This window comes from Thermobia domestica, unplaced genomic scaffold (assembly GCF_964235325.1).
Source record: "Thermobia domestica unplaced genomic scaffold, izTheDome1.hap1.1 HAP1_SCAFFOLD_633, whole genome shotgun sequence".
NCBI lineage: Eukaryota > Metazoa > Arthropoda > Insecta > Zygentoma > Lepismatidae > Thermobia > Thermobia domestica.
This window is the reverse complement of record NW_027656343.1, coordinates 3,700-75,788: the sequence shown is the minus strand read 5'-3', so window position 1 is coordinate 75,788 and position 72,089 is coordinate 3,700. Positions and strand designations below refer to the sequence as shown.

Genomic DNA, 72,089 nt, shown 5'->3' with positions numbered 1-72,089 from the left:
ATATGTCTTCAGCGTATTCACAATTATTATTGTCAGAACGTTCCAAAAAATATACTTCTGTTGTAACTCATCGCTGTAGTTATATGTACCGAAGGTTACCTTTTGGATTAACAACGGGGAGCTATGCTTTAATGGAAGTACTTAATAAGTTATTGTATGAGTTGAAGGATGAAGGAATTGAATATTACTGTGATGATATAATTATTTTTAGTAAAAATGTAGAAGAACATAAAGTTTTGCTAGAGAAGGTACTTACTATTTTCCGTAATAATGGGATTACAATATCACCAACTAAAAGTCTATTGTTTCAAACTAAGATAAATTATTTAGGGTTTGTGATTTCAAATGGAAACTTGGAAATGGATCCTAAAAGAATTGATGTTATACGAAATTTACCCCCGCCAAAAAATCGAAAAGCTTTAATATCTTTGGCAGCATTTCTCCAATTTTATGGGAAGTTTGTTGAAGGGTTTAATGAAATCATGTATCCTATACATAAGTTGCGCAGTATACGGACAAAATTTGCCTGGAAATCAGAGCAGCAGGCCGCTTTAGACAAATAAAGGAGTTGTTTGAAACTCAGATTGTCTTAAAGTTACCAGAATTAGACCGGAAGTTCATAGTGCGGACGGATGAAAGCACCCGGGCCCTTACCGGGGTCATGGTACAAATGGATAGCGACGGGAATATTAGGCCTGTGAGTTTATATTCGCGAACTCTTAAGCCAGCGGATTTTCATAAGAGTGTGTATCATCTTGAGTTGCAGGCAGTGGTAGAACCTCTTGAACGACATAAATTGTATTTATGTAATCCATTTGATCTTTTGATAGATAACCAAGCCTTGACGTACTGTAAGGCGGACGAAAAAGTATGGCAGCTTATTGTATAGGTTAGCATGCTTTAATTTTGATGTTAAACATTTGTCATCAGTCCAAAATATCGGTGCAGACTTGATTTCACGGATTTATGATCCTTTCAATTTTGATATTTATGATACCACTTTAGGTGAGGAAGAAATTAAGAAAAATTTGTTAAATATAAATTTCTGGAACAATCCCAATTCTTCTATTTCCATAAAGGAACATAAGTTGCGGGATTCTGAATGTATACAGATTGTTGAACAATTGCAGCAAGGTAAGGAAGTTAAATCGTTCAAATTAGTTAATGGTATTCTTTAGAAGAAAACCAAGGCTCATATTCGTCCGTTTAAGATATATGTTCCGAACGCTCTTAGGCCTATGATTATGGATTTGTTCCATAATGACCAACTATTGGGGTCACATTTAGGGGTTTATAAATCAATCAATAGAATCGCCATGATATACACGTGGGATTGGATTTTTACGGACGTTCATGATTATATTACTTCGTGTGAATTATGCCAACGCGCGAAAGCGAGTAATGTTACCCCGCGGGGAGAGTTAATCTCTGAAGTAAGCAAAATTATTAATTCCCATTGGGACATTGATACCCTAGGTCCCCTCCCAAGAAGTAGGGCTGGGCGATACATATTGATAATTGTTGATAGATGCAGTAAATTTTTAATGTTAGAGCCTCTCAGGGAATTGAAAAGTTCTCTTGTTATTAGAATATTACGTAAATTGATGAACCGACACGGTTATATACATATTCTTTCCCATGACAACGCGTCAATTTTTACATCACATATTTTTCGTGATTTTCTTGCGGGATTGGGGATTAGAGATTGTCGGGTATCACCTTATTTTCCAGCGGCAAATTCAGCGGAACGTCCGATAAGAGTAATTAAAGATATTTTGAAAACATATGTTCATGATAAACAGGAACATTGGGATAAGGTGTTGGGAGAGATAGAATTCTCTTTGAATAATTCTATCCACGAGGAGACACGTGTTTCTCCCATGGAGATGTAATATAATTATAACGTCAATGATCCGGTAGACGTGAAATGGAGGATCGATATTTTATTTCAGAATAAACGAGATCGCAATACTTTGCAATGTGCTATTCAAAATATGGAGAGAGCGTGGCAACGTCGTAAACGGTTATATGACCAAAATAGGGTCCCCACTGATTATCAGGTGGGGCAGAAAGATCTTTTAAAATCCCAACTGAAGTCTTCATTGACAGATAAGATTAATAAAGGATTATCTATGAGATGGACTGAACCGTTCGAGATCATTAAGCTGTTGACGAACAACACATTACTTGTTCGGAATGTAGAAAATCCGAGAGATGTGAGAAGAACGCATGTGGCGTTAGTAAAGAGATTTCGTGAGAGGAGGTCTGTACTGTGAACTTTTGGTACTGTACTGTCACTAATACAGAGAGACCTGTGGGTAATGATATAAGAGTAATATTGAAATTTTCAGTAAACTGTTAATAATTATATGCATATGTATGTAAATTGTCTTTGGTGTTTTTGTACTGTTTCCTTTTTCCATTTATGTAGGGTGGCCACCTGCTAATCTAGTCATGTTTGTTCGGCTTCTTGTTTTGTATTTCGTCTCCATTTGTTGTGAACGTAATGGGGAACCATGATTTCTTGGTATGCTTATGGATTGCTGGAAGGAGGATATGTAATGAAATTTGAAGGTCGGATACATGTATTTGTATTCATGTTATTTTCATCAGATATTGTGTTATGTTATTAGAATCGGTTTGGAGATTATACCTACATTAGAATTTATTTTGCACTTAAAAAGAAATAATTATATATTGTAAGTAATTTTTCCATACGAATTGTTACTATTTGTTAACATATTATTTGGATGTTACGATTCTATTTAGTGTTTGGTTATAATGACAATGTTTTCTGACACTTTTGCAAACAGTTTAACTAGTTGGATCCACGGTGAATTCGGATGAACGTATGTGGATTGATAATTTATTTACTCTTTTTCTAAACTTTTTCTAATGCGAGTGATTTTGTATGGTTGATCTAGGGGGATTTTTTTAACTCAGTATGATTGTTTGAATGAGTGTTTGTTCGTATCTTTCCTATACTAACATTTTTCTAATATCGTCCACAATATGTCCTTATCTGTAATTCTATTTATTTCTCGATTCGCTCGCTTTCAAAAAAGATTTTTTTGTTTGGGAGTAGGCCGGGGCGAGGGTGTAACAAATAATCCATAGATTTTATGGATTTTATGTCACTGGTAATTATATATTAATAGAAAATGTGTCTCTAGGAATAATTTATATTATTATATTATTTTGTACCGAAAAAGCTTTTTCGTTCTTGCCAATTCTTTTGTTTTTGTTGGTTATGCTCTCTGGTGGGACGTACTAGCACGACGGATGAGCTATTTCTATAGGTGGCCATAGTTGTGCTGGAACGTTCGAGGGAAGAAGTATAATGGTTGTATTTCGCTACTATTATCATAATTTGTGATTTACTTATTATATCAATAAAGGTTCTTCAATTATATATATATATATATAAACTACGAGTGATATTCAAAGTATAATTCTGTTAAAATTTTAAATTCGAATGTAATCATGAAGTTTAAAGTGGAGTGCTGTAACCTCATGTCGGCTAGTTGTTCTATTCGATAGCACGGATTGGCTTAATAAGGCAGCAAGGTACGTAAGTTTCATGCCTTTCCTTCCTTCATTATATTATTCTTGCATTTAAAGGACCGTTTGCCATTTTGTTAGTTTTAGGCACTTTGCCTATAACCTTTTATCTTTTTTTCTAAATTGAATTAGATTCCTGCATTATTACCTTGAGTATTATTTTATGAACTCAAATCCTACAACTACTATTCAGAGATTTATTTTCATAGTATTGCTTATTAGTAGCGATACTAGATTACGTATCCTTTCTATATTTCATTGTGAAATTACGAAACCACTAAAATTAATATCGGGGGAACTGATTGATGTGTTCTCCTCTCCCACCCATACATATGCGCTAGTTTTCGAATATCAGGTTACATATGATTTAATTGAACTTATTAAGATATCGAAAATTGCGTAATATAAGTATGGTTACACACTCACAATTTTCGGAATACACTTGCGTAAACTTGTTATTGAAAACCATGTGTATTTATTTATTATATTTGTTTCTATATTACCACATTCTATCACAAAACAGTTTTCATATACACAACGGATAATCCTCACCACAAGTGAACAATATTTTGAAGTAAACAGTTGCTTCAATAATGACTTGGTAACATCCCTAACATTAATTATTGATACCGTTCAATATGAAACTGTGATTGACAAGTACTCAAATAAATAAGATATATAAAACAAGGAAACATACAAAATGCTATATACAACAAAAACAATAATAGTAAATGCAACAAGGTTTCGCTACTATATTTCTAAAAGTCTTTTTGAAATTAAACGAAAGTCCAGACGACAGTAGCAAATTATGTTATTTCAAATGTCTAGAAAGAATTGTTTCAAAGAAGTTTGACATCTTGTTTATATTTGTATTTATTATTTTTAATTATTTCCTTTTTACGGATGCACTGAACTACTATATTACACTTGCCACTTGGTATAATTGTTTCCAGTCCAGCTTGTCCAGCTATAAATTGAAATTTAACTCGAAAAACATTTACCTCACTCCTACACTCATACTCACGTACACATAAAGGATTATATACATCACTATACACTTCCTCAGGTATATCTTCACTTACACTTTTCTCATGGGTCTTCTCACAAGTCGTACCTACCTTTGCCCGCGAGGTGGATACTTCATTTAGTTTTTGAATCTGGACTTCCTCGAGGATCCCAGCGGTTTTGAATATCCTCTTGGGAAAATCTCGGATCATCTCTTTCGTATCCTTCGTGTGTGTACCATTTCCTTCCTGGCCGTCTATTTCCCATCCAAGAACTTGCACGACCGCCTCGTCTGCCGCGTCGATAGTTCGCTCGTCCTCGTGCACCATCTCGTCCTTCGTCCGGTGATTCTTGTCTTGGGTTCACAGGCTCTGTCTTGTTGTCCACCTCGTCCTTCGATATACCTCCTACTTTAGCTTTACGAGTGATCAACTCTTCTCCGTTCTCCCACCTTCTAGCGGCATCTCTTCCTGTCTTCCGTTTTGCTTCCCATGTGTCGTGAATCAGTTCAAGTCGTCGGACTGTTTCAAAAATTTCTGCTAACTCCTGGCCTCGTGATGAAACCAACTCCGATACTGAACTGGTAGCAAAGTTATGACGGTGTTACAAATCTGGGCTTCACTGCTATGGGAATCCAAGTCCCTAATCTGACAAAATCTATTTGTAAGAAAACGTTCAACACTCCCATCAAACTAAGGGTTGAATGGTACAGTCTTAAGGCGCGTTAGCCTAGCACATGTCACGTATTCTGAATGATAATGTCTTAAAAACATTTGCTTAAAGTCGACATACGTGATGAATTTATTCACATTTGAATAATACCATCACAGCACTGCGTCTCTTAGTATGAACGGTAATACCTTAAGCGCCTGACTAGGTCGCACACCCATTAGAGCACACTTTCGTTCGAATTGTATTATAAACGCTTGAGCTAACAAATCACCTCTCTGGCGGATAGTGCGTGAACGATTTTATATCCGTTAATCGCAATTTCAAATCCTCTTCGTCTTCTTCCTGTTCCATTTCCTCCCTATAGTCCTGAGCTACTTCCGAATAGGCTCCGCGACGGTTCGTTAGTCTGCTGGCGTTTCCATTCTCGTTCCCATTCGAAGCAAGCTGTCTTTGTCGGTTCCTTCTCCTTTCCGTCTTCGGGGGCCATCCATCTTCTTCTGATTACCCGCTCTCATCAGACGAACTGGTCTTGATCCGTCTCTTCCGTCTTCTCCGATAACTTGGGTGCACTTTAGGTTCCTTGCTCCGTGAAGCCGTCGTACTCTTGAGGGCACTTCTTCCACAGCAGGTACCGCTGGAATCACTTCTATTGCGCCTTCCATCTAAGCTTGGTCATTGAGCAGAATTGTATGCCCGCTTCAGTTCTGTTTCCTCTACGCCTGAACTACGTCTTTGTTATTCCTCCTAGATCCTTTGTTGAAGTGACGCGATTGCTACCTCCTGACAAGCCATCTTTTCTTGTACTTTCCACAGTTCCGAAGTGTTTTGCAACATGACAGCCTTCGACTGAAAAACTTCCGCGCGACACTCTTGCAGTTGATTATTCATCACCGCGTTTGCTATAATCATTCTTCCAGAAACCTCTTCTACCACCTTTCTACATTCATCAGTCTTCTGCAGGACTTTTAACTCTTCTTTGGCTAAACGATTTTCTATCTGTGCCATAGTCATCTGCAACACCTCATGCTTCACATCTGCAATCTCATCCTGCATCCTGTCCTGGCATTGTGTCATACCTGCTACACAGCTCTTTGATACCTGATCGATTCTTCTGTTTACTTCTTCAAATTGCTGACTCACCTTTTTCTCTGTTAGTATTGCCACTTCCTCAAGTTTACAAACGGTATTCTTCAAATCATGATTCTCCTGCTGAGTTCCGATCATCTTTCGTGAAAATTCATTTACTTGTTGAGTTAACGAGACGTTCGTCCTGTCACACTTCTTGCTAACTTCTTCAATCTTGTCCTCCAATTGCTCTCTAATATCCCGTAAACCTTTCTGAATGACCTTCATCTCAATCTGATAATCTTCTTTGATTTTCGATCTGAGCTCGCATTGTCCCTTTTCATTATACTTCTCAAACATCCAGATAAGCATCTGCTCCATTGCATCCAAAGCTGCTGCATTGCAAACTTCGTTCTCCCGTCTCCATCGCCTTATGTGGGTTGCACTGTCCACATTTAATAACGACTCAACGGGTGCATCATCCTCGAGTTCATTTTGAGCATTCCATTGTTCTTTTGTCATTTGACCACACGGGGTGATACCAGCGATCACACAGACAACATTGTACATGATATTCATCTCTAGCTGGGTCCTCAGTCTGACATGGCCGCACCAGCAGATTCACTTGCACTTGCACTGTATCTTCGTGTATTACGCCGATTTCCACCCATGTTCCACATACTACACAACTAACAGTCCACGAAATTCATCCTCTTGATTGCAACTATTCTTCACAAGCGTCTGAGTCAGGACCATACCTGTACTCAGGATCATACTTATGTGTTCGCAAGCCAAGTCTTAAGGTTTTGGAGCTGATTGATCCAAACAGTGGGAAATTGGTAGGACACCGTTCCGAACATCAATGTAAATTGTGGAAGCCCACTAAGGAAGAATACTGGAAATGGCGGAGGAAGGCAGAAGAGAATTGTGCCAGTCAACTTCTGAAGGACTTGCCTAATGAATACTGCGAATAGATTGCAGGCTGTACATATTTCGAAATATTGTGTATATATGTATATAATTGTATGTGTCCTGTTTCATTTGTTTGTGTATTACCTTGTTTTTATAAGTATCTGCGGAACTAAGTGAAAGTTAATCTTTGAATGTTTAGTGACGGCGCAGGGATCAACCTATTCGGACGCCATATTTGACAGGACACGCTGCCCCATCAGCATTTGTGCACCCGTTGTTTTCGCAAGTTTAGTGTTTCGTTCACTTGGAGCGGTGTGCCTGAGCGCTCCGCTCAGTAACTTTCTGAACTTCACCTTAGCTGTCTAGACTTGACTGGCAACATTGACAACACAGGATCAGCAGCAGCAGTATAAAAAGTAAGAACAAGTGGGAAGGTATAAAGAGAAGAATAAAATAAAAATGCAACTATGAAAAATTATTTGTAAATGAATTAATAATAGAACAAGAAACTTTTAAGGACTAGTTTTAACCTGCCGGTCAAGGTAAGAAAAACAGAACATGTTTAAAGCTAACAAGTAAGCCGCATTTGTGAAGAAGCAAGACACTGCAAGTAAACATCGCATGTTACTTTTGGAGAGTGTCGTGCTAGAATTACTTGGATTCTATACTTAGTATGCATGAGTAAAATAAAAGACATATTTGAGCAATTGAATTTAACGTGAATTCACGTACTAACGTCAACGAAAAGAAATAAACCAAGTGAAATGTGTTTACGGTATACGACACACTAAAGCATGCTTTGCACTCTTAACCATACAGAATTCTTTTGATATAACCGTAAAAGCATATGCGCATATGAAAAGTAAATCTAAAATATTGATAAGTTATTTATGTAAGCCGATATAATAATATATATTTCAAATACTTCACTCATAACCTAACCTATTTTATTGGATACTGCATATGAGTGCTACAAAAAGAAAATATAAAGTTTCTTGCGCCAGACAATATTAGTAGAAGTTAATAATTTGTATACACTCTAGAGGATCAGTAAATATAGAACGTCGTGTATATAATGAGCGCACAATATGAACGCATTACTTTGCATTGAATTCTTTTAGTCTTAAGCTCAAATTTCGAGCATATATCCAGAAAAAGCGATTGAAAGAAAATCAATCTATATTTGATATAGGCCTATATAATAGCATAACTTCAATTTCTAGCTATAAAAATATCTAACAACTACAGTAGTAATATAACATCGTTACATAAATGTATTATTTCTGAAAACTGTGCTAACTAACCTATTTATCTGTGAAGAATGTTTGAAGTATCAGTACTAAATTAAATTCAATCTAAATAAAAGTTTGCCAGTCGCGACCATCAAGTGTCATTTAGTTAGTCACTTTGTATGTAAAGCAGTATTGCACTAGTGAATCATCTGTTCGGGTAAAGACAGAACTGAAGATATAAACAATTATACAAAAGTGGCCAGTACAATATAATAGTTCAGTGCATCAGTAAAAAGGAATTAATTAAAAATAATAAATATAAAAACAAATAAAAGATTAAGCTTCTCTAAAACAATTCTTTCTAGACATATGAAATAACATAATTTGCTACTGTCGTCTGGACTTCCATTTATTCTGAAAAGTCTTTTAGAAGTATCGTAGAGGACCCTTATGGCATGTATTATTATTATTTTTGTTGTATATAGTATTTTGTATGTTTCCTAGTTTTATATATCTTATTTCTTTTGAGTACTTGTTAATCTCAGTTTTATGTTCAACGGTATCAATAATTAAAGTTAGGGATGTTACCAAGTCATTATTGAAGCGACTGTTTACGTCAAAATATTGCTCACTTGTGCTGAGTATTAACAGTTGTGTATATGAATACCGTTTTGTGATAGAATGTGGTAATATAGAAAAAATATAATAAATAAATGCACATGGTTTTCAATAACTAGTTTACGCAAATGTATTCTGAAAATTCTGCGTCTTGCATCATCTTTCTACGTCCACGCTTCGTCTAACAACTTCGTGAATAACATCAGTGTGGGGATTTATATTGAAGGCTTAAATGGTAAGTTGTCGAATACGATCCAAGAGTGTTGTAGTATTAATATTGGTATTCTTATTTGAGTTAACTATTTCTTGATACACTGTTTTCGGAGCGTGCGCTCCTGATACCGAGATTCCGGATAACAGGGGGTTATTAAAAATTTGTTTAATATTTTAAACACCAACACCCTTCACCGTTACCGTCACCGTCACTGATATTATTATATACCGTTTTAAAACTTGAAGTGGCAATACTAACAGAGAAAAAGGAGAGTCAGCAATTTGAAGAAGTAAATAAAAGAATCGATCAGGTATCGAAGAGCTGTGTAGCACGTATGGCACAATGTCATGATAGGATGCAGGATGAGATTGCAGAAGTGAAGCATGAGGTGTTACAGATGACTACGGCACAGATAGAAGATCGTTTACCAAAAGAAGAGTTAAAAGTCCTGCAGAAGACTGATGAATGTAGAAAGGTGGTAGAAGAGGTTTCTGGAAGAATGATAAGAGCCAACGCGGTGATGAATAATCAACTCCAAGAGTGTCGGGCGGAAGTGAGTCAGTCGAAGGCTGTCATGTGGCAAAACACTTCGAAACTGTGGAAAGTACAAGAAAAGTTGGCTTGTCAGGAGGTAGCAAAAGAGTCACTTCAACAAAGGATCGAGGAGGAATAACGAAGACATAGTTCAGGCGTAAAAGAGGAAACAGAAGTGAAGCGGACATACAATCCTGCTCAATCTCCAAGCCTAGATGGAAGGCGCAATAGAAGTAATTCAAGTGGTACCTGCTGTGGAAGGAGTGCCCTCAATAGTACGGCGGCTTCTTGGAGCAAGGAACATGAGATGCACCGAATTTATCGGAGAAGACGGAGGAGACAGATTAAGAACAGTTCGTCTGATGAGAGCGGGTATTCAGAAGAAGATGGATGGCCCCCGAAGACGGAAAGAAGAAGAAACCGACAAAGATGACAGCTTTCCTCTAATGGCAACGAGAATGGAAACGCCAGAAGACTAACGAACCGTCGCGGAGCGTATTCGGAAGCAGCTCAGGACTATAGGGAGGAAATGGAAAATGAAGAAGGCGAAGAGGAATTGAAATTGCGATTAACGGATGTAAAATCGTTCACGCATTATCCACCAGAGAGAGGTGATTTTTCAGCTCAAGCGTTTATTGTACAGTTTGAACAGGAGTGTGCTCTAATGGGTGTGCGACCTACTCAGGCGCTTAAGGTATTACCGTTCATACTAAGAGACGCAGTGCTGTCATTGTATTATTCCAATGTCAACAAATTCTTCACGTATGCCATCTTCAAGCAAATGTTTTTAAGACATTATCATTCAGAAGACGTGACATGTGCTAGGCTAACGCGCCTTAAGACCGTACCATTCAACCCTAAGGTTGATGAGAGTGTTGAACGTTTTGTTACAAATGGATTTTGTCAGATTAGGGACTTGGATTTACAGAGCAGTGAAGCCCAGATTTGCATAACTTTACTACCAGTTCAGTATCGGAGACAGTTTGTTTCGACACGAGGCCAGGAGTTAGCGGAAATTCTTGAAACAATCCGACGACTTGAACTGATTCACGACACATGGGAAGCAAGAGGGAAGACAGGAAGAGATGCTGCTAGAAGATGGAAGGACGGTGAAGATGTGGTTACTCGTAAAGCTATAGTAGCAGCTATATCGAAGGACCAGGAGGATAACAAGACAGAGCCTGCGAACACAAGAGAAGAATCACCGTATGAAGGACGAGATGGTGCACGAGGACGCGAAAACTATCGGCGAGGCAGACGACGTGGTGGTGCACGTTCTTGGAGGAGAAGTAGACGGCCAGGTAGGATATCGTACAGACACGAAGAATATGAAAGAGATGACCCGAGATCCTCCCAAGAGGATATTCAACACCGTTGGGGTCCTCGAGGAGTTCAGATTCAAAAAAAACTAAAAGAAGTATCCACCTCGCGGGTCGGAGGTAGGTACGACTTGTGTTGTGAGAAGACCCATGAGAAAAGTGTAAGTGAGGATATACCTGATGAAATGTATAGTGACGTATAAGGTCCTTTATCTGTACGTGAGTATGAGTGTAGGAGTGAGGTAAATGTTTGTCGAGTTAAATTTCAATGTATAGCTGGACAAGAGTGGGAGTATAACACAGATTGTGAGAATATTGATGACGTGAAGACTGACTTTGAACGAATAAAAGAATGGTCTGGTATCATACGAGTGTGTGTGTTGGATGAAGTTTTGCAAGCACTTGTTGATAGCGGTGTGGAGGTGACGTTGTGTAGTTTAGAGTTGTGCGGAAAGGTTACGAAGATTATATTATATCCGAAATTGAAACCCACGTATTTCTTGTCGATTATTGTGGAACCAGGAAGAAAATGGTGAAAGGCGAAGCATATCTTCCTGTGACAATTAAGAGAATACAAACGGATGTTCGAGCTTTTGTGGTCGACGGGCTCAACCAAGATCTACTGGGTCGTGATTACATGAGCAAGTTTCAAGACAGAATGAATTTTGGTAATGGCACGGTAACTATTCAAACTGGGGAGCAAGAAGTCGTAGTACCCATGGTTGAAGCGAAGGGGGAAGAAAATACATGTAATAATATGATTAATGAGTTGAGTGTGGATTTCCATCTCTCTGTAACCGTCATAGAAGAAGAATGGAGTGAATGCGAATGCCATCCAGAGGAAGTATGCGGCTCACAGGTATATGGATGCGATTATGAAAATCTGAAAGTTTTAAATCAGTGGAACAGCGTATTGATTCAACAAGAAGATTCGTATAATGTAGTTAGGTCAAGGCAAAGAGAAGATTGCAACCAGAGACGAATTACGCTGGCACAAATAAAGGATCAAGCTCTTGTGGAATCTTTGTATGGCCCGCTTGTTCAGGAGATTCAATGTTCGGCTTGTTGTCCAAAGAGAGTAGAAGTCAGGGAAAAAGCGACTGAAGAGTCTCTACGCTACCCTAGAAGAAGTGAGAGAAGTTGTGCAGAAAACTCCTATTGCTCCGGAACACAAGCAAATTTTGTTCAATGTGCTGATGAAGAGAAGAAAAGTTTTCGTCCATTTCCCAGGAAAATATAACAAGTTTAAGTATACAATCCAGGTTATCACTGAAGATCCAATTGTGAAACGACCTTACCCAGTTCCACTGTGTTATCGAGATAAGGCGAGGGAGCAGATCCAAAAATGGTTGCGTCAAGGTACCATTGAGCCTGCAGTGTCAAAACATCAACATCCCCTAGTAATAGTCAGAAAGAAGGACTCAGATGATGTTAGAGTCTGTCTTGATTTGTTCCATCTTAATAAATGGAGATGAGCTGGTGCATTCCTACTGCCAGATCGAGTTAACTGAAGATTGTAGGGATCTTGTAGCATTCTCTTTTGAAGCCCAAATGTATCGTCATTGCAGAGTACCCTTTGGTTACAAGAATGGTGGAACTTGTTTAATGACAGCGTTGCAGAGAGTGTTGGGAGTTGCTATTCTTGAAAAGATCTGGGTATGTGTTCCAGATCTGGATATATGTTCCAAATGTGAGCTTAAGGTTGAAAGAATTCAATACAAAGTAATGCGTTCGTATTGTGCGCTCATTATATACATGACGTTCTATATTTACTGGTCTTCTAGAGTGTATACAAGTGATTGACTAATACTAATATTGACTGGCGCAAGAAACTTAATAATATTTAATCCTTGTATCACTCATATGCTGTATTCAAAAAAATAGATTAGGTTATGAGTGAAGTATTTGAAATGAATATTATTATATTGCTCTAGGTAAATAGTGTATCAATGTTTTAAATTTACTTTTTATATGCGTATATGTTTCAACGATTATATCAAAAGAATTCCATAAGGTTACTAGTACAAAGCATGCTTTAGTGTGTCGTATACCGTAAACACATATCTCTTGTTTTAATCCTTTTCGTAGACATTAGTACGTGAATACGTGCTAAATTCAATTGCTTAAATATATATATCTTTTTTACTATGACGAATGCAAACAAACTATATAATGCAAGTGTTTTCAATACGACGATGCCCAATAGAAATGTGCGATGCTTTCTTGCAGTGTCTTTCTTCTTCACGAATACGGCCCACTTGTTAGTTTCTTACCTTGACTTGCAGGTTAACACGAAACAAGTCCTTAAGAGTTTCTTGTTCCATTATTAATTCACTTACAAATAATTCTTCATAGTTGCATTTTTATTTTATTCTTTTCTTTATACCTTCCCTCCTGTTCTTACTTTCTACACTGCTGGTGCTGATCCTGTGTTGTCAATGTTGCCAGTGAAGTTTAGACAACATTGGTAGAGTTCAGAAGGTTACTGATCGGAGCGCTCAGTCACACCGCTCGAAGTGAGCGAAACGCAAAACTCGCGGAAAAAACGCGTATACAAATGCTGATGGGGCAGCGTGTCCTGTTACATTTATTTTGATTTGTTATTTAACTTGGAGGCTTGCATGATATTTACTCAAACTACGCCCACCTCCAGCGTGAAGTACTTCTTCCCTCTAAGCACTAAGTCCGCTTTAAATATAAAATTAACTGCCCGAACATGACAATCGAACCCCGGTCGGGTTATAAAATACAGAACATGTAAGTAATATGTAGAGATAAAACCAGCGTAAAAAATGTAGTTAAATACTATGGAGTCATAATACAAAGCTACCTATTTGAGCAACTACCACAAGTTAGTCCTTAGATTTCGCATTTGTTTTTCTTTATGTGAATATCCATTATCACTGACGTTCGTGTTCGAGAAGGACGCGCTAGCAGGTCGTTCAAGCTCGCTTTGCTCTGATTCGGAGTAGATGTAATGCTACTTGTGCTGGCCACGCAGCATAGGTTGGTACGGCCTTTGCACTTGTCTTTTTAATATATAACAAGTTTTCAAGTGTACCATAAATCCGTGTGCAGTTAGTGGGTAGGCATCAAGAAAATAACAGAGTAGAAAGTATTAGGAGCGAAATAGTGAAAGACTTGTAATCAATGGCGAACCTTGAGGGAAGTTACAACAGTAGAAATTAATTTTTTATCACTTCAAATTAAGATAAGAAAATTTACCCAACTTCCTAACCATTGTATAGTACGTAATCAAAACATTAGGAAGTTTGTTAAGTTGAATTGAAACGATGGAACTAATTTTAACCGATGTGACTTCCTTCTAAATGCACCATTGCTTATAACTTTTGTTGGCAGCTTTCATCATAACCTGTTCCTAGTAGGGTATTGGCATACGCCAAAAAAAGTTGTTCATGAGGCATGATGACACTATTCTCTTGAAGGAGTGAGTCACTCATATCAACTTAACCGTATATTCTTAATCTGTACGAAAATAAATGATATAATGTCACGGTCGTATAACCTACCCGATGTGCTGCAAGCTCATTACTTACTCCAATATGTTTATGAGTAAAAGTGTTGACAACAAAAAGCGCCCGCATCTGTCCTTCTGCGCCCCCTAAGGATGTCTGACTACTTTTATAGCATCACCTACCCAGTAGGTTAGGTAATAGCCCATAGCTAAAGACTGCTAATAAAATAAGGCATTAGAATACAAACTTTAGGATACAGATCTACACTAAAAATTGGTCGCACCACTTTCGCGATGAAGAAAATTGACATTTGATTAACTGTTCGTTTTTGTAACTGGCAAAGGAATGTTTTTCTTGAAAACTGTATATAGAAGAATGCGTAAACGTCGTTTGAAGTAGTCGGTTTTTATTCAATTTAATACATATCAAAGCATATATAAATAATCACGTAAGGAACTATTTTAAAAGCTAAAGAAATCTGTCCTAACATAAGGGCAATTAACGTAATCCAATTCGTATGCATTACTGAGCCAAATGTGTACGCAGCAGCTGTAGACACCGAACTCAAAACATGTTAGTAAGTATACAGATAAAGGAACTTGTTTGCAAGTGTCAGGTAGTCTAAAAATATCGAGCCTTTGTAGGGTAGAATTGAGAGTATGTTAGTTGTTATTAGGAAATATTATGAACCATATTTGCACCAGTTTAGTCAACGACCTTTTTTTCACTTCTTCGGCAACTCCATAATCCTGTTGCTAGAAACCTTCTGTAGTTTGTGGTCAAAAGTTATGACACATGGTTTCAACAGATTTCTTTTTAAATCTTAAGTTACACTGCTCAAGGAGTTTTCCAGACATCGAAACAAACAATAGTCTAACAGTGCCATGTCCGTGCTATACGGTAGCAAGAAAGCTTTCGGCCATTTGGTGCGTGTGTGGCTTTAGGCTTTCTACGCTTGCTGTATTAACACGTGCTTTCATACAATCTGCCTTTTGTTGTACTTGCATGCAATATTTTAGATGATACGCAGAGCGTCATAGCATCATTGGTAGTTCATTGGCTTATTAGCTTGCTGCCAGCGTAAAACTCTTAAGTCAAGCTTGAATGGAACACTGAATGCAAGGTTCCACCCATGCAACTTTGTTACTGGAATCCAGTTTGTGGTATGCTTGCACGCTTTCCAACCAAGCTGGATGCAAGCTTACCGATTTCTAATGAAAGCTTACAGTATGCAGTTTGCAAGTTGTCTCTGCTCGTATGGTCATCTATTCTGAACCGAGTTCTCTCAGTTTCTGATAGGTCAAGTATGTAAGCGCACTAATGATGTTAGCCTGGTTTACCACACTCTTGCTGTTGATAAGTTCCAGCCGTTTAATTTGAATTCCTAGGCACACTCGCATTAAATGTCGACAATTCAGGTCCGAGTCTGTCGTTCTGCCCGACATCATCAGTTCGTGGTGCAACATACTCTTTCAATTCCACCAAACGCTCAGCTTAATCTACCGTGGTGATGTGTAAGCTTTGCCAGAGATTGTAGAACTTCTGGTCTCTTCGACTTCAATCTTTCCCGTATATTGATGTAGGTTATCTGCTTTTCATCACTTGTGATCAACTGTATTAAAAATGGCTCGAATTCGTTACGTTTCAGTAAGATTTTCAGATAAAATTTAATCGTGTATAATTCTTTGAGTCAGATCATATGCTACTAAAGTGTCGTGCTCTTTTTTTCTACCTAGCTTTATCCAAATGACTTAATACTATTTGATGATGGACATTAGGTCATTGGTAATGTCATTAGTGCCGATCATATTCCTGGACTTTTCCCAGAATATCATCCACTTTATCTGTGGTTGGTCGCTCACAGCGAGTTGCATTCTGGACATCAAAATTTCTGGAACAAAAGCGACTGAATTGTGTTTTTGCTGTTTTTCAACGTATCTTGTTCGTAAACAACATTAATTTCGTTGCAGACCTTCGCAGCATTTATATCTTTATCGCAATAAAATCGTAAGATGTAATGCAGCTTTGCCGAAAGCAAACATATTTTCACGACATATCTTACGTCTGAATGCGAGAATTTCAATACATTTTCCATATACTTGCTTCAACCGTCGGCTAACGAATGATGTTAAGCCTTACTCGATGAGACTCATATAATCTGAGATTAGGGATACTCACACCATCTTTTGTGCAAAAGGCTCACTACTTTTGAACTACCTGATAGTGAAAAAGTGCCTCTGTTGCATCTTAGGACTTGAGATTCATAACAGCAAATTATTTTAGGTCTTCTCTTGGCCCTTTATCAATGCATTTTCCACTACTATACCGCTCACTAAACCGTTTTTTATAGGAGGAAATGGGAGTACCCCGAGAAAACCCACGGACACGATGTTCTCCATGACAAGGTTACTTGGTCGGGGATGGAACCAAGGACCCTATGCACCAGAGGTAAGTGCTCTACCGCTGTGTTTTCCTGTTCCTCATAGCCATGTTCTAGTGATCAATGTAATAGTAGAATGAACATTGATATGTGGCTCCAGGAGTGCCTGAAGTACATTGTTTAACCCATTACTGCCCAGAATTCGCCAGTGGTATTTTGAAAAGTTTCTTTTCGCCTATTTGGTCTTAATAGTACTCTAAAATAGAAATTAGAATATTTTTGAAAAATATTTATTTTTTTCTTGTTTTTTAGGCCGGCAACTTAAGTTGCCAAATGGCACATACATATTCAAAAAAGGGAACATTTTGGAAAGTTACAATTTTGAGGGAGAAAATACACTGCGAAAACATAACTATTAAAATCAAGTTAATCCTTCCTTTACAGGCCTTCAATCCTTCCTTCTGGAGTCTTTGAAATCATTCCAGTTGAGTCTTTCTCCTCAAAACACATTGTAGCCAAAAACAGTGCTAACCTTACGTCAATATATCATACAGAGAAAATGCAACGATGCTATGACGAAACAGACTCCAAAGTAACTTCATAGTTAAAAGCTGCAACGTCAATCCATGAATTTCTGCGCTATAACGAAAAATTGCCGTGGCAACTTAAGTTGCCAAGGGGCAGTAATGGGTTAATAAATCTCAAGTGATGTAATGCAAAGTAGATTCAATTTTCAAATACTTAATTTTTTTGAAAATATGAAATTCCATGTATCATATTACTTTTGTACTCAAAATGTGAATTATATCTTTTTCACTCCTTTCAGGCAGTGGGGAATTTCGGAATGGATACCATGGACAGTATTGCATGTATCTCAATAACATGCATGACAGCAGTTTTCCAAAAGAGTCCTTTAAAAGAAAGTTGGAAGAAGATTGGATGCGGTGTCCTCTACTCTGTGACTATGAGTATCCGTGTAGAACATTCACGCCCATCGTTAAGTCCGAGAGAGAGAGGCTTAGTGGAGATATAAATAATTATTCATAAGAGGAAAACAAATGTAGCTGTGTGATTATTTGGAATGTGAAAAGTAAATCTTCGTGTTTTTAGAAGGAGTTGTCTGTATTAGTAGAAACAGTAATTGTAAAGTTTTACATTGTACTAACTTTATAGACTGAATTTGATTTAAACTAGTCGCAGAGTAAAACAATACGCTTATTGAAAGAATATTAACGTGTAACAGATTCGTACTCTTGGCTTCATAGCAAAATATATTATTGTACATTAATTGCAACTTGGTAGTGGTGATGATAATGATGAGGCCATAGAAATTGAACGTTTTATGTGAAATATGTTTGGATTGTAAAATAAAAAAAAAGAAATAAAAAATTAGTCTATCGAAATGTATGTAAATGTTATTTTGAATCTTCGAAGTTTGACCTTTTAAATGGCATTTTTTTATTTGATTGTGTTGCACTTTTAGTATTCTCATTCTATTCTTCTATCCCATCGGCTAAGTAAGACGATGGGATATAATGTGAAATAAATGTTCAGAGGTATTACATCATATGCACATTCTATCCTGCAGTTGCTTTAACTAGCTTTAACATGTTAGACGGCATTATTTTATTCACACTACTCTTAGGAGAGTGAAATTCTAAATATATATCACAGGCTATTATTAACTACATACAGAACTCTCTGGAATTGTCCATATATATATCAATGTAGGTTTTTTCATATAAATATTTTGAGTTTTGGTTGTATGTCATATATGATGCATTGAGAGCACAAAAGAATAAAGTACTTTGGTTTTTGTTCGTTTTAGATGGAATTCATGTTTGAGATATTTAATTGCTTATAGAGTTCCTTTCATTGCTTATAGATTCATACGAATATATTGTAAATACCTTTTGAATAAAAAAGTTTTGGTTCTAACCATGTATTTTCTGTCAGGAAAATAATTGTACACCTATTTTTGGAGTCTGGCATTCCTTCGCTCCATCCGTGGAAAGTATGAGAATTAAATCAATCAAATGTTTACTGAGGGGCAAAAATTAAAGTTCAATCTGAATAAGACACTGCAGAGGGGCACAAGCTGTGAATACGAATAGTGCATAGTGTAAATAAAGGACGACACAGAAAGAGAAAGCCAGAAACAGCTGTTAAACTTAGAAAAAAGAATACAAATTGTCGAAGTGGGAACAAAACATGAATACAACAAATACGCCGACAACTAAACGTTCACCACGCCGTGATCTTGGTGTAGTGGTTATGGTGCTGGCTTACAAATGCAAAAGTCGCCAGTTCGAATCTTCGGTGGGGACATTTTTATATTTTTTTTAATAATACATGCAGCTCGCGAGAGATGGTAAAAGATGTCGTATTTAGTTTTTCGTAGCAATTATTATTGGTAATGTATAGTACTGATAATACTTTTTGTCTTTGCGTATTGCTTTTATTCTTGTCTTAATTTTGAAAGAGAAGAAAATCCGAACAAATGCCACCAAAATTCCTTATATTTTGAATGTAAACGCCATTTGCAATTAGTAAAGAATAAAATTTGAACGTTCCGATGTAGCTGCAAAAAGTAAAAAGAAAAACATGGAAGTGGAGTGTTCGAATGCATACTCATGGTTATTAAAAATACAATTTTTACATGCCTTACACCTCCCGACCACATTTCTACGTTAGCAAGTAAGAGGTTTCTGTTTAGGTTAGGCTGCTCAATAAGTTATGCAAAGGGACCCGGTTTAGCTCTGACGTACCACAGATGCGAGAAGGGAGCAAAACACTTTTTCTCTCTTCCTCTGTGTGTCTATTTATTATCTATCTGTATATATATATAACGCTATTTGTGCATGCATTAACCACCCTAATTTTCAGCGGATTGAGACGAAACTTGGCACAAACATTAATTGTTGATATATCTTGAGTTCGTTAGCCAGAATAATCAGACGAAAATGTTCAAAATGGCGGCCCTTCAAACTCTTAAAAACTTCAAAGGGAACCAAATTTCGCCCATAAATAGGTATTCAGAAAGTTTGAATAACTTTTCTTTTTTTACGGAAATATTTGTTTGCAGAGACTTATTGAAATATTGGACACGATTAATCGCATAAAGAAGGTTCACGCCCTTTTGCTACGGTCAGGCTTTTTTTTGTAGGAGGGGGTTATTTTCGTATCGGAACAAGATGATTGTTAGTGATGATATGAAATTACACATTGAAAGTGAAGTAACTTCTTAAACGTGTTATTTGAAAGAATAATATAATAAATGTGCTTTCCGCTAACACAGAGAAATGTAAATCATGTATTTCGAGTTCGGGAGCGTGAACAGCGAGGAGTGTTTTTGATTTGCTTTTCAGAAGCACATTGCATTGCAAATAAAGATAAGCAACATTAGTGGTAAGTAAAACAACAACAATAATAATAATAATAATAATAATAATAATAATAATAATAATAATAATAATAATGATAATAGGTGTTGTTTGTGGCAAGGCAATATCTTTGTCAATTCTTCTTCAAACGAAATGATTGTAACGCCATATCTCCCTTACAAACAAAATATTAGCAATTTATATCGAGAGAACGGGAAATTGTAGAGTGATGAAGCAACGTTGGACAGTATGCACTCATAGTACTCAGAAAAATAAGCGATTTCATTGCAAACTGAACGAAGAGTCATTGTCATGAACTTATATCGAGAGAACAGAAGGTATTATTGAGATGGGACCAACGTTGGACATCGTGGACCATTAAGGCGCATCGAAAAAAATTAGGGGGGAGGAAGCATTACTTATTTCCACATAATAATATAAAATTATATTGTCGAAATACACACACGAGTTAGCTAGTAATATTTCATATTATTATTATTATCAACAGCGTATTTTCATTACGTGTGCATGTTTGACATGAAGCCAAAGAGAAGATCCATCATTCGTAGAAAAAATAAGAATAATCAGTTACTTTAACTGTGAACGACGGAGAAAAATGCGAAAAGAGTGGCTACCTGTAGCGAAAACAAACAATACTTTCTCTCAAATAGAAAAAAATTCAAGCCGAGATAGATTCGTACTCGCATGGACGACGCGAAATGTCAGTGCTTTGTCCAGTTTTTTTTAACTGACTCACCGAACGTGTTTCAGTAACTTACTTATTGCTAATTTTACTTGCTTCACTCGTTTAACTTGCTTTTTCTAATAACTTATAACGACAGGGACATGAACACAGAAACACCAAGGACAGTTAAAAATCATAGATGCTCTCCCGCCGGGAATCGAACCCCCGACACCATACACCGTACATCCGGCGCACGTGCTAGCCACTAGACCAGCGAGGAGGGCACTGCTCACTCCCTGTGTCGTTAGGGATTACGACCACTGTATTGCCAGCTATCACTTCTGTGGGTTGTATAGTATGATCATATGTTTCTTCTTTGCTGGAAGAGTTAAACCTACATTCTATGTAATACATGAGGTATTAAGACTACGGATGGTATCGAGACGAGACGAGACCGAGACTGTATAAAGAGAGACCGAGATCGAGACAGGCATTTGTTAACCGAGACTCGAGACGAGACCGAGACGGTTGATAACTAGCGGTCTCGATCTCGTCTCGAGTCAAAAATTGCCGTCTCGGTCTCGGTCTCGTCTCGGTTAACAAATGCCTGTCTCGATCTCGGTCTCGGTCTCGAAGGCCAAGTCTCGGTCTCGTCTCGGGTCTCGTCTCGAAAGTCTCGAAATATATAGTGTGAATTTAAAAGTGTGAAAATATTATTATTGTAAGTGTGTCGTTTCCGCTACTTATTTTTTGCCTTCATTCTTGACGTAGAATCATGGTATGATATATCTCTTCGTAGCTAATTTGCTAGCGCTAATGCTTTCCATGTGTGTTCCAGGTTCAATCATCAGTGGGTATAACATACCCGGGATGAAACCCTAATAGTAACTCATATTTTACTTTCAGCAATAGACTTTGTCTCAAATAGTTTTAGTACTGCCTATACAATTAAAATTTATTAAATTAACCCCAGTGCTATACAGTAGTTTTTTCCTTCCTTTGAATCAGAATTGTTCAATACCTCCTAACTGATAACGCAACACATAGCAGCACGAATGTATTTAATCGTACCGAAATTGAAATTTTACAATTTCTCAGTTATTATCCAATACATTCTGCTTTGGCTGTCATTTTAAAAACAGAATATAATATTCATTATCTTAACAAATACAGTAAATTATTACTACAATATATTTTGTTTCAAATTGATCAAATGCTTTATTACCGTTTCGCATCTCAGTGTTTAATTGACACTTTAAAACAGAAACTTCCTTAACCTTGTGGTGGAAGCTATGGCACTCATCTTTGCTATCTGTGGTCTCGGGTTGGATCACCAAACAAGTTACATTCAAAGTCCGATGTTTCGTATAGTTCGCGTCTCACTTTAAGTACATTCTGTTTCTTATACAAGTTCATAAGGTATAAGTTCATAAGCATATATCCAGTGCCGTAACATAGATTAAGCTTATTCCTGAACTCTCAGCAGTGCATGTGATCTTTATTCGAGAAAACTTATCGTGCGTTCATTATGTTGAAATTTTATATTGATTGAAATTTACTTGCGAAACATGAACATACATATTATATAAGTGTATAGGTAATTCGAGCTATATGTATCTATTTTCTCTGTCCCGGCAATACGAGTGATTCTTAACTTTCTAGTTTTCTTTTCTATTAATTTTCGTAGTTTTGCTGCAATATGAAGAGTCAACAATGTATATATATATTTATCGCTGTACGAATTTCGTTAATTTTTGGATCGCTTTTTACCCTACCTTACCCAGTAAAAGTTTATATATATGAATTTTAGAGGTAGACTATGCTAAGTCACTTTTTGGTCGAAACAGATTTAATAATACTTTTTAATAGATTATGTTCTTTCTAGTGGTGTAATAATATAAGTCTAAAAGCATCCTATTACTTTGTATCTACTTAGTATAGTTTGAAAAACAGTACTATAGGTCTTACTTAAGGAACTGGTTTTTCGCTTCTATTGTAAAATTACGAAATTATGACTTGGTTTAGTCTAACTCTGAGGTCCAGATATAATAAAATCTTAATCAACCATTATCAACCCACTCCTAGATGAAGGAGTGAGCAATTCTTGAGCAATTCTTTCTTTCTCAGGTTACTCCCCAGTTATCCTTGATTTCATCAAACCTTCTTGTACAAGAACGTTTTCTAGGCTGTTTATAGCTTGTGGTATCCTGTCTAGAATTGTTTTTGTTCATTGATCATAATTTCTTGCAATATGTCAAGCACATTTTCCAGCCCATATTAAAAACCATTTCATTAGTACTAGTCATTAGTTGCCAAATAATTCATTTCTACTGTATATATTTGTTCTACAAATAGTTCAAATCCGCTACTTTTGGAGCACAGACACGCTAGTTTTTGATCTTCGAATCTGACAACACTGACTCAATGCTTAAAGTCAACACAATGTGAGGACTCCATTTGGTCTAGTGGCTAGCACGCTTGACTTCGGTTCGCATGGTCCCGAATTCGATTTCCGGTGGGAGTACAGTTGAACGACCGAAGTGGTTCGGATTCCATTATTATCATTAGCTCCACGTCCCCTTTAGACGCCCAAGCACAATTGTGAGACTAAAACAAACCAAACCAAAAATCAACACAATGTGTATTACTAACTGTAAGTCCTTGAATAACTGCATACAGCTATGGTATGGATCGAGTTTGAGGTGGTCGGTGGTCAAACTAAAACAATAATCTTTTTGTTAATGTTGAAAAATCCATTGCTATAAATTTTCATAACAAGTGCAGTAAACCAATATACCCTAACCTATATGTGAACCAAAATAAAATTAACTATACATCACACTGTTCGTTTTCAGGTCTTACTATAGATCATAACCTGACATGGGAATTTCATATAGAGTCAGTTATTAATAAATTAAATTGAATATGTTATGCACTAAGGATTATTAGAAAGAAGGTAAATTTAAAATTAGCTAAAACCTTGTACCATTAGTGTTTTAACTCTATCTTGCAATATGGTATCATGTTCTGGGGAAATTCAAGTCAGAGATTTAATGTTTTCAAAATTCAGAAGAAAGCCATAAGAATACTTTGTGATAAGAAGCCGAATTTTTCTTGTAGACATTTGGTTAAGGAGGTCAGTATACTACCTCTGGATAGTTTATATTTGTATCGTCTCTTTTTGTATTTGAAAGAACACTCATCGGCATTCGTAACAAATAAGAATGTACATAATCATAATACGCGAAATAAGAATGATTTTCATTTGTGTAATCACCGGTCAGCAATGTATCAAAAAAGTGTAAGTTATGGTGGTGTTAAGTTGTACAACATGTTGCCTATTGATATAAAGTATGAAGCAAATATGAAAAGGTTCAGACAAAAGTTAAAATTATTTCTATTAGAAAATTCTTGTTATACGATTGAGGAGTACGTAAATATCATGACAAGGTAATATTACTTTATTTTACTCATGTAAATTTTTTGTACATATGACGCATGTTACACTTACTTGAGGACATTCCTCGTACTTGTAAGTTCATACAAAAGAAATAAATACAATACAATACAATACGATATGTAACTAGGGTGTAATTATAACTTTTAATTACCCATGGTTTTGTGTATATCACGATTAAGGCTTAGGGAAACAACCAGGGTTACTAAAAATTATCAGTTACATTTAATTTCAGTTACAATTTGCATTTACATGTATTGGTGGAACCAAAACTTTGACATTAACATTGACATTATAAAGACTACGAAAAACATCGTCCTTTGTAAACATTCTTGCACCATAAAATAAATTACGAGTAATTTAAAAATATTTTGCAGTTTAGCTACCTTATTTGCACTAGAAATATATATTTAAAATAATATTGGCAACACTACTTAAAATAATGGAACTGCGACTTGTAATTAAAACCACTAAAAACTATTGTTGTAATGTTATAAAAGCAAACTAAAGCAACAATCATTATAAAAATTTAACACAAATACGTTATTTTAAGCAGTACAACAATCACTATCCATGTGTTTGGTATCTCTGAAACGATTTGAAATAACAATTGTTGTAAATGACATTATGATCACTTAAGTCTTTTGGAAGCATCTACATGATGAGACGTGATATGTCAGCACGTTTTCGAAGTCAAGTCTTTAGAAAAAGTTATTTTTTTCATTCGTTGTAACTTTGATCCTTCATTCATTCGAAATACATTATACCATGATCATAGTATTTGACGCTAAGATACAAATGATGCACATTGCACCGTCTATGCCATTTGAGTTATTAGAGATCTCCAAATGTTGATGTTGGTGATACTGTATTGCCCTTTGTTACAATGAATAATGTATGTGGTATTGTGGCTTTATTTAATATCTAAATTAGCAGTAGGTAATGCCTTACATAGTGCAATTTGAGAAAGTACAACTTTATTTTGCGTTACCAACACTGCTTGTTTATCTAGTGGTATTGCAGAGTATCTAGAATAATTTTCCCTTCAATATTTCACACAACATGGTACAAATTTTCAGTATATATATATATATATATATATATATATATATATATATATATATATATATATATATATATATATATATATATAGGCGTGGATCCAAGGGAAGAGCTATAGGGGCCATATCCTCTCTTAACGCTCAGGTATACACGGAATAAAATGAACTTCAACCCTGCTTTACACTGGATAAAGAGGCAAAGTATGGTTTAACCCCTCCCTTGATCATATCCTGGATCCGATCCTGTATATATATATATAGGGAGAGAGAAGATTATATACAACAGCAGTGGATTTTGTTTCGGGAGAAGCATGAGGAACGGGTAAGAAACATTTGTGTTGAACGTGCAATGCGAAAAAGTGATCACAAATTCATTTCGGGAGGGGCTTCAGCACGACACCTGCCCCCTAAATACGCCACTGTACATCAGTCAACCGTTCACATATTATCCCACACAGCAGCGAAACAAATTTTGAGTAAAGGCAAAATAGCTGTAATAATTCGAGACGAGACCGAGACTTTTGAGACTGACCAAGGTCTCGTCTCGGTCTTGTCTCGATTCATAGAGGTCTGTCTCGGTCTCTGTCTTGTCTCGGTATGTAAAGTCCGTCTCGATCTCGGTCTCGTCTCGGTATATAAAAGTCCGTCTCAGTGTCGGTTTCGTCTCGAATTATCGAGACGAGACCGGGACGAGACCGAGACTAGGTACCATCCCTAATTTAGACATACATGCTCTTCATATAATGTAATAAAAGGGTCATTCTGGGAATAAGAAAAAGAACATTCCTTGGACAAAACAGAAACTATTGGCATCAGAAATATTTATCTACGAGGCATGCACAGTAGTATATTTCAGAATAGTTACTGTTTAGTTCAGAAACCGAATAATGCAAATATGTCGCGTCAACGAAATCGACCAACGAAATCTAAATTTACAGAGGCGGAAGCAGATGTGTAGTAATACAACAACTTGGTTAAATTGATAATTGGTTCTTTATTCTGTAGTAGATCGTATCTCAACTTTACGGGAGAGCAGAGAAAGACTTACTAACGCTGTCATATAGAAAGCTTTAGTAACACGATCATATAGACACAAATGGATGTAACTGTGAGTACTACAACTTGGATTTAACGAAAGCCGTTTAGATATTTAGTGGTTTGCAGGGTTGTATAAGACCCAAAAGGATAAGACAATACAATTCTTCATACCTCAGCTTCCAGAAGCTAGATACGTGCAATTTCTCGATAGATACTGAAACTGCGGTCGAATTTTAATACATGACGTATTGCCGGATACAAAATGCTTTGCATTACTTGTTTGTTTGTAGACAGCTACTAGCTTAGAGTTCTGAAAAGTTGTGTATAAACTAGGGATAGCCAATTCCGGAATTATTACTTTCCGGACTCCCGAAAGTCAAACCAAAAAATCCGGAATTCGGAAAATTCCGATTTTGGAATAATTCCGGAATTCGGAAAAATCCGGCATTTAGAAATTTCTGATTTTGTTAACATTCCGGAATTCGGAAAAATCCGATTTTTTCGAAATCCGGAATTTTCTCAATTCCGGAATTTTCTAAATTCCGGATTGTTTCCGAGTTCCGGAATTCTTTTGAATTCCGGAGTTTAACTGAATTCCATAATTTTCCGAAATCCGAAAAGTGGAAGTCCCGCTTCCGAAAAATGAATTTATTTTGGTTAATATGAATTGTGGCGAGAATAAGTCTTTGACCAGGTAATGGCGACTGCTTTGAAAGAAATGGGGTGTATGAGAATTCAATCTGTCATATTTGTAGTTTCGTGTGGAGAAAAAGTAAACTTTTGAACCAGCGGTTTAAACAACTTAAGTTATTAATGTAAACTTTTCCGACTTCACAAAAGAAATACGAAAGACATTTTGAATCGAAGAAATATAACATACAAGTTTGCAAGCGGAGACAAAGAAACCTAACGTAACCAGACTAAAAACGAATCTTTTACCGCGTAGCGATCGCGGTTCAGTGGTCATGGTGCTTGTGCGAATGCACATTGTATTTTTTTTTTAACTTTAGGATTTTTGATGGCGATTGATTGGCGATAACACACGTTTTATTATATTCAGATATTTGAATGTTTCAATACTTGAACTATCAAATCTTCAGCAATAATAATAGTAATAATAATAAACTAATAATAATTATTATTATCTCGTAGAAGATTAAAAGCTAGGAGCTAATTATCGCTCAGGTCATACTATTACAAGCAGAAACGATACATTTGGAAAGAATATTTTAGTTTGGTTTAATGTTGCTCACGAGAAGAGGAGTTTCTCATCTCGTTTGTAAAACAAATAAAATAACATGAGATTTAACATTTTACATTCGAGACGGGTCAAGGCTAACTCAAAATTATCGTCTCACTTTGGAGATGAGAATCGAGACGAGACGAAAAGTATGGTAAACATTTCCCGTCTTGTCTCGATTCTCGAAATAGTGTATGTCCATTCTTGAAGTAACAATTCCTCTGTAGACTGAATCTCATAGGCTATATCGTTACATTATATTTCAGAGCTCATTGAATTATGCTCTGTGTAGGTATTTTGTAGCAAAGCTTTTATATTTGCCTCTGCATATCCTAAAAATTAGTTTATTATATGCCGTACTGTTGCGTGATATTCAGTTATATTTATTACAGTTATTTCTTTAAAACATACAGTAGAATACTTTCTACATGAAACTTCAATGGAACGTTGCAGTTTAAAATGTTGGTAGTTGCAGAGGTGTGTCTTGAAGGTACGGAACCCCTTCCCCGAAATCTCTACTTTTAAGTAAGATTTGCCAAATTTCAACGGCAAGTTTAAAACTTTTATTATTATTATTATTATTATTATTATTATTATTATTATTATTATTATTATTATTATTATTATTATTATTATTATTATTATTATTATTATATCAACACCGTGTATAATCTTTAAAAGATATACGGTTTGTATCTGAGTAATAAACACTAATTGACTGTCGATCTCGGTCTTCGAGAATTCTTCAGAAGGGAAGGACAGCGGTCATGCTCTGGGTTTGAGTTCCAAAGGGGCAAGTATTCGGGCTCGAGCCAAAAATTGTTAAAAGTTATAGGCTTCAGCCAAACATGTTCAAAATAGCTGGGACCGGGTTTAGGCTTCTCGTGTTACTAAAGCTTACTATATGACAGCGTTAGTAAGTCTTTCTCTGCTCTCCCGTAAAGTTGTCATACGATCTACTACAGAATAAAGAACCAATTATCAATTTAAACAAGTTGTTGTATTACTACACATTTCCTTCCGCCACTGCCAACTTTGGTTAATCTCGTTGGCGCGACATATTTGCATTTTTATACCCCTTTCTTCGTTTACTGAATAAACAGTAGCTATTCTGAAATATACTACTGCGCATGCCTCGTAGTTAAATATTTCTGATGCCAATAGTTTCCGTTTTGTCCAAGGAATGTTCTTTTCCTTATTCCCAGCATGACCCTTTTATTACATTATATGAAGAGCATGTAGGCCTAAATATCTCATGTATTACATAGAATGTAGGTTTAACTCTTCCAGCAAAGAAGAAACATGTGATTGTAGTATACAACCCAGAGAAGTGATAGCTGGCAATACAGTGGTCGTAATCCCTAACGACACAGGAAGTAAGCGGTGTCCTCCCCGCTGGTCTAGTCGCTAGCACGTGCGCCTTTGGTGTATGGAGTTCCGGGTTCGATTCCCGGCGGGAGAGCATCTCTGATTTTTTAACTGTCCTCGATGTTTCTGTGCTCGTGTCCCTGTCGTTGTAAGTTATTAGAAAAAGCAATTTAAACGAGTGAAGCAAGTAAAATTAGCAATAAGTAAGTTACTGAAACACTTTCGGTGAGTCAGTTAAAAAAAACTGGACAAAGCACTGACTTTTTGCGCCGTCCATGCGAGTTCGAATCTATCTCGGCTTGATTTTTTTTTTCATTTGAAAAAAGTATTGTTTGTTTTCGCTACAGGTAGCCACTCTTTTCGTATTTTTCTCCGTCGTTCACAGTTAAAGTAACTGACTATTCTCTTTTTTTCTACGAATGATGGATCTTCTCTTTGGCTTCATGTCAAACATGCACACGTAATGAAAATACGCTGTTGATAATAATAATAATATGAAATATTATTAGCTAACTCGTGTGTGTATTTCGACAATATAATTTTATATTATTATGTAGAAGTAAGTAAGGTTGGCTGGCGCCCGCCCTGCTAATTTTTTTCGATGCGCTTTATGGGTAGTGATGAGCGCAAGAGTCTTGGTCTTGCAGTTTTTGCAATAGTCTTGCATGCAAGACCAAGACCAAGACCAAGACCAAGACCAGGTATTCCGATGCAAGACCAAGATCAAGACCAAGGGGTGCAAGACCAAGACCAAGACCAAGACCATGACCATACCTGCAAGACCAAGACCAAGACCAAGACTCTTGTGCAACTTCTGAATTGATTGTTCGCGTTTTCTGTAGATATTGCTAGTTTCCAATGCACACAGGTGTCATCTTGCGTAATGTGAGCTTTTTAGTGGACAAACACTGTGTGCGTGAATTTTCTCGGTGTTTTTCTTTTTCCTCCTACTTTCTTCATTCCACCATTTCAGTCGTTTCTCATCATTACCGTCTCCCTTATCCTTGATGCATAATTGTGCAACGTTAAACTAGTTACTTCATTTCATTTCAAAGCATATTAATAGTGTTCTTCTTCCAAAACTAAAGAGAAATGTAGCATTGAACATCGGTAATACCGTACACCATAGGTGTCGACTCATGAGTATGGCCTTGGCTCCGAGACTCAAGCATCCGTTGGAAATTTTTAATGTGTGCTCATAAAATTAATATCGAAATATTATTTTCATGACACTGACAAAAACTTAGTGCATGTGCCCTCAATTTGATTGGATGCTTGTACGTTGGCAAGTTTGGACGGATGCTTGTACGTTGAATAATTGTTTATTAATATAACTTTCAGCCTCCTTATGCATACGGCACATCGAGGATTGAGCGATACAATATTATACTACAATAATAAATCTATATTATAAAATTGAGAGTGACTATTTTGGTGACTACTAATCTCTTGAACCACCTGACCGATCTCGATGAAATTTTCAACATAGATGAAGTTTGAGCCTGGGAGTGTTTTCATCATTTCACTTTGACGGAGCAACGTAGGGGAGGAGGAGGAGAGGAAGTTATACAAAAATCTATATAAATAGAAATAAAAGTGATAAGTTTGTGACTAAACAATGCTTGAAGCGATCTCAATCAAATTTTTAACATGTATAAGGTTCGGTATAATATATAATATATAAGAAAACTTAATTACTTTTGAAACACCTGATCGATATTGATCAAATGTTCAACATAGATGAAGTTAAGGCCTGGAGAGATTTTTATAATTTTGCTTTGAATGGGCAACGTAGGGGAGGGGCAGGAGAGGGATACATGTAAAAAATAAAAACATGTGACTGTCTTTGTAACTTCATCACTCTTGAGCAAGCAGATCGATCTCAATCAAATTTTCAACATAAGTGAGGTTCGGACTTAGGGTATTTTTTGTCATATTACTTTCACGGTAGAACTTAGAGGAGGAGTTGGGGAGGGGAAGTGAACAAAAATAAATGAAACTTAATAACTCTTGAACCACCCAACCGATCTCGATCAAATTTTCAACATAGATGAGGTTCGGATCTCAGATTGGTTTCTGCTATATCACTTTGATAGTGTAGCTTAGGGGAGGGGGAGGGGAGAGATATCTTAAATGATCGAAAATGGCCGATATTAGAGTGGAGTCTATAGTTTACGGGGTCGATGAGATAAGGAGTGACACTTCCGATGCTGTTTAAATCAAAATTCAGCCCCGTAGCTTGGGGAGAAGGAGAGGAGGGAAATATAAAAATAATCGAGAATGATTGATTCTCCGAGCGATTTACTAATAGTAAAAAGTAACTGACTAACGATATATATATATATTTATATATATATATATATTTATATATATATATATATATATATATATATATATATTTATATATATATATATATATATATATATATATATATATATATATATATATATATATATATATATATATACAGACTGTCCCATAATTCGTGTGTAAACTTTAATTTCATATTACTCAGAACTGGTAAAAGCTAGAACTGTGAAATTTGCAGGCAATTTAGAGGAAGGTCAGAAGATTTGTTTGATAACAAAATGAGATCGCGGGTGTTATTGTTTGCGGAGTTACAGGGTCAAAGGTCAAAATGCGATTTTTTCCTTATGGGATTTCAATGTTAAATAGTAGTCTCACATGCCATTTTTTTGAATATCCATCTCCTTTAACAAAAATTGGTATATCGACCTACATTCAGATCCGAAACAATGTGATAACGAAAAATTTGGGCAATCGTGACCCGGTGACCTCTAGCAGGTCATCTGTGACCCTTGAAGAAAAAGCTCCCTTTTCAACAGCTTATTGTACACAACTAATTCAGTTGAAGATAATGTTAAAAAGACATATGCACAAAGGATCTACTGAACATCCTTTTTAGCAAAACGAAGAGGTCAGCAATATCATCATAGGTCAAAGGTCACGTAGTTAAAATGTCACATTGGATGTGTTAACAAATAAGAAACTGTGACACTGGAAATAATGCTTTGAAGTGCCATAGAACACATGCATAATGATCCTTCCAACGAGTGTGTATGGGCATAGGGAAAAGATCATCATAAGAGGTCAAAGGTCACGCAGTTAAAATTTCATGTTTGATGTGTTACCAACTATGAAACTGTGACGTTTGAAAAATGATTTGAGCTACCATGGAACACATGCATAAAAGGTCCTTCGAATTGGTGTATATGGGCATAGGAAAAAAGTCAACAATGTCATAAAAGGTCAAAGGTCACGCAGTTAAAATTTCATGTTTGATGTGTTAGAAAATATGGAACGGCGACGTTTGAAAATGATTTGACGTGCCATAGAATACATACAGAAAGGTCCTTCCAACGGATGTGTATGGACACAGGAAATAGTTCAAGAACGTCCTTAAAGGTCAAAGGTCACGCAGTAAAAATTTAATGTTTGATATATCAGCAAGTATGAAACTGTGATGTTGGAAATAAAGGAGCCATAGCTGCTATAGAAAATATGCATAAAGGTCTTTCCAATTGGTGTGTATGGGCATAGCAAAAAGCTCAACAATGTCATAAAAGGTCAAAGGTCACGCAGTTAAAATGTCATGTTTGATGTGTTAACAAGTAGGAAACTGTGGCGTTAGAAAGAATAATTGGAGCTCGCATAGAACACATGGATAAAGAAAGGTCCTTCCAAGGGGAGTCCATGGTCTTAGAAAAAGGTTAACAATGTAATAAAAGGTCAAAGGTCACGCAGTTAAAACATGATTGTTTGTGTTAGCAAATATGAAAGTGTGACGTTTGAAAAGTGATTTGACCTGCCATAGAATACATGCAAAAAGGCGCCCATGGAATACATGCATAATTAATGGTCAACAGTGTAATAAAAGGTCAAAGGTCACGAAATAAGAAGTTTATAGTTCGTATATTGGCAAGTATGAGACGGTAATGTTTGAGAACTAATTTAGTTGGTATGGTATATAAAATTAAGAATATTTGGGCTCTCGGAAATCTTTTCATTTAAATAACAAGAATACTTAATTTTAGGAAGTCATTATAGAATGCGCACTATTGTTTGCAGGACATTCTAGGGCATAGTGGGTGCAGGATTTTCTTTCGTCTAGATTCTAAAAAACATATTATTTGGTAATATTTTCCATGAGTAGAAGCTTTGCTTTGTATATACTTAAACAAAAACAAACTATTTGCTGAGCAAAACAATATATTCACATAAAAAACTGCATACGTATTACAGTTTCGCCAACTAACATTTTGGCTTCATCAGACACTATCTGTTTCCAAGCAATGCATTGTGTTGTGAAGTTTGAGGGGAGAACAAAGATGTCCCTATTCTCATGAAAAATAAATATGGCAGCCTTAATATTTCCTTGATGCTTACCCAGGAAATATAGAAAATAAAAATAATTCAACTGGAAATAAATTGCTTCTCCATATGTAGGAAGAGACGCACTCTTATCGTTTATTTATACCCTTTCATGACTGAAGCATAAACACGACCTGTATATGTTTTGAACTCACGTCAAATAATGTCTGTTTCGTTCACAAGGGTGGTTTGGTGTTGCTAGAATGATAATCTGGTTGGACAGAGACAGTGAGGCAGTAGAGTGTGGAGTTGAGCTTAAAATTAAATGAGTTTGTGTATCTTGAGTGTTTTTGAATATTGTGTGTCTTGTGAGTGTGTAAGAAAACAAAAGCTGTTGTATTTCTTATTTTCCCTATACTCATAGGCCTACGTGTTTGGAAGTGTGTGTGTGTGTGTGTGATTGTGTAAGTCACAGTGGATATTCTAACAATGGAACAACGTGCCGATTTGCATACAGTTCTTAGTAGGTAGGTTAAAAAAACGCGGAGAAAGGCGTTTGCATGGTGGGGTGTGAAAATAAGCAATACCCAAATTCTTCATCTTTGCAAACAGTTTCGGAATAACTGTTTTAGAAAGGAACATCTTTCTCAGCGACAACGAAAGGCAGGACCACTTGTAAGGATCTCTACCGAGGATACTAAACGCAAAGTGGTTCGTTCTGTGCTTAGTTCACCAAGAAAATCAATCCGTCGCCGGAGTGTTGCATCCAACGTTAAAAGAAGTTCGCTGAGTAGGATATTGCGTGTGCTTGAGGTTAAGGCGTACCGTATGAAGATTGTAAATAAATTACATGATGATTATTTCGGTGCCAGAATTTTATTTTGTAACTGGTTGATAGACAAATTAAATGAAAATCCCATATTTTTTATTTCAACTTATAATGTCAGATGAAGCTGTTTTTTTAATGGAACAGTGTCTTCGTCACATGAACGGTTCTTGGGACCCAGTCCACCGGCGGAAAGAATTGAACGCTGTGTAGATCAAAGGGGTATTATCGTGTGGATGGGAATAACAGCAACTGTTGTAATAGGGCCATTTTTCTTCGAAAAAAACGTTAATCAACTTACATACCAAAATATGTTGCGAGAATTTCTTTTCCATGAACTTAATCCCTTAAATCTTGATCCACACAATGATATGTGGTTTCAACAGGATGGTGCTCCAGCACATCGTACTAGGGCAACATTGCAAATTTTAAGAGGAAGGTTTGGAAACCGTTTAATAAGTACAGTTTCTGATGTTGAGTGGCCAGCTGGAAGTCCTGATCTAACCCCATGCGACTTCTTTCTATGGGGCTTTCTTAAGCAACAAATTTATAAAATTCCTTCAGTAACACTTGAAGAACTTCGACGATCGATACAGCGTGCCATTGAACAGATAACTCCAGACACTCTTGAAAAAATCTTCACAAAGACACTTATACCCAGAGTGAACTTAAGTTTAGCACATCATTGTTTAAAACATCACAGAAACATGCCTACCATTGCCTGCAGCATTTGAATTACAAAATTAGGCTTCTCCACCTTATGGCAATATTGACCTTTTCATTATGGTCATGTGCACCCCTTGGAAGGATATTTCTGAATGTGTTCTATGGAAGCTCAAATCCATATTTAAAACGCCACAGTTTTATACTTGCTAACACATCAAACATGAAATTTTAACTGCGTGACCTTTGACCTTTTACGATACTGTTGACCTCACACACACACCAATTGGAAGATATTTTTTGCATGTGTCCAGCGGCAGCTCAAATTCTTATTTCCAACATCGCAGTTTCATACTTCTTAACACTTCAAACATGAAAGTTTAACTGCGTGACCTTTGACCTTTTATGACATTGTTGACCATTTTCCTATGCCCATATACACCAATTCGAAGGACCTTTTATGCATGTGTTCCATGGTAGCTCAAATCATTTTTCAAACGTCACAGTTTCATAGTTGGTAAGACATCAAACATGAAATTTTAACTGCGTGACCTTTGACCTCTTTTGATGACCTTTTCCCTATGCCCATACACACTCGTTGGAAGGATCATTATGCATGTGTTCTATGGCACTTCAAAGCATTATTTCCAATGTCACAGTTTCTTATTTGTTAACACATCAAATATGACATTTTAACTACGTGACCTTTGACCTCTGATGATATTGCTGACCTCTTCGTTTTGCTAAAAAGGATGTTCAGTAGATCCTTTGTGCATATGTCTTTTTAACATTATCTTCAACTGAATTAGTTGTGTACAATAAGCTGTTGAAAAGGGAGCTTTTTCTTCAAGGGTCACAGATGACCTGCTAGAGGTCACCGGGTCACGATTGCCCAAATTTCTCGTTATCACATTGTTTCGGATCAGAATTTATGTCGATATACCAATTTTTGCTAAAGGAGATGGATAGTCAAAAAAATGGCATGTGAGACTACTATTTAACATTGAAATCCCATAAGGAAAAAATCGCATTTTGACCTTTGACCCTGTAACTCCGCAAACAATAACCCCCGCGATCTCATTTTGTTATCAAACAAATCTTCTGACCTTCCTCTAAATTGCCTGCAAATTTCACAGTTCTAGCTTTTACCAGTTCTGAGTAATATGAAATTAAAATTTACACACGAATTATGGGACAGTCTGTATATATATATATATATATATATATTAGTTTAACCCAACGAAGTGGGTAATTGATGCTAGTAATCCATATTGGAGTATGACTTGGAGTATGATGCCGTTATTTTGTATTTCTAATACAGGTCGAAAGTATTCAAATAAATTGAGTTTATACCAGACATAGACAGTTGACTGAATTTCAGTTTTCATTAAGAGGTTTGATTATAATTATTATTTTTTTTAATTTTCTCTCTTTTTTGGTCAGTATTGCTAAACACATCATCATCATCATCATAGCTATTCTGCCATTATTGGCAGGTTACTTGCTGTAACAGACAAAGTTCGACGTTCGGTAGGCCTCTTCTCCGTCTTGACGTAACAATTTTCTGTTTTAATACCTTCTTTCAACTACAGTCTCCTTCGCTCCCATTCCTCTCTTCCATCTACAATACCCTCTAGCACGTCCCTCATACTACAGTTGCTCCTCAGCCAATATCCTAACCAGTTCCTCTTCCTCCTCTTTAACAATATCTAAAATTCTTCTTTTTTCCCTACTGTGTGAGCGTGTGGCCCCCCTCACTCACATTCCATTTTAATTTTCCCAGTTCTTCTTGGCTGAATTGGAATAAGGCTCCATGCACTGAACGTCGACACAAACTGTGTTATAGTTTTATCTTTTTCTATGAGTTGGCAGTCCTGTGAGTGGTGACTTGTACTTCCTGTTCACCGAACAAAAGGGATGTGATGTGGTCGTGACGTTATAAAATATAGTACGATCGAATCAAACTTAATCGAAGAATATTTTTATTATTTTTAATATTTTAATTATTACATGTTAATGGTAAACTCATTTAACGCCTTACGATATATATATTCCTTGTAAAGAATACTTCTGATGGATATTTTTTAAATAATCTTCTGTCGAAAAATCTAAGATTTCCTTAACCATCGTTGAAAATGTCGTGAATTTCGTTATGTGAAAACGAAGTAAAACCGGAATAAGTGCTTAAACGTAAAATTTTCACGAAACCAATGAACGTATGCTAAAACATCGCCTGATATCGAAAACAATGAAAACCCACGATTTATGAGCAAGGAATCTATGCAGGTAAAAGGTTGATTACGTTCACAGTTGAGGAGCAATAACCAGAACGAAGCCTAAATCATGACCATTGGACGGACAACGATAATCAATAAGAAATTTCATTACTGGGAATAACTACATGACCCCCCCCCAAATCCATCAATTTACAGTGCAGTAATGTGTAGTGCGAATAAATAGCGTGTGTTGAATGTTAATGCATCGTGTAATGTAAAATCTAGCCGGCATCTACAGTGCGTTATTTTCTTCAAAAAAAGAAAGAAATCAATCATTCATTATTACTTCTTCGTATAAATTCTAAACGACTATAAATATGGGCTTATAGTGTGTTAGTACATGTTGAGTAAATTTCTCAATAAAATGTTGTAATGTTATACACGTATTATACATTACCTGTGTTAATTGAATAAATGTTACATATTGTACATGTTTTGTTTGCAATTATCTTTACTGTATTTACTACACGAATCACTACTGGAATGGTGGATATTATATCTGACCACTTGTGTCTATACTGTTGATGTCAGCAGGCGTGGCGAGGACGGTGGGCACCCGAAGTCGCAACCTCAATTGAAAGTTATATTGGTTCGAGATCCAACTTGGAGGTTTGCGCATTCTTCACTTTGGTATTGTCAGCTGTGGAGCGAATGTCCTTTTCCCACCAACTACCAGAATCCACCATAGGTAAGGCGTACCGAACAAGAGTCAAACTCAGTGGGGTCATAAGAACTACTTATCCCGAACAGGAATACAAACCCTACCGGTTATAAAAATGGCGCTCCGAAACAGACAGAACTCCTGCACCGTACATGCAAAAAGTAGTCATTCATGTGTAGAAACGTAAAGGTACATGCTAAGTTTCTGACTCGTATTTAGAATTTATACATAATTGTGAAAAATGGATGCAAGTAACGTTAAGTCATTGTTAGATGCAATTAAAGCTGAAATGCAAATGTTGCATGAGTCACTAGAAACTAAAAGTGCTGCTTCTAACAATGAAATGCAAAATTTTCGCGAATCTTTAGAAAATAAAATAGAAAAAAATAATGCATCTTTAGAAAACAAAATAGAAAAAAGTAATGAGTCTCTAGAAAATAAAATACTTGAAGTGAATGAATCTTTAGAAAATAAGATAGCTGAAGTCAGCGACCAAACCAATAAAGTGCGTGAGTCTTTAGAAAATAAGATGTTAGAAATATCAGAGGTAACAAAAAAGCTGATCGACGATAAACTTGAGGTGCAATTAGAAATAATCAGAAAAGAATGTGTAGGTAGATATGAACAAATATCCAAAGAAATTGACGAGAAATGTGAAAAGGTAAATGATAAATGTGAGAAAATATGGGGGAAAACAGTACAGAATTATCAAGGACTCGAGAACATTACGGTCGATTTGGGTAAATGTGAAGAAAAGGTGGACCGAGCATTCGAGAAAATTGAAGCAATTGAGGAACCGGTAAATAAAATTAAAGGTAATTTAGAAAACAAAGAAAAAATGATAGTGGGATTAAATGTTACAACTCATAAATTAGAAAGAAATGTTGCAATATTGCACAGTAGGGTTGATACTTTCTCACAGAACACTATCCTTCCCGGTATTGATGTAATCAATATGAATTAGAACATTGCTTTAATAAGCGATAGGTTGTCAGGTTTAGAAATAGCGATAGGTTGTCAGGTAGATGAAGTTAACCTCATTAACTGAACATGCTAGCAGAGAGGGGAGTGAACGTAGTTGGCGTAGATCAAGTATATCCGGTGACGATAGGAGTAGCCATAAGTTAAAATACAGTAGTAAGGAAGAATTTAGTAGTGCCAACCAAACGGATTGTTGTTCTTCGACAGCAAGTGAGACAACAAAATTAAAGAAGCGAATTAAAGTAAGAAAATCAGACAGGGATGTCGTTAAAAGTTCTAAGCGACGAATATTGCGTCATGGTGACATCGAAATGTTCCCAAAGTTTTCAGGTTTAGAAGATGATGAGTCACCGCCTTCGTTTTTAGAGCAGTTTAAGATTGCAGCGCACGCTGTAGATGTACCTGAATCCCAATATTTAGATGTATTAGGGGGGTTTGTTTTTACCGGTAACGCTCGCGAGTGGTACAAGTCAAAATTAGGTACATTTCGTTCATTTAAAGTTTCACTAAGGAATATAAAGCTCAATTTGCTTCTGAACAAGTCATTGCAAGTAAACTTTCGGTGTTGCAATCGCAAGCGTTCAACCCAAAAACTCATGGTACTGTCACCGACTTTGTTCACAAAAGATTCAATAAGATACGTGATTTGTCACCTGATATACCGGATACTTTCATTGTGAACACGATTAAACAGTTGATCCCTATCTCTTACCGACGACAATTAGCATTGTTCCAAAATTTAGATTTCAGTTCATTTTTAACCGCTATACAAAATCTTGAAGCACTGTATTATGATAGCCGAAAAATTAATGATAGGAACAACTTTCATGGTAGAAATGTACGTGTCAATCAGGTAGATAAAGTGCCTGGGAATAATGAAAATTTTAATAAAAGGGGAAATTATGGCAACGAAAACCGCAAAAATTCAGGTAAAGGTAAGTTTGACGGACCCAAAAGGAAGGGAAGTCCGAATAAGGGAAAGGTCCATTGGAAGAAAGGTAAGAATAGGTATGCTAGAAATAATGATCTCAGCGAGGGCCAAGGTAATAATCGTAGTAATTACGAAGAAGATCACGAGTATGAAAATTCAAATCAAAGTCGGAAGAGTGAGCTTTGTAAATAGTAACCATGATGAAGGTATGAATCGAGCACAGCCAATGCCCACATATACTCAATCTGCACCACAATTTCCGTATTATAGTCCAAGGGTTATGTTTCCTCAAAATAAAGATCAAAATTTAAACTAAAAGTGCTCTCCAACGCGAGTGCGGTTGGCAGAGTTGGTAATGTAAATGGTAATTTTGGAACTGAAAGCCAAAATGCACTCAAAAATGATTCGCAATGCGAGCTTGTTGTAATTGGAAAGAACGTAGTTAGTGTTGTAAGCTGGGACACCGATTCATCTGAAAGCAGTGATGAAGAACAAAAATTGAATAGTCAATCTAGGTCAGCTAAGATAAAGGTACAGATTTTAAATCAACCAATAGTAACCTTGTGTGACTCTGGAGCATTAGTTATTTTTTTGTCTTTAGAGACATGGAAACGAGTAGCGTCTATTATTTCCCATCTTCACTTGCGACCAGCTCCACATATTTTGTTGGTGGATTTTTCAGGTAAGAAAAAGAAACAGGTGCAAGGTGAAACAATAATGTGTATTGAAATAGGGAAAGTTAGTTTTGACGTACGTGTGTTAGTTGTCTCTGACTTAAATACTGAGTGCTTGTTTGGTAGAAATTTCCTTAATCAATCCAAGGCAAAGACAGATTTTGGTGATAATTCTATTACGGTTGAAAAGGAAGGAGAAATCGTTAACGTACCTATGCTAGGTGGTCAAGTTGACAATACTAAGGTTACAAAAATTCCGACTAAAGATGATGTACAGAAAAAGGTAAATTTTGTGTCTCAGGTTGGTATTGAAACTAAAATGAATGTTACTAGCGACAGTGATGACGAATCGGAAATTTTATTTGAGATTGGAAATGTGAATGTAGAATGTCCCATAGTAAATAATTTGGTAAGTGAAAAGCAAAAATTAGAAAAAGAATGGGTTAATCATGTTGTTCTTTCCGATCAAGCTTATAATAAAATTCGTAATTCTTGTAGTAATGAAAAGGAAATGAAAGCGTTAAATTTAGAAGTTGCTAATGAAGATAAATTTTTGTTTGATTACTATTCACAACAAATGTGAGAAATTGATTGTGAGATCGAAAAATCGCATTGTAAATCGTTAAATAGAGCTGCAGTCTGTAATACATTTGATAGTAAAATAGAAAGTGAATTTGTTTCGATTTCAGAAATACGGGGAAAGGTTAGGGAAGCTCAATTGTCTGATTTTGAGAAAGAGAAATTGTTCAAATTGTTGTTGAAACATAGGAAAATCTTTAAAAATATTCACGGACGTTGTACCAAATTTGAGTATGAAATTGAGGTAGACACTGACCAACCTTTGGTTAAAAGGCAAAATACATTACCATATAAATTCAAAGAACATATTGATTTGCAAATTGATGAGTGATTACAATGTGGTGTAACAGAATCTTGTGTATCAATCCATTCACACCCAATCTTCTGCGTGCCGAAGAAAAATACTAGTAAAATGCGAGTTGTAGTGGATCTGATAGTTTTGAACAAGCACGTATAAAGAAAACAATTAAAGGTAAACAAAATTGATGATTTGTTGTTAAAGTTTCAGGGTGCAAAGTACGTATCAAATATTGATTTAGTAGGAAGTTATACACAAGTTCCAATTTCTGAAAAATGTAGAGATTACACAGCATTCTCGTGGAATGGCAAAATGTATAGATTTACATCATTCCTTTTTGGATAGGCAAACGGAGGCGTAGGATTAATGGCTTGTCTTTTGGTTGTGTTAGGTCAGGCATTGTTTGATAAATTAGTTACGTATATTGATGACATTTCTGTACCAACTTTTTCTTTTGATGAACAGTTAGAAATTTTGAATTTATTGTTTACGAAATTAGAAGAAGCTAATATGACTGTAAATTTAAAGAAATCTTCATTTTGCAATACGAGTTTTCAATTTCTTGGTTTCGTAGTCACACCTGAAGGCGTGAAAAAGGATCCGTCGTATGTAGAAACAATTCGAACATGGCCTCGTCCCAAAAATGTAAAGGAACTTAAGCGAGTGCTGGGTTTGTTCGAGTGGTGTTCTAACTTCGTATATCACTTCGCTCATCTAGCCAATCCATTGTTTGAACATCTGAAGAAGAATAAAAGGTGGATTTGGACACGAATGTGAGCAAAGTTTTGTTAAGTTGAAAGAATCATTATCAGAAGAGGTGCTGTTAAATCATCCGCTGTTAGATCACGATTTTTGTTTAGTGACAGATAGTTCCTTGGTAGCAGTGGGAAGTATATTATTCCAAGAAGTTAATGGTGAAAAACACATACTTGGTTTTTACAGTAAAACTCTGAATAGTGCACAGCGAAATTTTACTATCACGGAGTTAGAGGCGTATGCAATCTTTGCAGCCATACGTAAATGGGGACATCTATTATATGGCCATCACGTGAAAGTTTACACAGACCATAACTCACCAGTGTTTCTGAATAAAATTCGCCATTTGAACTCTCGTTTGGCTCGGTGGAGTCTCGAACTACAGGGATTTAATTTAGAAATAAAGCACATTTCAGGAAGTGAAAATGTTGCCAGTGATGCATTGTCCAGGATAGTTCTAGCCCCTCCTAGTAAAATTTTGAACATAAAACCCTTTGAAGTTTTCCCATCATTTTTCAGAAACCTCACACCAGGAGAGTTAACCGAAAAACAAAAAGAGCATCCTGAGTACAGTAAAATTATGAAATTTTTAGAGAAACCAAACGATCCCTACAGTAAGATGCAAAATAGAAATGTAGAGAAAATCTACAAACTAGAAAACGGTATATTGTTGTATATGAACTTCCATTTCCTTAATAGTTGGAGAATTTGCATCCCACCATCTTTAGTAAATCTGGTAATTGAAGAAATGCATAACAACCGTGGACATTTCGGGTGTGAAAGAACTGTAAGCTTCATCAGCGAGATCTGTTATTGGAAATCGATGCGGCGAGACGTGATGAACTATATTAACGATTGTCTCGAGTGTAAACGAACTAAAGTTGATACTCGTCCCCCAGCTAGATAGAAACCATACAGGTGAAAGGCCCCAGGAGATTGATTTCGATTGACGTCATCGGATCTCTTGTGCCATCTCCCTCAAATTGTAAATTTATACTCTCGGTTTTGGATGTTTTTACTCGCTACCTTGTTCTTTATCCGATCCGGAACGCTACTATAATGTGTGTAGTTAAATGTTTGGAATCATTGTACTTTGTGCACTTAGGAATACATTCAGCTATATTGGCGGACAATGGTAGTTGTTTTATTTCTAAAAACTTCAAGCAGAAAATGGAAGAATATGGTGTTAAAATATTTTATTCAACGCCTTACAGTCCGGCGTCGAATGCAGTTGAGAGGATCCATCGGGAGACGAACACATTATTTAGACTGTTTTGTAAAGATGATCATGGTTCTTTGGAGAAATTTATACCACAAGTTGTTGTGTTGCTGAACTATTCTATATCTAGCAGTCTTGGCGCGAGTTCAGCTAGTTCACATTTGAATATTCAGGCTGAAAAACCTATCTTCGAACATTTTGGCATTTTTGCAAATGATACAAGTAAAAATGACAATGAAAGTTGGGACAATAAATTGGTAATGGCAGATTTTAAAAGAAAATAGGTGATTCGAAAGCGAAATGAGAGGTACAACTCACAACAGGAGAGTAAACACAAAATACAGGTGAATGACTTAGTTTTTCTGAAACAGACGAACTTATGTTCCGCATCAGACAAGAAAATCTCAAAATTCTTCAATGTGCTCAAAGGACCCTATCTCTGTGTTAATAAACCGTCAAATTCAGAAAAGGTGTTCGAATTGTTAGATCCTTTAACTGGTAAATCAATTGGTTCACATTCAGTAGATAGACTTAAGGTGTGGAAACCCACGAAACAAACCCGTAAAATTTTGTTAGACTTAGCTGTAAAACATAGTTCTGAGAAATACCATGACATTATCTCAAATGAATTTAAAAATTCAGATTTAGAAAGTAGTGTTGAAACTGTTCTTTGCAACGCATTAACTACAGTACCAGTATGTTTGTCTCAAAGTGTTCAATCATGAAGTAATAACCAACGAATACATAAAATTTTGCAAAAATTATTAGATGTTGACAAATATTGAATTTTCTGTACTGTAAAAATCTGTGTTCATCTAGTGTGTTGGAATTTGCGTTGGTAAACCTACAAAATCCTTATGTGTTATTGAATGAGAGAGTACAAGGAATGTAAAAAAAAAATTTCATATGATATATGCAGGCATCTGTGATCAGCTATGCGACTTCCAGATGGCCGTTGATACTTTCTTTTCCAATGTGATGGAAAAACCAGGAAAGATATATGCCAAGTCATGGAGATGAGGTTCCCCTCCCTTATATATATTGGGTAATGTAATATTTCTAATTCATTGTGGGTAGGTATATTCAAAATTTAGCCAGGCAGATCCTCTCGAGTGATCAGAGAGAATCATAACGGAATCATTACGTTGTAAAGATTTAGCAGTGAATCTTAAAGGCGCCGATAAATTTTATTAAATCTCGACAAAAACGTATATTATTCAATACTGTGTGAAATAAAGTTTTTAATATGCGATATGTTTTGAAAAATTGTTTACTAATGAGAGAATTCATTTCATATATTCGTGTTACCGTATTATTGCATTGTTTATGAAGTTAACTAATCAGTTAATAGTGTTGTTTAAATGCTGTATTTTAAAGGTTTGAATAATGAAAATATTACATTATTAAGAGTTATTTTGAAAATTAGTTATAAGGAAGTATATACATATAAAAAGGTTATTTTTGCATTTTATGTGTGATTTTTCTCAAAATATTGAAAATTTGGTATATCCAGTGTAGTATAATAAGGATATTTAGTGTAAGATGTAATAATACGAGTCAGATACTTACAAAAAAAGGGGGGAAGGTTGAAATTTTGCGATTTATGTAATGGTATAAGAAATATATTAGTTGTTTGATGTGAATAAATAGAATATGAATAATATATATGATATAAAATGAATACATAATAGATAATCAATATGTTATTCAACTCATATTCAAATATTGTATTATGAAGATAAATGTAATCTTATATTTATACAAAAAAAGAGAGCTCATTTAAAGTATATAGCCCATAAAATAAAAGCCCATTTACGTTTGTGGAAAGTGTTAGTGAACTATAATAAATCAAATATTAATAGTGGAAGAAAGAAGAGGAATAATAACCGGAGAAATAAACTTTTGGGACGATGATAATTTCAAGGTTCCAGGATTCTGATAATCTTAAAAGAAGATCATCGTCCCTTCCGCACGCCATTTGTGAGCGTGTGGCACCCCTCACTCCCATTCCATTTTAATTTTCCCAGTTCTTCTTGGCTGAATTGGAATAAGGCTCCATGCACTGTACGTCGACGCAAACTGTGATATAGTTTTATCTTTTTCTATGAGTTGGCAGTCCTGTGAGTGGTGACTTGTACTACCTGTTCACCGAACAAAAGGGACGTGATGTGGTCGTGACGTTACAAAATATAGTACGATCGAATCAAACTTAATCGAAGAATATTTTTATTATTTTTAATATTTTAATTATTACATGTTAATGCTCATTTAACTCCTTACGATATATATATTCCTTGTAAAGAATACTTCTTATGGATATTTTTAAAATAATCTTCTGTCGTGACTGGAGCAAACTTACTGACGCTTAGTCTGAAAGGCGCGAGGGTGTGCTTGGTGATGATGGCTGCATAGACTGTCCTGCATATGTTGGGTCCATCGAAAAATCAAAGATTTCCTTAACCATCGTTGAAAATGTCGTGAATTTAGTTATGTGAAAACGAAGTAAAACCGGAATAAGTGCTTAAACGTAAAATTTTCACGAAACCAATGAACGTATGCTAAAACATCGGCTGATTTCGAAAACAATGAAAACCCACGATTTATGAGCAAGGAATCCATGCAGGTAAAAGGTTGATTACGTTCACAGTTGAGGAGCAATAACCAGAGCGGAGCCTAAATCATGACCATTGGTCGGACAACGATAATCAATAAGAAATGTCATTACTGGGAATAACTACATGACCCCCCCCCCAAATCCATCAATTTACAGTGCAGTAATGTGTAGTGCGAATAAATAGCGTGTGTTGAATGTTAATGCATCGTGTAATGTAAAATCTAGCCGGCATCTACAGTGCGTTATTTTCTTCAAAAAAAGAAAGAAATCAATCATTCATTATTACTTCTTCGTATAAATTCTAAACGACTATAAATATGGGCTTATAGTGTGTTAGTACATGTTGAGTAAATTTCTCAATAAAATGTTGTAATGTTATACACGTATTATACATTACCTGTGTTAATTGAATAAATGTTACATATTGTACATGTTTTGTTTGCAATTATCTTTACTGTATTTACTACACGAATCACTACTGGAATGGTGGATATTATATCTGACCACTTGTGTCTATACTGTTGATGTCAGCAGGCGTGGCGAGGACGGTGGGCACCCGAAGTCGCAACCTCAATTGAAAGTTATATTGGTTCGAGATCCAACTTGGAGGTTTGCGCATTCTTCACTTTGGTATTGTCAGCTGTGGAGCGAATGCCCTCTTCCCACCAACTACTACAATCCACCATAGGTAAGGCGTACCGAACAAGAGTCAAACCCAGTGGGGTCATAAGAACTACTTATCCCGAACAGGAATACAAACCCTACCGGTTATAGCTGCTAATATCTCTAACACCTTCTCATTCGTTTTACGTTCAACACAGCAAATTCTCTCCTTTTTTCTCCATGCCCACATTTCAAAAGCATGCATTTTTTATTCGCTTTTGCGTAATGTCCATGTTTATGCCCCATAAAGTACATATTGGAATCATTAAAACGAAATCTCAATATTTAATTGGAGTTTTGTTTAATACAAGGATTAGCTAATCGTGGTTGAATAGAAAAATCTGACACCTTTAAAGTGTAAAAATTTTTGCAATTTATGGCATTTCAATAATCTGTGCCGTCTTGATTTTCTTTCATGTGTGTCAGGGGTAGCCTCCCCAGTTTGGGAACCACTGGAGTGTTGGATCTGTTAAAAAATATAAACAGATTACGAAACGTTGTGATTTAGGCATATCTTATAAATAGTAAAGCGTGGGCACCCATTAAAAAATAAAGGTCATCACCTATGTTGTACACTATCATCACACTTACACAAAGTTAAACTATATTACATTTAGAAATATACATTGTATCTCCGTTACTATTGGCGCATTGTAGAATTTATTATCCCTTATATCCATAGTAAAATTTACCTACGAAAAGCTTCAGATTTCTTAAATGCAAGTCTTGCAAGACTCTTGCATGCAAGACCAAGACCAAGTCCAAGACTGGGTGTACAAGATCAAGACCAAGACCAAGAACAAGGATTCCAGTGCAAGACCAAGACCAAGACCACCCCGGTCTTGGTCTTGCATTTGCTCATCACTACTTATGGGTCCACGGTGTCCAACGTTGGTCCCATCTCATTATCACCTCCTGTCTTCTCGATATAAGTTATAGACATTTTGCCTAAAAAGGGCTCTGCCGTGGCCCCATGACAATGACTCTTCGTTCATTTTGCATTGAAATCGCTTATTTTTCTAAATAATATGAGTGCACAATGTCCAACGTTGCTTCCATCACTCTACAATTTCCCGTTCTCTCGATATAAATTGCTAACATTTTGTTTGTAAGGGAGATATGGCGTTACAATCATTCGTTTGAAGAAGAATTGAAAAAGATATTCCCTTGCCACAAACAACACCTATTATTATTATTATTATTATTATTATTATTATTATTATTATTATTATTATTATTATTATTATTATTATTTTACTTACCACTAATGTTGCCTACCTTTATTTGCACTGCAATATGTTACTAAAAAGCAAATCAAATAACACTCCTCGCCATTCAGGCCCCAAACTCGAAATACATGATGTACAGTTCTCTGTGTTAGAGGAAAGCACATTTATTATTATTTTTTCAAGTAACACGTTTCAGAAGTTACTTCACTCTCAATGTGTAATTCCATATCATCACTAATAATCATCTTGTTCCGAAAGGAAATTAACCCTCCTCCTGCCAAAAAACAAGCCTAGCGTAGCGAAAGGGCGTGAAAAACTTTCTGAATACCTACTTATGGGCGAAATTTTGTTCCCTTTGAAGTTTTTAAGAGTTTGAAGGGGCATCATTTTGAACATTTTCATCTGATTATTTTGGTTAACGAACTCATCAAGATATTTCAACAATTAATGTTTGTGCCAAGTTTAATCTCAATCCGCTGAAAATTAGGGTGGTTAATGCATTCACAAATAGCGTTATATATATATACAGATAGATAGATAAATAGACACAGAGGAAGAGAGAAAAAGTGTTTTGCTCCCTTCTCGCACCTGTAGTGCGCCAGAGCTTAACCGGGCCCCTTTGCAAAACTTATTGAGCAGCCTAACCTAAACAGAAACCTCTTACTTGCTAACGTAGAAACGTGGTCGGGAGGTGTAAGGCATGTAAAAATTGTATTTTTAATAACTATGAGTATGGATTCGAACATTCCACTTCCATGTTTTTCTTTTTACTTTTTGCAGCTACATCGGAACGTTCAAATTTTATTCTTTACTATTTGCAAATGGCGTTTACATTCAAAATATGAGGAATTTTGCTGGCATTTGTTCGGATTTTCTTCTCTTTCAAAATTAAGACAAGAATAAAAGCAATACGCAAAGACAAAAAGTATTATCAGTACTAAACATTACCAATAATAATTGCTACGAAAAACTAAATACGACCTCTTTTGCCATCTCTCAAGAGCTGCATGTATTATTAACAAAAATTTTTAAAAACGTACCCACCGAAGATTCGAACTGGCGACCTTTGCATTTGTAAACCAGCACCTTAACCACTACACCAAGATCACGGCGTGGTGAATGTTTTGTTGTCGGCGCATTTGTTGTATTCATGTTTTGTTCCCACTTCGACAATTTGTATTCTTTTTTCTAAGTTTAACAGCTGTTTCTGGCTTTCTCTTTTTGTGTCGTCCTTTATTTACACTATGCACTATTCGTATTCACAGCTTGTGCCCCTCTGCAGTGTCTTATTCAGATTGAACTTTTCTTTTTGCCCCTCAGTAAACATTTGATTTATTTAATTCTCATACTTTCCACGGATATAGCGCAGGAATGCCAGACTCGAAAAATAGGTGTACATTTACTTTCCTGACAGATAATACATAAAAGTACCTACAAACAGGTTTCTCACTTTCTCAGCTTTCTGAAGACTTGATTCCGTTATGCTCTGAAAGCCTCATGATATTCGTAAGAGATCACCAAAAACCAATAAATTTATTTGTTCACGAATTATTGTCATAATGATTTGTTTTGTTTGTGCATGTCCATAACAAAGGTTAAATGATGGCACCAGAAAGTTCACTGATTATCTTCTGATATATTCTGCTCCCTTGTTTTTTTTTTTTTTTTTTTTTTGAGTACTGTGCATCTATTGTGTGCAAATGTATAATATGCATGCTTATACACTTAGGTATATAGCATGAAGACGTCAAGAGCGAAAATCACGCACACGACTGCAAGATGCCCAGAAGTGTTTTTTTATTAATATTACTATATCTAGTTCAATTTAAAGCAAAGGGAATTTGAGGAACTGAGCTCGGGTGTAATCCTAGGAGTAGGCGAGAAGACAATGATAGGTTTATGTGGAAAATAACAAGAGTTTGAGAAACACACCCATACCCTATGGTAGGCGGTCTCAACAAGTAGCTTTGAGTCACAATCGCGTAGGAATGGATCGCTCTGCATAAAACCGTTTATATGATATCAGATGACACATGCCTAAAATGAAGAAGGAGTCCAGTATTTGGACATTTCCAGGTGAAATCAGTCACGTCACAAGAAAAGACTATGCAGAATACTTAATCACTGAGCTGACACAGCTGAAAAGTAATAGTGAAGAACTGACACAGCAAATACGAACACTATGTACAAAGTAATCTTCACAGAAGGAGCAATTGTGGACTGTCAAGGATGAAGTGCTTTTCATTCTTTTCGGAGGTGCTGTTACAGGCTTACAACCTGAAACATGTCAAGCTAGAAAGGAACAGCAATATTAAGAGAAATTACTTAAGTCACTTGTAACCATAGAAACGGTTCACTGCTTCTAATTGTAATCAAAACTAGCTTGTAGTGGCCACCTTTAACAAATTAGTATTTTTCGTCATCTTACACGCGTATACCCACCACAGCTAACGTGCCTCTTCTCTATGGACACACACGAGTTGGTGAATATCACCCTAGTAATATATGTAACAGTTCTAAGATATTTGCATCAAATTTTGCCGTTTTTAATAGACGTCAGTCTGTCTCCTCTCTCTGACTCGAATTTCTGAAGAGGTACTCGAACTTACATGTGAATTCACGCATGGAATTTCGAGAAATAGGCAGGAAGAAAAGTCGTGTGTGTGGCAATGTTACATGCAAAATTAAAAAAAAGGAAGGACATGCAAATATTGTGAACATACATATTTAAGCGCAAATGTTGACAAAATGGTGGGTATCTGTGTTCTGGCAGTTGCCCAACCTAATTCGTTTATAACATTTAGAAATTTAATCCACCTTATACAAAGTAGTTTTGACAAATGATTAGCGTCATGCTAAACGCCCGACATCTGAAGGATGCATATGTAAGTCGAACGCTTTAGTATGGTACTAATCACAAACGAGAAGGACTCTGCATATGGCCCAGTTTTCTTTATCATCTCTGACGAGAATGATCATTTCTAATTCATTTTCGTACTCATTGATAATTAAATTGCATCAAAGTGTTGCAAATCACTCATCTTCTGCTCCAACTGATATTTGATTCTTAAATCTGCGCCTTCGTTTGTCTTTTAACAATTCATTTACATGAAGGAGGTTAATGCCAGCAGCCCACCCCGTTTTTTCCACACTGACCTAACACTAATTCGAGCTTACTACGACACACTGGCCCGCCAGACTGATCATCACTCAGCACTTATAACGAGGAATTTAACTGCTAGTGTTTCGAAGGATAGATGGCGTTGTCGGCGAAAAACGCGTTTTAGACGGGAATGACTTATCATACAGTGTTACTGTCCTGTATATGTATACCAAGTTTTATACCGATCATCGCGTTCTAACCGAAACATGTCCCTTGTTAGAAAAAATCATATGACAAGTTATATAAAATACAGTCAACGAATTTTAATTTTTGTAACCTCCAAATTGTTTAAAACCTAGAAGTATATCATAATAAATGAAAATAAAGTAATTTGTCATACTTTTCTTATAATTTGGAAAATAAAATAAAGAAATGGAAATAAATTCCTTCCCGGAAATTGATATGCAAGAGAACAACCGGGGAATATTCCCGCTTTTTATTTTCCTTTCCACCGTAAATATTCCCACTGCCTATCACTACTCTTGAATGAGTTGACATTGGTAAAAGTTAACATTTTACAAATAGAATAAACGAAAAAAATAACTAGTGCAATTTAATTTACGGTGGAAAACAATAATGATATCAAAACAAAAGTACAAAGAAAACACACCAACCACTATTCGTTCATTGTTATGCATATTATTATTATTATTATTATAATTAATAATAATAATAATAATAATAATAATAATAATAATAATAATAATAATATATAAAGTCAGCGGTAGCTCATGCCTTCAGCAAGTATACAACAGTGGCTTAAAACACATTATAAATTTCCAATGGTCTTTATTAGGTCGGGCTTTATATTTGTGAAGAAGAAGAAGAAGAACTAATTTTTTCAATAAGCAATTACTCTGTATCATATTAAAACCTGATCGTATATTTGATTGCAAGTACCGTCTATAATTGCCGGGAGAGTATCCATGAAATATCGAGTAGAGTGGCCGTTATGGCGAGTGCATCGTGCTTTGTGTGTCCTGTGATGACGAGAGTTGTGTGGGTTTTCTATACATATTTACTAAACTTTCACACTTTTTCTTTGCTTTACACGTTCATACATTCCCTCCTTTTTCTACACTTTTCCCAGTCATTTTATACTCCTTAATTTTCTCTACCTCTTGTTCTGTTGAACTTGGCCTTCAGCCCCCTTTATCTGTTCGAAATTCTCTCCTTATTCTGATCTTTTCCTATTGTACCATACTTCTTTCCAAAAAATCACAGAAGAAACAATTAAAGAGAAAGCGCAGGAAAAGTGGTATGAAGTAGGTGTCAAGAAGAGCAGTTTGAAAGGAATATACACATATAAAAAGCGTTATGAGAAAATAAATTATATGAACAATGATTTACGAAGCATTTTTATTTTCAAAGCCAGGTCAGAGTGCCTTGAAACAGGGGTAAGATTGAAAAAAATAAAGAAATGAACGAAAAATGTCAATTATGTTTTAAAGAAGATGAAACATTAGAACACTTATTGGTAAAATGTGAAGAAAAATGGAAATGAATCGATTAAATGAAAAAGGGAAGAAATTTGCTTAAATTAACTTGGAGGCTAGGCTTTAATGTAAATGGAAGGGTACTAAGTGAGAAACAAATAGAAAAAAACAAAGAACTTCTTGAATTTTGGTGGAAAATAATGGAAAACTTTAAATGAAAAAAGAGCAGCACTTACTTTTTCTTTTTTTCAGGAACCAAACTCCCGAAGAGAAGGAAGGAAAATACCTTCAACCTGAACCTGAAATTTGACTTTTTCCCGATTGCGACACTTCTTTTTTCACGTATTTTCGCTTTATCATACTTACTACTTTCTATCTGTTTTATGACTTTGTACACACCTTGTTACTTTTTTATCATTTTTCAACTATTCTAATCTTTACATTTTACACGTTTAATTATGTTTCTAAATTGCCGATATTCTTGTTCAATACAGTGATAATGATACTATGCAAAATTTTGTAATGCTTACTACAAACAAACAATCAATTGCCGAGAGATGAGTAGTGGTTGATGAAGAAGAATAAGAGGAAGAAGAAGAAGATTGGATTATAAAGTTGCTCTTGTGAACGTACTTGTAAATCATTTCATTAACACTGGCAGCGTAAAATATAAGGGGAGTATAAGAATAGTGTTAAATTCTTATTATATTTCAATTGACAATGGCTGGTAAGGCGTCTGTTAAGTTGGAATTGATGTGCAAAGAAGAAATTGCTTATGACTTACCTAGTGATGATCCGCTCGAAGGGAGAGGGTGGACATACGAACTAATGAATGACAACAAAAAGTTAATATTATCTACCACGGAAGGAGAGGTATCAGTGGACAAGGATACAGCAATGTGCTCTTTGGATGTGAAACTAAACGTTGATAGGGTGAAACCAGAATTAGCACTAGAAAAAGATCCTGAATTTGAAAGTAATATATTCATTCATATTTTCATATTCATATTTATTTGCCTGTTCATAGCTTACAAATGAGGACAATCCTCAATTAAGCATTACAGTTGTCAGATATGATTTACATTCTCTATATATTATCAGTAAGATAAGTTTCCACAGAGTAATAGCTTTTTTCTAACAATAATTCTAACAGAGTATTTCTGAATATCCGTTTTTCGTTAATGTTCTTATACTTTGCTGGTAATTTGTTATATAATTTTATACAATTCATATACACAGTTTTGCTAAAATTTGCATAATTCTGTTGGATAATATACATATTACAATTCTGCCTAGTATTGTATGAGTGAATCGTATTAGCTAAAGTAAATAAATCCTTGTGCTCGATTACATACATAATTGTGCGATATATATATAAACTAGGTAATGTCAATAATTTATATTTTTTAAAAATATTTTTACATGAGGATCGTTCAGGCATACTTAACATTATTCTAATAATTTTTTTCTGTATTCGGAATGTACTAGCATTTACTCTCGAATTCCCCCAAAATATAACACCATAGTTTATTATTGAAAAAACTTTGCTATAGTATAAGGACATGACAGCTTCCTTGCACAAACTACCTTGCAACCTACGGAATGCAAAGCAGAGTGAACTCAGTTTAGTATTAATGTATTCAACATGAGTATTCCATGTTAAATCTTCATTAACATATACTCCTAGAAATTTAATTGATGGTGTTTGACATAATTCTACAGTGTCTACAGTTATTGGTACAAGTTCATTTCTTTGGCCCGGGAATCGAAATTTGACAATGTTAGTTTTTCCTAAATTCATAGTTAATTTATTTATGTTTAACCAACTAATAATTTTTGTTAGCGTCTTTGTAGTGAGCCTTTCTGCTTCATTTACTGAGTCTCCACTGACAAGAACATTTATGTCATCAGCATACAATGTTGACTTCACACAGCCTAGACTATTAACCAAATCATTAATATATACAACAAACAAAAGAGGCCCCAATATTGATCCTTGTGGTACTTCTTTTGTTACTTTCATTAAAGATGATTTAAACATTGTTCTTCTGCCATTTACCTCTTTACAGATGCCAACAGTTTGACTACGTTCAGATAAATACGACTTTATCCAATTGTTTGCCACACCTCTGATGCCATAAGAATACAATTTTTCTAGCAAAATACCATGGTCTATAGAATCGAACGCCTTAGATAAATCAACAAAAATACCAATTACATGCTTTCCTTTATTTATATCCATTGCTATATCAGAGATGAAATTAAAGATTGCAGTGTTGGTTGACTTCTGGCTTTGAAACCCGTGTTGACTTGTGGATATTATATAGAAACGCTAAAAAAAAAATGTGGTTGAGGAGACCTGCGCGTCGTATTCTAATGACTCCCAACAATTAACAATAAAAAGTTTAAATTCAGTTCGGCCAGAAAGGTAATGTTCAATTCTTCATTAACTAATTGGCTCAGATTGATAATACGGTTACATGGTTTCGGAAATTTTGTTGGTTAAAAGCAATACTTCACGAGAAATATTTAGGTATGATAGATATCATGAACGTAAGTTAGTAGCCCACAATTTGGAAATGGCATGGCACACATAGACAAGCTGTATAACAAATAAAAATAATAACAAGATTGATACGATTCGTGCAATTCTTATGTAGTTCATATCTTTATAAAATAATTATTTCTTTATTATTGGTTACACATTTCTCACTAATTGTTTCACATATTTAAAATATGGGTGCTCGACGATATTGTTTTATTTATATAGAGACTTATGTAAAATAACAAATAATGAGAATGGTAATTATCCTAAAATTTTACAAATGTAAACCTGTAATGTATTATATTCGAACATAAACTATGGACGTTTGTGCTTTTATTTTGATTTAGCTCAAATGGGTCTAGCTTGATTCTTCCGGCGGGCTTCGATAAACATAAGTAAAATACAAGATAAAGAATATTTTAACCAACAATGGATGTTCATTATTTTTAGAAGTCCATACAACAGTCCATTTCATAGCTGCACTCATTTTTTCAAGGAAGTCGACTTTTTACATTCCAAGAATCTTTTTTAGGGTATGGACCTGCATTTCTCAATATGGGATCACTTTAGGGGCTTGGTGTACGTACATAATATATGAATTATTGTAAAAACAACGCTAATCAGCATGTGCTAGATGGCCGGTAAAAATGAGATTGCTATGCAGATTAGGGCATTACGCAGAATGTGGGTAAACAAGGATAGCGCAAAATTCTGTATTTAGGATGACTTACATGTCTTTCCTGTTGAATGTGTTCTTGTACGTTCCTAAGTATTTTATAGGTAACATGCTGAAATGCTTTCTTTGCTTGTATATTTGTGTTCCAAAGTAACACAGTACATTAGGGACGTAACTTCTTAATTATATGGATCCCTTCATTCCCAAACATTTTCATAGTTCCGTGGTATGATTTGCCACACTAAATTTTGATACTTCATTTCGTTTACAGTCGTTACTACCTACATTGACAAGGGATTACTTTGCACATCGGGCATTACTTCGCACAAAATATGAAGAAAGTTTCACAGTCCTCCGTCGGTAAAACCATGAACTGTATACACGAAGTTTCAACTACCCCCTACGATAGAACATGTAACTTTATTTTGGCTTTAATGTGGAGGTCAGAATCAGTTCTAATTACAGGGAGGGTTTGTTGTTGAAGTGGCGCGGAAAACAGTCACTGTAAGGACCGCCAAATTTTAAAAGAATTTCCATCAATGTTAAGTCAGCTTCCTTATATTATGCAACGTAACTAATAACCGTTTGAACATTTTAATACAAATAAATTAGCAAACGGCGGTTAAGCCCTACGGAGCGCCATTCTGTGCGTAATTATTTGACAACACAGGTTGTAAGTCATTCATTAAAAATACAGATTAATAAATTGGATCCTAAAACCAACAGTGCTGACAATCTCTTACAGTTGAAGCTTGCAGGGTCCCTGACGATTCGAATGAATCGCTTCTACCCTAAGACCTTACATACCACCCTAGTTGCATGCCTTCGGTATTCAAGTCATGACAAATCAGGGTTAATTTCCGAACCCCAATTGGGCTGTCAACATTCAGGCCTTGAGGAGGCATTTTAAGAAAATAAATATAATGAAGAGGACGACAAGAAATACACTTTGGGAGGAGATTTAATGCTACAGCCTCATATTTCAATTCATCAATTTTTGAATCATTAGTATTACTTCAGGCTCGTTCGTACCTACAAAATTGGTAGGTTTACAAATGTAACCTTTTAAAGAGCGACAGCTGATACTTATGTGTGGCTTACTAGCAATTGCACTTATCTTTATCGAGAATAAAGTCACATCCGTGAGCATTTGTCACAATAGTGAAACACAAGATAACAGTAATATTAACTTGTTCATTAAACATTATTGTTGTTCAGGGCCTACTCGTACGTAGCAATCTTAATATGTTCTCATAACAAACCTTAATTTTACCATATACTGCCTAACTGACGTAGGCACTCCGTACTATCGATACGTCATAGTATCCGGTGCTTATCGTAGTAAAGGGTGAAATCGTAAACGGGCTTCCCTTTTTCTTTTTCTCGAGATCGGTTTATGATTCCCGGCACAAGAATACAAGAGTTATTTTCAAATATCAAAAAGAATAACATTTAATTTACTTTCTCTAAATGCAAATCAAAACTCTAATTATTTTCTATAAATCCAAATCAAAACTAAATATTATACCAAAATCTAAAATCCGAACATCAATTTTATTACTATTATACTTTTCTCTAATTATGCCAAACATTAAAAATAAGAACAAAATTTTGAAATTTTAGTCAATTGTCGAATCTGCACATTAGCTGGGACCCAACCAGGCGTCGGACTGGTTTCATCACTTTAATTTTATAACGAAAGTATTGATGTGCTATATTTTATATATATTTTAACCTTCAACTTTTCTTAACTTATAATATCGCTTTCTCTAAAGTCAATTAACTTCAGTTATCATTAGTCACATTGAATGCACATTTACTTTTCATAGTAGACTGCATATGTATATCGAACAACGAACAAATCAAGGAGGAAATTTATCAAATTCAAGATTATTGTCAATTACTTTCAATATTATACTAAATTGTGTTAAACTTACAGTATTTTGACGGCGACTTGATCCTACATTACAACTTTCGCATATTTTCTCATTATACAATCACAACATCAGATGAAAAAGTTCACTATCTGAAGAGCACATTTTTTTAATTACCCAAAATTTTAACTTTATGATTAATTGTAGTTATTACTAGTACTTCTCTAATTATGTTCGTAATTATCTCTAATTGAGTAACATGTCTCTAAATGCTTGATTGTATGGGGACTGTTAATGTTAATATAAACATAAAGAAGAATGATTAAAAACTCAAGCAAAATTTAATAATAAAATTTTATTATGAAGTATGGTTCCCAAAACTGGAAAGACCTGAAAGAAAAATACAAAACTTAAACATCCTAATAAGAATTCGATACTGAAAGTCCGCATCCAAAACGGGATAGCCATACTTTTCAAAAGTGGTGCGGTATTATTACAATTCCAAAGTCGGAAATTGCGTTCTAAATCAATTACCTGTTTAAAATGTCCAATCCTCTCCTTCCTCTCCTTTCCACATTCATCTTTCATCTCCAAATACTGTAAGGAAACCATAAAACATGACATCTAAGTAAACGTACCTGATTGTAGAGCGATATTGATGGTTTGTTGCACTGGTGCGTCAGTAGCGGTGGGCACACACTTTGATTCTGATAAGTAACCTTCGAAATTCGGGGAAATAATGAAATAAATAAACAATAATCCTTTTTTCATAATCTAAAAGCCTAAAAGTTCAAATTTTGTATTTCTGATTTCTAATCTCTTCCGGGGTTTAACCCGAGGTGGGGTGAAGTTCACGCTTTTTTGTGCTAAGATTTTAATTTTCCATCTGTGCCGGTTACGCTTGTAAGCTGTAATTTAGCACGCTTATGTGTACTTTTCCAGTTAGTTTGTTTAATTTCGGAACTTTTCTCCTTTTTACAGCGTATTTACTAAACTTCCACGTAATGACACGCCTTCCTTTGCGACGTTTAGATTTACGCTGCATTGCGATACCTGCCATAAATTTCCTTTTAGGTTTGCGCTTACTATTACTATATTTTGCCATGTAGTTTACTATACAATGTTCGTACGTGTCTTCGCTTAAGCTTTTTAGTGCTCTTCGGAGTCGATGTATACTTCTTCCGCATGTTTGACTCGAAATAACCACGCCTACAGCTCGACTTTAATTTGCATGTAGTTCGTCTTTGATCGAGTTTAGTGCGTTCCGAATTACGCTTACCAAGGCACTTTCCTTTCATTCTCAACTTATTTCCTTCTGCACAGCTAATGTGTGGTTGTGCGTGCTGAGAATACGCTGTACGTGGAGGTCGACGCACATTGTTTTCATCATCAGCAATCAACATGTCTACATTTTGCGTAGCAATACACTTAAACTTTCTTTTTCTACAATTTCGCAATAGTGAAGTACTAGCTTGAAAATTCAAACATTTCGGCAAGTGAAAATTAATAAATGTTGCATCTGATGTACTGATATGATCACGTCTGCTCATTTTAATTCTACTGATTATGCTCCTCGAAATCGAGTTTACGTTAATAATGTATTACGAAAACTCAACTGGGTATCATTTGCCATCTTATTTTTCTTCCTAACTTTGGTGTTACATTTCGGTTCTTTAACGGAAATATACTTTCGACTGCGTGTGCTTTATTTGAAGTGTTACACTTGTATACGGTAAACATTTCCGACCGATATATTATGTACGAGACCTTCACTACGCAAAACAGAATTCGCTTGGCGGGTCTATTGTGAATTTTAAGTCGTTTCCTTCTACAATCTCAAAGCTGATAAAGTCGGAATGGATTTGCAGAACTAAAATGCAACTTACGTTAGCCATACACTCTTATAAAGACAAATTTGAATTTGTTAATTCGCGCAAAACCATTTGCCTGTGACACAAAACTGACAACACTGTAACTTCGTTATCACACAAAATCATCAATTGAACTCTCAAGCCTTCCCTGGCTTTTTCGAGAGGGCGGATACGCGCAACCTGAACGCTACCGCTTATCATGTGTAAACATCGGTATCCCTTGCCGGCAAAACAATTACATTAGAAAGAATTATTTACAGGTACGCGTAACGATTCTTCTTTTTTCGTATCTCTACACTGCACATTTCCTTTTCCTGACTGTAATCGACTTTCTGGTTTATTTGGCACATATCTTTCACAACTTGGGCTGGCTCGAATTCAAGACGGTTTCTTTTCCGCCTTGCACTCTTTTATTTTGTTGGTTTGCCTACACTCAAACTGTGCCGTTCGCATGTATTCATAGAACACAGTGAGACCTTTCTTTCATTCCGCTACTCTATTTTTAAACTCAGCAGTTACTGAATCAACATGATTGGCCGCGTTAACTAATTCAGAGAGTACTTCAGTTAAAGAGTTGTTGGCTACTTTGATATTATTACGTAAGCTGTCTGCTTTGGCATTCAATTCGCTCTTTCCGACGCTCCCAAATCGTTTCCGTTACAGGCTGTTGAATTTCACCTACTGATTCATGTATTTTTTGTCCATCCAATATTCATTACCATTTTTGAGCAATGGTTTATAATTGTTTCTCTAATTCCTCTGTCAACATTGCTTGAAATTGTTCTAAAACACTAGCCTCTATATTGATTTGAGTTACGAGCAACTAATTCAAAGTACAAAAATATAAATATCTGAGTTTAATACGAAAATAAGAAACATGCACTTAAAACATGAAACACTAAGAATTTTGATATTACTACCATTAACAACCAATCCTTGTTTTTGCAACTCAGGTTTCACTTTGCGAAGTGCTTCAATATAAAATTAACACAGATATAAACTAGTACCATATATAAAATATTTTCTATAACTATTCTATCAGGCTTTGATTCCATTTTGTACTAATACACAATAACACACTCAGCAAGGCCATGTGATAATATTTGAAAAACAGTATCACGTAACAGTTTCTACACAATGACTGTGTCTTCAGCAGACTTCCACTCCTACTGGTTGCTGGGAGTTGGTCATCACCTATATATACTGTCCGGAGATCAATTTTAATTAGGTTCTGCCCCTTGTTTAAAAAGTAACACTGGTCTGGCTTTCACTTTCACTTTTTAGCTGCACACGTGTCCAATTAAAGGTTTAATTTTTTCCGCTGGATGCGTCCTGTCCTCTAATTATCCTTATTTTCCTTGCTTCTCTTTCTTTCTTCTTCCTTTTTATTCCTTCTTCTTTAAGCAGAATCTTCTCTCACTCACGATAGTTTTGGTCTCGCCTCGATTCTCATCTCCAAAGCATGACTATAGTGTGAGTTAACCTTGTCCCGTCTCGAATTAAAATGTCTCAATCCGATTTTGTTTGGTTTGTTTTAGAATCGAGATGAGAAATTCGCCTTTTCATGGGCAACATTACACAAAACCGAAATATTTTTTTTTGCCTAATATCACGTTTCTGCTTGTGATATTTCACGTTTCTGCTAATTTTTAAATATTTCTCGAGATAATTGTTATTATTATTAGTATTACTCCTGAAAATTTGATAGTTGAAGTGCTGAAACAAACGAGTATTCACATATTTGAATGTAATGAAGCGTGTGTTATCGCCGGTCTATTTCCATCAAAATTCCTAAAGTAAAAAAAAAAAATGCTTGACGTGTATTTTTTCGAAGAACCTCGAGATTACTGGTCAAGCCCCTAGACCACTGAACCACAATCACAACGCTGTAAATGATTCGTCTTTAGTCTTGTTACTCTAAGTTTCTCTGCCTCAGCTTGGAAAGTTGTATGTAATTTTTTAATTGGATTCAAAATGCTTTCGTGTTCCTCTTATGATGATATAAGTGAATTATCTTCGGTACAGTTTCTAATAATACGTTGAGTTGTTCTTAAACCTTTGGATCGCAAGTTGGTTTTTTCTTCTCATACAGTGCATTTGTGTGAAGACAGCCGACAATACCTGGTCATAGACTTATGTCCGCCACGATATAAATGATAGTTTAATTTGATATAGTGAAACAAAATACAGCAACTTATTTTGAGACAATAGTGATATGGTACTCCATTTCATATTTCTACAATATTTAATGTAATAAAACATGTAATATAGCGTAACTTTATTATGTAATATAGCGAATGATTACATGTTTTCTTGCTACTTAATCATTATCTCCATTTACATTTCATTGTTTGTTGAATTTTACAGGCGCGAAAACATCTTTGCTTTCCACGGAGAAGGGAATAGTTTTACTACATTAAATAAAGCAATTTCTCATTCTTATGAGGAATCTGATACTTCGACGCAGTTTGGCAAAGGATATCACCGATCACGTTTGACAAAAAATATGGTGACACAGGAAAGTGAAAAGCGTCATACGTATCAAAATAGTGATAAACGCTCTAATCAATGCTCAACAATGTCATGTTGTGAGTTTATGCATTCAGGTGAAAAATCTCACATTTGTGAAGTATGTGGAAAGGAATTTAGAGGATGTTCAAGTTTGGCTACGCACATTGTAATTCATACAGGAGGAAAAGTTTACACATGCGAACAGTGTGGTAAGGCATTTACTTATCGTTCGAATTTAGTTAAACACCTGTTATGCCACACAGGAGAAAAACCTCACATGTGCCACGAGTGTGGTAAGGCATTTACTCAACGTTCGACTTTGGCTAATCACATGTTAATCCACACAGGAGAAAAACCTCACATGTGCCACGAGTGTGGTGTTGCATTTAACCATCGTTCACATTTGGCTACACACATGTTAATCCACAAAGGAGAAAAACCTCACACGTGCCAAGAGTGTGGTAAGGCATTTACTCATCGTTCGACTTTAGCTAATCACATGTTAATCCACGCAGGAGAAAAACCTCATATGTGCCACGAGTGTGGTAAGACATTTACTCGACGTTCACATTTGGCTACACACATGTTAATCCACAAAGGAGAAAAACCTCAGACGTGCCAAGAGTGTGGTAAGGCATTTACTCAACGTTCACATTTGGCTACACACATGTTAATCCACAAAGGAGGAAAACCTCACACGTGCCAAGAGTGTGGTAAGGGATTTACTCACCGTTCGATTTTGGCTAATCACATGTTAATCCACAAAGGAGAAAAACCTCACATGTGCCACGAGTGTGGTAAGACATTTACTCAACGTTCACATTTTGCTACACACATGTTAATTCACACAGGGGAAAAAGAGTAAACATGTCAAGAGTGTGGTAAGGCATTTAATCGAGGTTCCAGTTTGGCTGTACACATGTTACTTCTCAGAGAAACAAAATATCACACATGCTACGAGTGTGATGGCGAATTTAAATATCGTTTAAGTTTGGTTATACACATGTTAATCCATGGAGGAAAAAGAGGTCACTTATGCAAAGAGTGTGGTTAGAAGTTTAATCGAAGTTCAACTCTGGCTACATATGTTAATATGCATTAGTATGATCTGAGTGTGGTATGTCACTTAAGTTTGGCAAGAGACATGTTAATCCACACAGGAGTAAAACATCACACATGTCAAGAGTGTGGTAAGACATTTAATCTACGTTCGTAATTGGCTACACACATATGAATCCAAGGAGTAGCAAAATCTCACCTTGGAAAAATCCTGGAATAGAATTTATTCAAAGCTCACACGTGCTGAGCCACACAGGATCAAAACCTCACACGTGAGAAGTGTGGAAGACGATATAGTCAACGCTAAAACTTTGATATCCAGTTGAACACAAGTCAGTCACCAAAGAGATGCAAAGAGCTTAGCAAGGCATTTACTCAAGGTTCACATATTGCAAAGTAAACGATAATCCACAAAGGACAAAAATATCACACGTGCGGAGAGTTTATATGAGATGTCGTATTCTGTTGGAGGAATAGAGATAACATAATCTACGCTGTTATTTTTACGCGTGCTATGAAAAATGTACTATCCCAAATTGAGTGCTTGAGTAGAATAGTCGACAAGGGATTTCATTTGTGACTGACGTTATCCCATTTTTATTGTAGATCCATATCTAGGCTCAAGTTATAGTCACCAAAATGAGAAGCTATGTCACCTTCTGACAACATCTGGAAATGTTCGTGGCATCTTTCAACTAAACTTTGAGCACTGTTCCTATATAGACTGCAGAAACACCCGACGAAGAATGTTTTTGGACAGACTTACCTCTGCTCAAATAGTTTCACACTCACGTACGAGATCATTCTGTGCTCTGCTGCCCCGTTAATTTTAATACTACAAAAATCCGCCTTTATGGTCGCCGTCTTATTTCTATGTAGAGAATTGGTTGAGAAACGACATTCCACTGTTCCTTATTGATATTTTCAGACATGTTTCGCTCACCACTAAAAAGCCATATTTACGGCACAGTCTGTAAAATTGTTTGTAACACTTTGTACATTTTTGTAGTATAGGTTAAAGGTGGTTTTGTGTTCACTGCACTTTTGAGCAGCATTCTACTGTACATCACCACATTAAACGCAGAATATAAAACATCTGATTTGGCACACTTCTCTAGCGTGGGATCACGTTGTCCAAGTCACTCTCACTCTTTTCTTGCCATCTGAGTTTAACATTGTAAATTATTTTAATTGAGTGTTCTCTACCAATAATTGATAACGATATTTCACTGCATCTCCAACTGTCAAACGGAGACTCTAGCCGTTGCCTTACTAGTGGGTTCAAATAAAAATGATAAAGCATAAAGATAGCACAAATATTTTTCCCGAAGTAGTAGCTCGAACTTTAACTTTTCTGCGGTTTGATGCCGACATTTTGTATTTTATGCATAGGCGATCCTAAGTACATACAAAGATTTGTTACTGTCAAACTTAACATACAGATTTACAGTGTGGATAGCTTCATTGTTCAAAATCTATAAAAAAACTGTTGACCTTCTAACCACAAGTTTTCCACATACCTTTCATTGTCCGATTATCTAGTCCCACTCTGGAGCTATACCAATGCATAACTTGTCAATATTACAGTAATATATCGAAAAAGTAAATCTCACCTATATCAACAAACGCTTCCAAACTCAGCACCCTTTATACATGCAATATATACTACCTCACTTTAGACCCCACACCAAATCGCTATCAGCATACTCCTTGTCCCTAATGTTTACGCTCTGCCAGTACACTTTACCCTCGTGAGATTCATTATTCTAACCCTTATAGTGGTAAGGTGAAAAAAATTTATGAATGGTAACATTATGCCTCCTGGACCCAGGAACATTTTTTGTCTGATAAGATGTGAACTAGGATTTAAATTTGTATTATATTTACAATATTAAGTACAAACACCAGACAGTGGATACGCTTTAAGCGAAACTATACACTTTTATTAAGGCAATACCTTTCTTGTTAAAATTAAGTTCGAAAATTATGTGACTATTTTATTGCTTACATATCGGTACTGAAAATAAAATATTTATTAACTAGAAAGAAGTAAACCAGGATTTCTCCTAATAGCGGTATATTCACGTTTCAATTCTACAGCAGTCTCCACACATCATTTTTGCGTGACTTAGGCAAATTCACATACAACAATTTTGGCAAAATATCTGGCCTTACTGTGTTTATACATGTAACATCGTCCTGGCTTTCCTATATGATTAGGTACAGAAGCATACCTTAGAGTCAATCCGAAAAAGCTTGCTGTGTTCGCTAAATGTGTAATATTACTATTAGTCGGTTCTACATTTTAGAAGTGATAAAATCACGTTATTTGCCATCGTGTAGTATTTCTTTCTTCGTCATATTCAGTAGGTATCTGGTCTACTATGTAAACCCCACCTTTAGTATCGTTGTGAAATGTGACGATCTCTGGCTTCCTGTTATCTCTGGAACTCTCATCTAATTTGACGTCATTGGGCATACTTAAGATCAGCACTAAACACAGATTTTTCTTAGATGCATACGGACCAATGGCCCACACAGCAAGGATTATTTCCTCAATCAAAAGAAAATATTTTCCTTGGTTTCCAAAGGGTTTTCATTCTCTGGAGATTTCCATGCTGGTTTCCCCAATGTATTCCGAATATTTCCCGAAAATAATTTTCCAAAAATGTTTGTAAAACATTTCAGAAATTACCGAGCGTACATTTTGAGAATGCTAGCCGGAAAGTGAATTCAGGAAAATATTCACGAAATATATTAGAAATGTTGTTTTGGAAGTAATGTAATATGTTTTCACTGTTGAGAAGGGAAATGTTTTCGAAATGATAATAAAAATGTTTTCCATATATGATATGGAAAACAATGAAACGAAATATATTCCATATATTTAAAAACTGTTTTCTAATACGTTATTTGCAATATTTTCTATTTTTACGAGAAAACATATTGAATCTATATTTTTAAAAAGGTTTAGAATATTTTAAAAATAAATTCTTTCGTGGTATAAGAAATATTTTTCAGAAATGTTTTAAAAAGGTTTACCTAATTTTTACAAAAGTATTTTGGTAATCTTCTCTTATAGCTTAAATAAAATATTTTCGTACAATATTTCAGTATTATTTCCAGAATATTTTATCGAATTTTGAATATAAATCTTCAAAACAGGGAAAATTAAACACATTAAAAATGAATAGATAATGTTTTCCGTTATGTTTTGGAAAATATTTTGTGTTTTTAGTTACCAAGATTTTCTGATATGTTATAGAAACATTTTTACATTGTTTTCAGAGTATACTCTTCCGTTACTGGAGAAAATATATTCCTCGTTATATCTGAGAAATATCCCAAATATTTAACGGAAATATTTTTTAAAGAAATGTTTAGAAAACATTTTATGAAGTAAAGGAAGTATATTTTTTAGAAAGTTAGAAGCAAAATAATGTATAAATTAATTATTTGCTGAGCAAAACTGTATATACGATTGTACAGTTATATTGTATCACATAGTGTCTGATGAAGCCAAAGAGTTAGTTGTGAGGAACATAAAATAAATAAAACGTAAGTACCAGAAAATAGAGGCAAGTCAGACATCTTCATTTGTAACACATTTGTTTAGAACTATAGTTAGATGTCACGAGCAAGCCCTCTAAACATGTTCCATCCTTTAATTTTATCCGTGTAAGAATTCCTGATTTCAGGAGAAAATTTCCATTAACTATGGCATATAAGAAGTTCTACACTCTTATACTTTGTTTATGTATGTGAGATCACATGAGAAACCAAGATACAATGGTAATAGGTTTTCTTAAAGAAAATTTCTTCCAGGGGCAAAATCTAAGTGTGAAGGTGCTGAACTGGGACTTTAATTGCGTCCCTTGTGCAAAAATAAAAAGTAATCGCAATTGTTATTTATTTTAGTTCTTGGGGGAGGGGAGATGGAAGCGAACCCTCGGAAGGATCTCTGAAAAAATGAAAGACTGGATTCTAACCGCCACTTTTTGGTATATTACACAAAGTAAAGTTGTAGTTACATTGTTCCAATTCACAAGAAAGGCGACAAAACTGACTGTAATAATTATCGAGGCATTTCTCTTCTGTCAACATCCTATAAAATCCTTTCAAATATTCTATTACCAAGATTGACCCCATACGCAGATGAAATTATTGGAGATTATCAGTGCGGATTTAGACGAAATCGATCAACAATCGACCAAATATTTACCATTCGCCAAATACTCGAAAGAAAGTGGGAATACAATACCCCGGTACATCAACTATTTATTGATTTTAGAAAGGCGTACGACTCAGTTAGGAGAGAAACATTATACAACGTTCTTACAGAACTTGGAATACCGAGAAAGCTAATTAGATTAATTAAGATATATTTAAGTGAATCCCAAAGTAAAGTCCGGGTAGGAAAATTTTTGTCCACGAGCTTTCACGTCGAAAATGGCCTGAAACAAGGACATGCGTTGTCGCCATTATTATTTAACGTTATGCTGGAATACGCCATAAGGAAAATCAAAGATAGCAACCAGGGCCTAGAGTTGAACGGTATTCACCAGGTTATGGCATATGCTAATGATGTAAATTTAATAGGGGATGATAGGAGAACAGTAAAAATAAATGCAGAGATCTTATTAAATGCTTGCAGGGACATGGGTTTAGAAGTAAATGCAGAGAAAACTAAATGCATGGAAGTGCGTCGGGACCGTAATACGGCAAATTGTGGAGGCGTTAACATATTAAATAATACTTTTGATAAAGTGGATATTTTCAAATATTTAGGATCAATATTAACAGACGAAAATCATATTCACGAAGAAATTAAATGTCGACTAAAAGCAGAGAATTCGTGTTAATATTCGGTTCAAAATCTCTTGTCGTCGCGAATTCTGTCGAGGAATTTGAAGCTTAAAATATATAAAACGATAATCTTGCCTTTGTTCTGTATAGTTGTGAAACATGGTCGCTTACCTTGAGGGAAGAACATAGACTAAAAGTATTTGAGAACAAGACCCTGAGACGAATATTTGGACCCAAGAGGAACGGGAATGGGGAATGGCGGAAACTTCATAACGAGGAACTACATAATTTATACGATTTACCCAACATTATTTGGGTCGTCAAGTCTAGAAGGCTTAGGTGGGCAGGTCGTGTGGCTAGAATGGAAGAAAGTTGAAACGTTTTCAAAGTCTTGACTTGAGGACCACTCGGAAAACGAGCATTAGGAGTACCAAGCCGCAGATGGGAGGACAATATTAAGATGGATCTCGCAGAGATAGGAATACAAAGTAGAAACTGGATCCAACTGACTAACGATAGAAGTCAGTGTAGAGCTTTTGTGAACGCGCCGTTGAACCTACGGGTTCCATAGACTATAGAGTTAGTTAGTTTTTTAAGGTTGTAGTTATATGTAAATAATATTTGGTTTTCGTCAGGGCTTTCATTCTGCAGGAGAGGGGGATAATAATACCTGGAGAATATTTTCTGCTATCAAGGTATTGCAGGTGATTGCATTTCTTCCATTGTAACTTGGTAAAGCTAGTTTCATTATATGTAAGGATTAACATAGCCTGAAAAGCTTAAATTTCCATGACTAGTTTTCTCTGTACCCATGCTACTCATTTTTCGGTCTGCGGTACACTGTGTTCCGAAATTTTCGACGAATCAGAAGATAAGTGTACCAAAGATATATATAATGTATGTGTGCTTATTTGAGACATGGATCTACAGTTTAATGTGGGATAACAACTAAATGAGCTCCCAGCGGAAATCGAACCATGGTCTCTCGCGCTCAAGGCGTATGTGCTAACCATACAGACGCGAGGAAATTCATATAAGCACACACACACACACACACACACATATATATATATATATATATATATATATATATATATATATATATATTGTTGAGTTAATATTGAGTTTAACGTTCCTTTTAGGAGCGGGGCATGGACCTACTGATCAGTGTTCTAGGGATGCGCACGAAACGAGTCGAGACAGGAATTTCCTGACAAAATTCGAGTCGAGACACGGCTCTTCCAATAGAAAAATATGTTTTTCGAGTCGAGACATCACTTTTACAGAATATTTTCGAGACGAGACAGCCATAAATCTTGTCTCGTGCGCATCCCTACAGTGTTCGTTGTTTGAGTGAAATTTTCCTAATCTACGGAAATTTCATAGGTAAATTTAACAAAAGGGGAAATTTTCGATAAAACGTGAAAAATCCAGGGAAATTCTCAAATATCAATGTTTAAATTTTTCTTTGTTCTTCAGAAGTAGACCAATACAATAGATATAGATTTTGTGTGCTGAAAGTAGCATAATTTGTAACCATTGTTGGCTGAATGGGGGAGTCACGGTTTCACAGTGGTAGAGCGCCTATCTCTGGTTCGTGGGGTCCCTTTTTACATCCTCAGCCAAGTAAGCTTGTTGTAAACAAAAACGTATCCGTGGGTTGTCTCGGGGTACCCTCGTTTTGTTTTACTTTCTCATTCCACCAATTCTTCTACTAACTTTCACTTGCTTTAATCCTCGTCTCTCTCAGCCTAAAGGCATAATCGTGGGACGTTAAACCGAAAGATTTCATTTCATTTTGTTGGCTTGGTGTATTTCGGTGTATATTTTTTTTAAAACTGCGTGAAAAATACATGAAAAAATAGAAGCAAAAAGCAAATGAATAAAACAAATGCGGTAAGTAGTTCCTTTAATATAGCTAAATTAATCTTACTACATAACTTCTGTCATAGGTATTGGACACTCAAAAACCAGGGAAAATTCATAAGAAAAGGAAAATTTTTGTCACACGAGGGAAATTTTCTTAAAGAAACCTACTGATTAACGTGGAATCCTAACTAAATGGGCTCCCGCTAGGAATCGAACTCGGCCTTAGTAGCACACTTACGTCATAACAACGTCAAATGTTGGTCATGAAATTACATCAGGCAAAGAAATATAACGTCATTTGTTATGCTAAATAATGATAACAAAAATGACGACGTTAAGATACATGTGGATGTTTTTTACACTTAATTCTATTACATGTAGTTTGCAGCACCAGGGAGTAAGTATTTCAACTTCAGTCAGTGATACCAGTTGACGGGAAATTTCCCGTAAAACGTAAAATTCTGAGCACTGACGGGAATGCGGATATTTTTTTAAATAGGCTGAAAACGGGAAATTCTTGCATTTTCAACTTTTCTAGGCGTACAACAACCTAGCCTGCAACATTGAGCTTTCTTGATAAAAGCAGGGATAAAAGTGCGGGAATGCGGGTTGACGCCGTCCCCCCACCTCGAAAATATATATACGGCGTCCCCTCAATTCCTAAAAAAATTACAATGGGCAAAGATAGGCAGGGGGAACGGCGTGACGTCATGCCCCCACACAGCAATGAAATATTTTCAAAACGTTTCTAAAACGTGCCATCATTTTCCTTCAGAAATGTATCCTACTTCCCATAAGGAAATATATTCCATATGTTGTTGAAAACATTTTCCAAATAATACTGTAAACATTCTCTGAATATACTCAAAAACGTTTTAGAAATATTTTATACGCCGTTAGAGAAGTTTTCCAAAAAATATTTCCTGTACGATTTCCAAACATTACTGAAAATGTATTTGAAACGTTTTATACAATGTTAACGGAATGGTTTTTAAAATGTTTCTCATGGAATATTTTTAAATTATTTATCAGTAACACAGACAATATTTTCCTACATATGCCAAAATATATTTAGTGAATATTTTTTGTACATCTCAGAAAATATTTAGAGAATAGTTTCTGTGTATGACAAAATATTTAGGGAATATTTTCTGTACATGATAAAATATTTGGGGAATATTTTCTGTACATGATAAAACCCGAAGCCCATAGGCCAACTCGGTTACTATTGCAGATACGGAAACAAGGTAAGATATAGAAGGAAATTTTTATAATGCAGCAAGTTTTGTATTTATATTAGTATACCGCCCAATAGTAACGAGAAGTACAACGCTGCCACTGTTGGATAACACTGAATGAAAGAAAGTGTGGTTTGAAATTATTTGGACCAAAGGGAACGGAAAGACACAATGAAAAATATAGTGCAAGACCCAATTTCGCTTCCTTCGTTTCTGCCCCCCCCAACACCGTGGTTGCTACGCCACTGGCGTAGATATTGCATTTGCATGTTTATCCTTCACTGTGTGTCCTTTCAATTCTTCTCGGTGTAGCTAATTTTAAACCACACATTCTTTTATTCGTGTAGCCCAACATGATGTATGGTAATGCATTTTCTTTATTGAGCGGTATACTAGTACAAAAACAAAAGTGTTGCTGGAATTTAAAAATGTCCTTACATATCTTACCTTGTTTTCATATCTGCAATAGTAACCGAGTTGGCCTATGGGCTCCGGCCTTTTGCGTCACTCTCTCTATATATAATGGCTTCTTGCTGGGAACAAATAACGGGTCGAAAACAAGGCGGCCAAACTGTGACATAGCAACTGGAAGAAAACATAATATTCTTCTATCCAATTTTACCTGCTTAGACGCCTTTGACTCACTCTGTCTTCATGACGAGAAACCATTGCGGCCCACAGACTCAGACAAAAAAAAATTAAAAATTAATAATAATAATCAGTGCAAATTGTAACTACATAATGTTAGCTTGTTCTCATAATTTTAAGCATTATTTTTACTCAAAGTCTTATTTACACAAATGGATTCTGGGTGTTCCACTGGTGCTACTGGTATGTGGCCACGCCGTGCATATATGTTAGGGTGTCTTATGTGACTTACGAGATTCAAACTGGATATCAGTGTGTTCACAATCGTCGCCTGCCAGTTTTGAAAGCGGCTGTATTGGATCCATTTAAAAAAAACGAAAAGGATTGACGTTTAGACATCCAATTCAAGAAACAATTGTTGGAAATCCTTTTTCTATCTTAAAAATAATAAATCCAATATAGCCGCTTTGAAAACTGGCACGCGATGATTGTGAATACTAATTTGCAGTCTGAACCTCGCAATATGACAT

At 35.7% G+C, this 72,089-nt stretch overlaps 1 protein-coding gene across 1 annotated transcript; it reads left to right on the top strand.

The window, feature by feature from the left end:
- Positions 1–53,130: 53,130 nt before the first annotated feature.
- On the top strand, positions 53,131–61,998 carry LOC145677125 (uncharacterized). Its single transcript, XM_081747771.1, has 2 exons — positions 53,131–53,498; positions 61,856–61,998. The coding sequence occupies exons 1-2, from the start codon at positions 53,243–53,245 to the stop codon at positions 61,906–61,908; spliced, it is 309 nt and encodes a 102-aa protein (XP_081603897.1). The 5' UTR covers positions 53,131–53,242; the 3' UTR covers positions 61,909–61,998.
- The last annotated feature ends 10,091 nt before the right edge of the window (positions 61,999–72,089 follow it).

Excerpts from the sequence above, each read along its gene's own strand:
- LOC145677125 (XM_081747771.1), top strand. The coding sequence starts at position 53,243 with ATGGCTGGTAAGGCGTCTGTTAAGTTGGAATTGATGTGCAAAGAAGAA. Across the intron at positions 53,499-61,855 it reads AAAAGATCCTGAATTTGAAA|GCGCGAAAACATCTTTGCTT; the intron begins GTAATATATTCA and ends TGAATTTTACAG.